Raw genomic sequence first — 70,578 nt, forward strand, 5'->3', positions numbered from 1 at the left:
GAATTTTGACAGTTCGATTAGAACAACTGTTGACACACGTCCAGATTTTTACTAGAGGGCCTTAATGCCAGTTGGTTGTCAGGTGGATAACGTGTTTAAAGGGTGATGCTTCAATATGCAAACTATACGTAGAGCTATGTTTGTTTATCTATGATAAATGTACGGTGGGATGTGATTCCGATTATACATTTAAAGCTAGAAAAATTGTACCATAATATAACCCCACGTTCCTTCAACGATACTACAGATATCCGGCTTATACAAAACCTTTAGAATCCTCGAAAAAAAAAGAATCCCACACTCGTTTAAATAACCAATCCACCAAACCCCACCTTCGGCCGCAACCTTTCATCTTAGGAAATCCAACCGCATCATTCAACCCATAAAGTCCACTCGAGTGGTTAGTACGAAGGCATATCCCGCCACCAATCAAACGGATTATAGGATTTCCCGGCGGCCCCGACTCCGGATACGGAATCATTTTTTACATTGCATGTGCTGTGTTCTCCATCACATGCCACCAACTATCTGCCACCCGATGATGATGGCTCTCCTGCAGCATCCAGCAGTAATTCCCGTGTGCCGGGTAGCCATCTCCCAAGGAACTCATTTTTCCGCTCACGTTTAGATAATTTCCTCCAGCATTTTTTGCTCCCCCCATTGGAAAACAGAAACGTTGGGCACTTGGTCCAGAAATGATCCACAAACTGAAGGCGGGACTGTGCAGCTAGTATTTGCTCTTTCCACTTTTACCACCTTTACCGATTCCATCCACTGCACTGAGCAAACTCTGACATCAGGAAGCTTCATACGCCGCCATTGGATCGTATCCTCCTGCTTCCTGTTGTCGGTACCGTTACAATCGGATGCATGTTTCCCAGACAGGAGGAAAAAAAAGGCAACTACGGGGATGACGACGACACGACAAGGACAATGCTGATGAAGAGGAGGGAAATTATCTTTCCGGAGCGGCGACAATGATGACACAAAGAGGCGGTAGGGGCGGACGGACGCTAGAACGTTCGTTCGGGGAAGGAGCAGTTACCTACAATGTAGCTACAGCAGCACCGATCAACGACTTATTGGGACAAATTGAAAGGACGCTTTCTGATTACATTTGATTGGTCTGAACAAAAGAAGGAAGGCGGCGATGATGAAGGAGAACTGAGTTTGTAGAAAGGGGAAATCTCACTGCAGCAGCAGGATAAGCTTCTGTCGATAGAAAGTAGAATGTAACTTCTCTCTTTAGCGATTATTTCTAACAAATATAGTTAAATGATTTAAATTTTGCAAGTTCATCTTTCATTTATGTTAAAATAGAAATTTTGAATTTTGAATTAAAGGTATTAAATTTTGAATCCTCCCTGTTGCAAATTTTAACTCTTTACACTGTACTCAATGTCTAAACTGTCTTAGAAAACTCCACGAAGCCGATGCACTAGAAAACATTTTAACAAATGATAGTTGATTTGATGGTGCAACAGCGGCATCAAGTTGTTCGATAGCTAGCAAGTAGAATCGGTTCTATGTGGATTTCCTTTGATTTGTTGTGATATGGCGATATGAGGGGCTCGGTGGGCTTAGAGTGGCCGTTTTTGCTTAATGCGCAGAAGATTACGGGTTTGAACTCCTTCAAGTTAAGTTTTGTCAGAGTCCAGTTGTTGTGTTTTGCAGGGGCTCGATGGCCTACTGGTGACTGTTTTTGCTTACTGAGTAGAAGATCGTGAATTTAATTTCATCACAATACAGAGTCATTAATGTCGGATAGGTTTCTTCCTTAACATGAGATAAACCGCAATAGAATCTGGTCAGATCTGTTACGTAAGAGAAAATTTATTCACGGTATAATAAGAAGCGTGCTGCTCCGAATATGTATTTCGGGATAAACTGACGCAATTGGGTGACGATTGGTAAAGTGACGTGTGTTGTTTGAGTTTCTGGGACGCTCTTGAGTCCCTTCAAATTTGCGGCTCGGTTGTTGTAGGCTTTTGTGTCTGCTGTTTAATATAATATCGCCTTGGATGGTGTGATCCAAAGAGCCAGCTGTCCAGCTTCTTAAGTTTAAGACGATGGTGGAACTAGAGAGGGTCTAGTATAAGAGAGGAGCGGATTCAAAACAAACTACCTTGGTAACCTATGTTTAGGTAATTTCTAGCAACACTGCCAATGTAATCAAGATAGGCGCTGTTCGATTGTCTCTGGCTTTGACAGTTCGACATCATGGTGGATACTCACAGTTACTCCATGAGTAACCTGCTCCGAAAGCCGACTAACTGGGTGCAGAAATATCGATCTATATGCGCTTTGCTTATAAGACCTGTGGACCAACAATGCCTAAGAGAATTTCCGAACGTCCGTGCTCAAGTGAGCAAAATTGAACTGCAAATATACAACACGAGTTACATTCTGTCTTCATCCAGATTCAATCAGCACTCTTATATTATTATTATAATATAACAAATTCTAAAAATGCGTTTGAGAAAAATACCGCCTTCAAATGTGCTATAATAATCTGCATTCATCTGATTTAAAATGGGTAGCACCCATCAGATAACAAATAATAAATAAAGTCAACTTTCGCTCGTTGAGCCAAACTCATAGCCCACTTAGTGAAAAGCATTCGATAGTTGGACTGAGCTGTCAAAACTGAAAGTTGGTTGAGGGATACATCGATTGTTGATTATCATTAAAATCGTTTAGCAACTATTCAAGTTGTTCATCCTCGTTCCTCATTCTCAAAGAATAACCAGCACTGTCAGACATGACGTTTAACTTCGATTTGGCGGGGCTCAACTGTAGTTTGATATTATTTGGGTCGCCATATGAATGCTCACGTGCAGTGCTGTAAATTCTCAAAATCATTTGAACATTTTTGATGAAAATGAGAAAAGTAGCTATTCGCTATCAAAGGGGACCTCCTCCGAATGGGTGATATCAGTTGCTTAGTCATTTGACGAAGGCATGGATCATTCTCATTTGAGAAACGCTATATATTGTCTTGTTCAGACTGGAGAGTTATAACATGTTATAACGGTTGTCAAATAATTGCAACACAGAAACCACCATCAAGATAGCGCTATAACATGTTATAACTCTGTAGTCTGAACGTAAATAACCTACACATAAACAGAGCTCTGGTCGACATTCCGGCGAAAAAGCCCGACACCAACCTGACTTCTACCAAACCCCACCCCGATGTTGACCCGACATTGACCCGTCATAAACCCAAAATTGACCCGACAACAACACGACATTGGGTCGACATCAACCTTAAATTAGCCTTACATTGATCCGACATCGGGTCGACTTGTCTGTTCGGGACCATTTCGCTGGATTTTTTCCATACTCCACTGTCGTATATCAAATGATACTGAGTGACTCAATTGACAGCGACAATGAGCTTCGAATGAGAAAGGGGCTCTTCAAATTATGGTCATGTGAGAATTCGTTTACACAGAATTGATTGAATGGTTGTATTGGTTCATCTTTAATCGAATGATTTGAAAATTTACAGTTTGCTCACGTGTTCCTGTGAAGACAGGTACCTACAACTCCTAAGGCATTAAGGAATTTGTGGATGCAAATTTTCATCAAACGCTCTCGAAGCAAACAATTATACTTTTGCTCTGCCCCTTGCTTTAAATTCAAACAATTATATTTTGCTCTGCCCCTTGCTTTAAATTCGTAAACTTCAGAGATGTTCCAAGAACTTAAGGAAATATTTGAAACATTTAGAAAATGTTCCAAAACCCGAGAACTACAAGATAGTTCTGAGCTTATAGGAAGTTTAAAGATCTTTAAGGGTAAGTTCCAAGAACTTCAGACCAGTTTCATTTTTTTTTTTTTTTATCTAGTTCGTTTATTTGGAAGGCTCAATCGCGTTAGCTTTACGGAGCCGATAATTCATTGTTCACTGTGTGTAACAAGATTCACTTAATTCTATGTCTAGTAGGAGTTGGGCCGATTACTCGCGGCTTACTCGAGGTTAGAAGGGTACATTTTCGAAGGATAGGATCAGGGGAGGAGCTTGGGGTAGGGTTTCGTTGTCTCATCAGAGCGTTGTCGCCAGTATGAACGATAGTGCTGTTCTAGCTTCGTCCGGAGTTCGACCGGCTATGGTGGGTGACCAGTGGGCGACGATGAGACTCATCGAGACGGGGGACAAGACAAACAAAAACTAATAAAGAGAGACAAAAGACAAAAGGAATTAAATTCTTATACTAGACATTTGAAGAAAGACATAAACGGACTGCATATAGCAGAGATCACGGGTTGCCAACACGTCTCTGATAGGAACATAGGGTTGTCTTCCTTGGGCCTCGAGGGTATTCAAAAGTCGCTCTCTGGAGGCGTCATTATCCGTACATTGCCAAACTGCGTGTTCGATGTCGTCGTAACCGTTTCCACACCGACAGATGTTGCTGTCCACGAGGTTTATTCTATTGAGATGAGCATCTAGCGAGTAGTGGTTGGACATAAGTCTACTCATCACGCGAATGAAGTCACGACTTAAGCCCAAGCCTTTAAACCACGCTCTCGAAGAAACATTAGGAATAATTGAATGTAACCACCGTCCAAGATTTCCAGTGTCCCAATCGGTTTGCCAACTCGAAAAGGTACTCTGACGCACTAAATGGTAAAATTCATCGTGTGAAATTTGCCTGTCATACAATTCGCCTTCCTGCGCGCCCACCTTTGCGAGAGAGTCCGCCTTCTCATTGCCTGGGATTGAGCAATGTGAGGGGACCCATACAAAGGTAATCATATATGATCTTTCGACCAGTACACTCATCTGCTCCCTTACCTTTGAAAGGAAATAAGATGAGTGCCTACTTGGTTTCATCGACCGAATAGCCTCAATGGAACTGAGACTATCCGAGAAGATGAAGTAATGGTCTGCGGGCATGTTGGAAATCATCCCCAATGCGAAGTTGATTGCTGCCAGCTCAGCAACAAAAACGGAACAAGGTTCCTGAAGTTTGCGGAAGGCGCTAGAGTTTTCATTGAAGACACCGAAGCCAGTGGATCCATTGAGACGGGACCCGTCTGTAAAATATCTTTTCATGCAATTGACTTGTTGGTACTTTTCAGTAAAAATACGCGGAATAATAATAGGTCGAAGTTGATCGGGAATCCCATGAGTTGCTTGTTTCATGGTCAGATCATATTCAATTGAGGAACTGCGATTGGTGAAGTGAACACGGTCTGGAGTATAACAAGGAAGACACATATCTGATGATATGTAGTGGTGGTAGATTCTCATAAATCGAGATTGTGTGTTCAGCCCAAGAATTTCTTCAAAATTAGCAATTATAAGTGTGTTTGTCACTCCGCATTTGATTAGTATTCTGAGAGAGAGCTCCCAGAAACGATTCTGGAGGGGTGTTACTCCTGCCAGAACCTCAAGACTCATGTTATGCGTTGAGTGCATACAGCCTAAAGCAATACGCAAACAACGATATTGAATTCGTTCCAATTTTATTAGGTGACTTTTTCTAGCCGAGAGAAAGCAGAAAGAGCCGTACTCTAGAACAGAGAGAATAGTTGTTTTATAAAGCGTTATGAGGTCTCCCGGATGAGCACCCCACCATGTGCCGCAAATTGAACGGAGAAAGTTGATCCTCTGCTGACATTTTTGCTTCAAATACGTAATATGGGCATTCCAAGTGCACTTTGAATCAAACCAGACCCCAAGGTACTTGAAAGACAATGATTGGGTAATGTTTCTGCCCAAAAGATTAAGCTGCATTTGGGCTGGGTACCGCTTTCGAGTAAACACTACCAGTTCAGTTTTCTGCGGCGAGAATTCGATCCCTAGATTCATAGCCCAAGAAGACAAGTTATCTAAGGAATTTTGCAATGGTCCTTGCAAGTCCACGGCATGTGGACCTCTTACGGAAACCACACCGTCATCTGCAAGTTGTCTTAGCGTGCATTGTTCTGCCAAACAGTTGTCGATATCTTTGACGTAAAAGTTATAAAGAAGAGGGCTGAGACATGAGCCTTGGGGCAGGCCCATGTAGCTAATTCTGGAAGTTGTCAGTTGTCCAAGGGAAAAGTTCATTTGCTTTTCTGACAACAAATTGTACAAGAAATTATTTAAAATTCCAGAAAGTCCACATCTGTGCAGATTGTCTGACAGAATTTCAATGGAAACTGAATCAAAAGCCCCCTTAATGTCCAAGAATACTGAAGCCAATTGCTCCTTGTGTGCAAAGGCCAGTTGAATATCTGTGGAAAGCAGCGCTAGACAATCGTTTGTTCCTTTGCTCTTGCGGAACCCAAACTGTGTATTTGATAGCAAGTTATTTGATTCGACCCAGTGATCGAGTCTCCGAAGGATCATTTTCTCCAACAATTTCCTAATGCACGAAAGCATAGCAATCGGACGGTATGAGTTATGGTCAGACGCTGATTTGCCAGGTTTTTTAATGGCTATTACTTTGACCTGTCTCCATTCAGGCGGTACAATGTTGTTTTCTAGCAAGGAATTGAATAAATCTAGCAAGCGTCTTTTAGCGATATCTGGGAGATTTTTCAGAAGATTGAATTTAATCATATCGCTTCCCGGTGAGGAGTTGTTCGATGAAAGAAGAGCCATAGAGAAATCCAGCATTGAGAATGGTCTATCCAGAGAACCGCCGCTAGGAGACGCTTCTCGAAGAATATTTTGTGCTGGAACTGAGTCCGGACAGACCTTTTTAGCAAAATCGAATATCCATCGGTTGGAGTATTCTTCACTCTCATTGAAAGATGAGCGGTTACGCATGTTGCGAGCCACCCTCCACAAGGTGTTCATTGAGGTTTCTCGTGAGAGTCCCTCGACGAAATTGCGCCAATAACCGCGTTTTTTTGCTTTGATTAATTGTTTCAGCTTTGTCTCAAGCTTTGAATATTCCTCGAAGTAAGTGGAGGTTTTGTGTCTACGAAAAGCTTTGAAAGCATCAGATTTTTCTACGTACAATTTTGTGCATTCTTCGTCCCAACCAGGTGTGGCTGGTCTCCTTTTAAAGGGTGCACTTGGAACTTTTCTTTTTTGTGCTTCCAGTGAGCTTTTGTAAATCAAATCGGCTAGGAATCGATATTCTTCCAATGGTGGAAGCGCATCTATTGATTCGACACCGATTGTCACCGCCGTTGCATATTTCTGCCAGTCGATGTTCCTTGTAAGATCAAATGGAACCCGAGATGGTTCTGCAGAGTGAGGGCCACACTTAATTGAAATGATGATTGGCAAATGATCGCTACCATGGGGATCATTGATAACCTTCCACAGACAATCCAATGATAGCGATCTTGAACACAAAGATATGTCGAGTCGACTTTCTCGAGCCGAAGGTTTTGCTATACGTGTCGCTTCACCAGTGTTCAAAATAGACAAGTTGAAATCGTCGCATAAATCGTAAAAAAAATAGCCGCTCTATTGTCGTCATTTAGATCGCCCCATCCAGTACCATGGGAGTTCATATCACCCAAAATTAATACTGGGGATGGAAGAATCGAAACTAGATTCCAGAGTTGACTACGGCTAATGGAGGTTCTTGGTGGAACGTATACTGAAGCTATGCAAAGATCTTTGTTCTTCACATTTATTTGGCAAGCAACGATTTCGACGCCGGATAGAGCAGGAAGGGAAATTTTGTAGAAAGGGTAGCACTTTTTGATCCCTAAAAGTACTCCTCCATAAGAATCGTCTCTATCCAGGCGTATAATGTTAAAATCGTGGAAGTTGAGTTCTTTATCGGAAGAAAGCCATGTTTCACAGAGAGCAAATATATCACAATCAGAATTAGGAAGTAAAAATTTGAACGAGTCTAGTTTAGGCACTAGACTACGGCAGTTCCACTGTAGCACAGTGATCATATCTTCAACCTCGTTCGACGAATTATCCATCGAAAGATATGATTGATGCAAGGAGGGGCCATGAAACAGTCAATTGCTTAAGATATGATTCTAACGTTGGAAGCAAGGCAGAAACTAAGCTTCTTAGAGGGTCTTGTATGTTGAACATGTTTAATATGAATTCCACAATGTCCGAAAAAGCTAGCAAACCTCGTTCGGACTTGGATTTCTTTTGAGAAGTTTGAGGAGCAGCTTTTTTATTTTTTTTATCTTTGTTGGGCAATGGCGGAAAATTCTTGCTGCATCCAGGGATTGGATCAACAGGAGCCTTCGGTTTTGTTTTTTCATCCCCATTACCCTGAGAATTTGGCAATCGTCTTGAGGTGACTTTAGTTTTCTTACGGCGCACTTTCGGGGAGGGGCATTTTCTTTTTGAGGAACCGTCTATTTTTGAAGGTGCGTGTACCACCGTAGAATCACCTTCATCGGATGAGTCAGAGTCCGATTCTTCAACTGACAAAACCGAAAATTGGTTTGCATCTTGGACGGCTGATGCAGCCTTCAACATTTGAGCATATGTCTGCTTGGAGCGTCCAGAGATTGAACGCTGCACTTTATCGGAGTGCTGTTTGTACATCGGGCACTCCTGCAAGGGGTGAGGATTCTCGCCACAGTAAGCGCATTTTACTGATTCTTTGTGGCAAGAATCCTCTTTGTGGTTTTCACCACATTTGCCACAACGAGTTTTGTTGCCGCAATGGCTGGCCGAGTGTCCCAGCCTTTTGCAGTTGGTACAATTATATACCCTCTGTACAAACAGTCGCACCGGAAAAAAAGCACCATCAATTTTAACAAAGTTTGGGAGAACTGAACCTGCGAAAGTCACCCGGAACGAGTCTGAATGTTTATAAACTTTTTTACCGTCTAGCAAAGATGCTGAATGCAGTTGCCTTACATCCAGTATCTTCACTAGCGCGGTAGCGAATGTCGAGTTTTTAAAAGTTCCCGAGGCATGTTTCAAGTCCTCGACCGTCAGACTCGCGTCGGAGACCACGCCTTCTATCTCCACATCTCGAGAAGGGATGTAGATGTTGTACTCAACACTAAACAACTCGTGATCAGCAATTTTATTTGCCACATCATAAGTCGGTGCTTCTACACGCAGTTTGTTGAATCTTTCTTTGTGTACCAAGATTCCCGGATACTTACGCAGCAAATCTCTCGTTATGTCGAGAGTTTTCAAAGGTTTATTTTTGGGCCGAAAAAAGACAACCCATGGTCCTTTCGAAGACGGTTCATAGTATCTGGTTCGCGTAACGTAGGCATCGGAAGATGCCATAAGTGTTGCGCAAAAGCGGTGCGCAACCACTTAAGAAGGAAAAAAAAAATAAAACCTTCACTAATTAATTAATTTTAATTACTAGTAATTAAATTTTTTTGCCCGAGGTACGAACAAATCAAAAAGAAAAAAAAAATCGAAACAAAAAAAAACTTATATCTACTTGCAAAAAGTTGTCTCACTATGACCCATACTCCCCTACCAGGGGTGAGAGACAGAGTCACGCGCCACGAGGCAAAATTAAACTACAATAGGGAGGCAATGGACTTGCAAAATGTATTGTCTAATACTTATGCCGGTTGTAAACAACCTATCAGCCGTTGCAGCTAGATGGTCCGTTTGCTGCTGCTGGTGGTGATGATTGGTGTTGGTGGGTCGGCACGATAATGAAAAAATGGCTTGACGACCGGATGGATTACCGGGGTGGATTAAAGCTGGATGGCAACTCCAAGGGGCTCGGCCCATGGAATTCCACTTCCTCTGTTGCACACTGGTCACTTGGGGCACCCAATGGGGGGGGTGAAAAAACCGCTCGGGCGGAAAAAACACCGAAAAAAAACTAGATGCCGCGCGACTGAGACCGGGACGTTGTTAACCGACTGAGTGTTCAACTAGGAATGACCAGTTTCATGAACTTTAGAAAAAATCAATTAATTTCACAACGGAATTTAACAAGAACTTCTAGAATCTCCAGAAAACTACAGGAGCGTTTAATTTTTTTTTTAATATCAGAGAGCTTCGGGAACGTTCTGAGCACTTTACAGCAGTTCCATGAACATCCGGAAAATTGTGGGAACTTTATGGAAGTTACGAAAAATTTCTGGAAAATTTCAAGTACATTCGGGCCTTTTTTCCATGTTGGGTATATTCAAGGATTGGTAAGGAGGATGGGTAATTCAAGGATGGGTAATTCCGGAACATTCAATTAACGTCAGAAAAGAAATGCAGGTACCTTACAAATGTTACAAGAATAAAGTCCAGCAAACTTCAAAGAAGTTCCGAAAAATTCAGAAAATATTTAAAGTACTATTAATGGTTTAACATCAGAATTAACTAACACCACAAAAATATCGAGAACCTTCAGCAAGTTCTGAGAGCTTCATGGAAATTCCAAGATTTCCATGAAGTTCCGAGACCTTAAAGAACCTGCAGAACTACTGGGAATTTTCAAGGTATTTGAAAGTTGGCTGTGATAGCTTTAGAGAAATTTCAGAAAAATATCGAGAACTTCAGTGAAGAACAAAGTGTCACAGGGGAGTCATATTAACTTCCGGCAAATTTCAGAAATTTTACCTAACTTACCAAAACCAAAACTTATCAAACTCACCAAAAAGAAAATACAATTTTGCCGTCTTCGAAGGCAAAAATTTAAACTTTTGGACTAAGAAATGCCTTGCCAGGAATGTAGGAAGAAATTTCCGGTGAATATTTGAATTGGCTTGTGAAAGAAGCTGACGAAACTTCCAGGGAAAGAAGAAATAAGCCGATAAGAAGAAAATTAAATATTTCGAGTTAAGCGTCAATGCCCCGATTCTTCTGATTTGAACTTTACGAACAGCGATTTCTCCTCAGCAATACGATAAGTTGCTTTCTCCTGAACGAGATCCGCATCCAGTGCTTTCACGAAATTGGAAATTTTGCCGATGGTGGATTTCACACTTCCATTGGTGAAGCTGAACTTGATGCTACAATGCCTGCCTGTTTTGGCAACACAACTCCATCAATTATTTACTTGCCAGATTTAAAACCCAGTGTTCACTCGGCTGTCGACAGAAGCAGGCCACTTTCGATGTGTGCCACGCGATCGTCTGTTTTCTCGGCAGCGGTCGATGCGCCGTCGACTTTGGAAAGCAATCGTTTCGTGATGAGTGTGTAAGTGCTGACCACGTTTTGCGTCCATTGCTGCAATGGAAGCGCTCTGACCCTCGCTGGCGTAACTGCCATACAATGAAACCACTGGAAGCGGCTCCAGTTCTGATGGAGGAGGAGGTTTTTTGGATAGCGGAAGATAAAGTGTTAATTGTGTTGTACCTTTTGGCTATAGTACTAAGATGTATTTTATAGTGAACAAGAATCCTCGGCTCTGTCAAGTTAATTCGTTTGAGCCTTATCAAATAAATTAATGAACAAAAAAAAAGATTTAAAACCCATGCTTAATTGATAGTTTTAATCAAGGAATCAAAAATATCTCCAAATGACAAAATGACAAGCGATCAACGAATTTAATGATAACGCTATGTCAGAGGTGGTAAGCAATAATAATATAATCTTCTTCTTTTTTTCATGACAAGCAGCCCGTGCGACACAGCTCGCTCGGTTAATGAGATTTTTTTTGTGTTAATGGGATTTTTTTTGCTATGACTTTTCTCGATTCAGATCAAGCTATGTCCTAATTCGTGTATATTGCAACAAAGTAGGCAAGCAATATACCATTAACCTTCTACCACTTCGATCGAGCAATATTACAGAGTGAGTTTGTCATGGTAGTCGTAGCCGAGGTCGTAGCAACCGTTTTGTCTGTATCGTTGGTTGCTTTAGGTATTTGGATTCGCTGGTTTTAATACATTACTCACCATCTCAGATCCACAAAAAGCATTCTAGTAAAGTCACAAACTGAATTTAGTGTTCGATTAATTGTATAGATAGTAAAGAAAGCATAAAACACGTGTTCCCAAAAGCGGGAGGCACTGTATTCCTAATTACATGTTTGGCATCGTCAAAAGCAACCGAACTGCTGGTAATGTTCAAAGTAAAGCGAACCGAAACAATAGCTGCTATCGAATATTAAAAGTAGCACGTGATTCACACCGAGAGGCACAACTCTATATGAACATTTCAAAAGGTCCTATTCCCTTTGATTGTTTTTCTTCTCCGAATTTCTCTATTTATAACCACAGCCATACAAACAGATTGTTGTCACATAGTTTGAAAATGCAGATTCTGATCTAGCATCCAGATTGTCGTATAAAGTGTGAGTCAATAATTATTGCGACACTTTCAAAAACTGTCGAAGACTTCATAGAATGCTCTGTTGAAGGTAGGTTTCGTAAAATTCAATTGTTCATATCATCCCATTAGTGTACGTTCCTGCCAACGGTGAGACGATTCGTGTAAATAAATACGATTGCTAGCTTCATCGTTATACCGACCTTTCACCTCTCAATCTAGGTGCGCAAATTTCAATTTAGATGTAACTCGTTTAAAACAAGAACAATCCTTACATTCAAATTAGCAAATTCTTTACGTTTCCTGGTAAAACTTATAACAAATTATGCAACGCTTTGATTCCGTTACACCTTCCAATAGTAATAATGAACTTGCAGAGGCAAAAGAGTAGCCAGGTTTTAAAAGAGAGGGGAGATGTTTTGCTATCGGTGGGGAGTTATTGAAGGTTGTCTAAAAGTAAATTGGTATGCTCCTCGCGTGCAGCTAGCACGCCCTAGTGTTGGGAATCGAAAATCTTTGACAGTGGTTGGTGTACACTTCTATAGAGAACAACAACTGGTGCAAGTTTGAACTCGAAAGGTGTGCACAAACACCTGGAAAATCCGGAGTGGTCCGGTTCCAAGCTGGCTGAAGTGCTAAAGATGCCGAAAACAACAGTTTGTCGAGTGCTCAAAAGTTACAAGGAAACCCTGAGTGTGGAAAAGAATCAGCTGTGAAAAAAATGAAATCAGGGATCGTGGCCAGAAGGTACAACGCCAACTTCGCCTTACCAGGGAAGGATACAAGTCGTACAAGGCCAGTAAACATCCGAACCGGTACATGAAGCAGAATTCCGTGGCCAAAAAGCGCGCAAGGCCCTTGTACGACCATGTTTTGACGAAACACAAGGGCTGCACTTTGATCGATGACGAAACATACGTCAAATTCGATTTTAAGCAGCTTCCCGGTCAAAAGTTTTACATCCTTACGCTTAAGGGGAGGTTTACTTGGATTTGGCTGAAAAACAGTTGAACTTTGGAATTTTTTTCAGGAGAATGAAAAGACATACGAACTTCCGGTTTCAATAATTTTATTTGTCCACTATTCCTGAGGAGTGTCAGTCAGGTTTTGCTGCAGAACTTCGAGTGCACACCCTCTGGTGGTGAACTGAAATGAAAATTTCTTATTGTGGTTAAAGTTGATAATATTCCCTATGGCTTATACCTAACTAGAACGAAATCCGACAAAAATTGACCAAATTATGGACATTTGAAAATTTTGTGCTTTTTTTACCCCTTTTTTTTCTCACTTTGACCTTGCTTAAAAAATAGTAACTAACAATTTTTTTTCATTTTAGGTATAAGCCATACAAAAAATAGTATCCTTCAAAGCGCAATTTTCCGATTGTAAATCGGATCATTTGTTCAAGCCCTATGCTCTAAGTTGTTATAAAAAATATGGTTTCGAGAAAAACGCGTTTAAAGTTTTTGTAGCATCCCTCAGCGCGCATGACAAAGGTTCACTCAAAGCGCCATAACTCGCTAAATATGTTTCGGATCGTAAAATCCTTTTGGCCACATATTCTACACACTTGTAGCTTTCATTTTATGCAAAAAAATCAATTTTTTTTGAAAAAATCCAAGTAAACCTCCCCTTAAGTCATTCTTCAAGTGACTTTCTCAACTTTTTGTAGTCGTCAACTTCACGCAATATTCCTGAATTTTTTTTTAATTCTGAGTCTTCAAGACGTTCAAGACCTCGGACTTGAATTATTCCTATAAATTCTATTATAACAAGGAAAATTTGTGCTCATGAATTTTCCCAGGCCAAATGCTTCTTATTGAAAATTTTTAATTTATGTAAGGGCGAGCATTCGCCTTCCCCAAGACGCCCATGTGCGAGAGAGTTTCTATCAAATTCGAAAGACCGTTCCCAGGCAATCAGAAGTACGGCACTACATCAAATAATTCCGATGCTATTACTGCCGACACCCACCGCTACACGCATCGATTTGGATGGCAACGGCACAAACGTGAGAACATTAGGTTAATGAAGCACCTCCAATGCCTAATTAAAATCGAAAATAACACAACGAATCATAAACAACGCTTGCGAAACTGCGCAACAAAATTCGGTAGAAAAATCCGTTTAATTAAATCGCACGTCAGTATCCTGTGGCGGTAGGTGGGCTGAAGCAAATAAATAGAAAACACACGTTGCCAATTGTTTGGAGGATGCGGATTTGCACCTTGGACCCACCCAAGTTCGAAGGAAATTCTACTCTCTATTATAGGTATGTGCCTACTGTTTTTCAGAGAAACGTATCGTGCGTCTCCATTAAAATGGCACCTAATGTGCGGAGACCGGAGAAGCATAATGGCTCACTTCTTCAACATTGAGAACACTTTTTCGGGGGTAGGTGTACACTGCAAAGCATTTCGTTGTTGCCAGCCACCGTAACAAGACGTGATTATGCTGCTTTGCAAATGCGAGCCCCTGTCGTCTAATACTGATCGGCTCGAAACGGTGTGCTAGTTGTTTCGGTTGAAATTTAACAATGTGCATTTCGAGAGTGGGACGATGATAAACAGCAATACCTTCAAACAAAGGTATCTTTTCATCGGAAGCCCTAATCATTACCAGTCACAAAACATGTACAGCAACATTCAAACGTACCTTCCAAACAACGACAAATTCATCCGGTGGATGTTCTTCCATGAGAATAATATGCTGCTGCTTCTTATTGTTATTTAACTAATGGTTTTCTGAACGGATGAGTTAGTGAATGAATAGTTTTTGTGTTGCGTCAGGATTTATTACTACTAAACGCCATTCGGGGATCGTCTGGAAGCACGCGTACAGCTCAAAAAAAGGTTGTGCCTTGCGTTATTAGTCTCCTGTAGGGTTTCTAATTTTTCAGGGAATCAACTTCCCGCGAAACGGGAAATTAAAATAAAATTTACCAAAAATTCCCGGGAATGAAAATCAAGCATAAAAATTAACTTCATTAATAAAAAGTTGAGGGTTGTGTCCAAAGAACGACCGCGTTGTTGTCGCAGAACTACGAGATTATTTTGCTGTTCCATTCAATAATATATAAAGGACAAAATAAATGGTATAGAAATTTAATTGAAAATTCGAAACCCTTGATATTTTCCGCGGATGTTGGAACTTTCATTAGAATTCACTTGAAATTGTCTTTCTTATTCCCTCAGAATTCAATACTCTCCGAATTCCCTTCATGTAATTTCACACAGAACCACCTAATAATTCTATTTTGAACTTAAACAATTGACTTGACGTTGTAGTCAAAACTTTATGAAAATACTTTCAAAAGCTCCATTTAAATTTGAATATTACATACCTTATTATCGCTAGAATTCATTCTAAAATTTCCTCGAAACTTCTTTGGAATTTTCATCAAAATTATCGAATAAGGTCTTCAAAGTGATTGTATCCGGAAAATCTAGTAGTTGAGAAGATTATAATTTTCCAAAGAGAGGACGAGGTATATTTTTTCCCGGTTCATCATCGAAATGCACGGACTTCTCCCAATTTCCCGGTTCACTGGTCACCCTTATGTCCAGTATACAATAGGTCTTAATCCATCTGAATAACATTACACGGTAAGAAAAAAGTACCCAACGGAAAGTTCACTTTTACCTACTTTTGACTAGTTTGTCTCCTTTTCTCCTTCTAATGTTGTCAAAAACGGAGGAGCAAAACCACCCAACAGGGGTAGTAAAGTGTGGGAACCCAACGTTGAGTATCATCATATTTATCTACTGTTGGGTACAACTAACTTACTTTTGGTTAAAAAGCCGGTGGAAAATTCCATACGAACTGCACATAAGTAAATGAAAATTACTTTGACCCGCTTTACCTACTTTTGGGTTCCTGCACTATAGTGCCGAGATGAGTGAAAAGAACTTAATTTTGGGTACTTTTTTCTAACCGTGTACTAGAGATAGCAATCTCCTATCTAGTCGAAACACAGAAAACGAAACTAACTCAGAGAGTAACTAACTTTTGCTCATTCGTAAGGATACATTTCTAAAAGCGTTGGTCACTCCGCGCATGAGTAACCTACGTAAAACTGACTCACTCTCTGAATAAGATTCGATTTCAGTGAATGTAGACTGCTTAAGCAAGCCTTTTGATTCAAATGTTACTAGCGCTGTATGATGAATGAATTCTGAAATAAGAGGTCAATCATGCGATAGGTATTGTCCATCCGAATAACTTCACTGAATACAGAAATCTGCTTTCTGGCCGTGCTGTCAATCTAAAACATGGAATATGATGCAACTTGCACACTGAGCTTGAATATCCAATATCCAATTTCTAGCCGAGATGGCAAGCTAAATACATTGAAAAAGAATATTACTCAGAGAATGAGTCTCTTTTACTCATTCGTACGGAGATTTTTTTAAATCGTAGGTTACACATGCGTTGAATAACCTACGCTTAATGAAAAATTTTCATATGAATGAGAAAAAGTGACACACAAAAAGTTATTCACTCTCTAAGTTAGTTTCGTTTTGTGCAGCGCAACGAACACCCCTGTTTATCACTCGGCAGCCAAACGATGACTGCAGTTTAACTTTATACGTTTTGCTTAATTAAACATTTGGATTATCATTCTATGCCCCTCCTTTTTTTCTGTATTTAGCTGTTGTAGATAGGTGAATAGAAAAAATGCTACGATGCCCACGCTGCAGCGAACAAGTTAGAGATTGACCCGTCTAACGTGGAACGCTGAATGATTATGCGGCTTCAGCTTGTGTTGTTAGGGACCAACTTTCTGATGGCTGTGTTAGGGGTGAGCACCTTGCGGTCGAAGAAAATGTTTGGGAAATTTGAATATTTCCATATTTCTTCATTGTTAACTATTTAAATATTTAACAGTTATAATGTGTGACATGCCACACAAATCTTATAACACTGGTAAATCGATCGACATACAAATCATCAAAATTTATTGATTATTGGCCAAGTTATTAGCATTTAAAGTCTGACCAATTTTCGTTGCATTTCCCTGTATTGGTACCCTTCCCGATATACGTAGTCCTACGTCAAAAAAGGCAGACAAGAAAATAGTGCTGACATATGACTTCAAAAAACAATGAAAATTGAGGTGTTTGTTGGAAAGGCGTGATCGGTTTTTGCTGCAAATACTTGCGGAAACGGAAAAGACACGTTCACTTTCCGTCGAAGTCGGCTTGATTGTCTTGATGTCATCAAGCGGTCGCTTGAGATTCTGTGACAGTCGCCCGTTGAGTACAAACAACGTTAGTTTTTTCTGCATTATTTTATATATGTATGTCCACAGATGAAGACGCTGGACCGCCAACAGTGAATTCTTGAATAGCCGGTTCAAGTTCCTGTTCAAGATAAAGTTCTAGTGGTTCCTGATGAAAACAGATGTCTTCACTGACTTTCTTGACTATATAGGTTGCTGGCTTCTTCTTCGTGCTGGCCTTCGATGCAAGGTGTTAAACAGATTGCGCATGAATTCAAGGTCTTTGTTTTAAAGAAATGGTCTTGACCAAGTTCTGAAAGCACTTCTTTGATACAATCCCATACCTTAATAAATCGCCCGATCATGGGTTCGGTACTATTCCAGCGTGTTTTGACGTCCAGCAAGAGGTTCAAGGGCTTTTGGAAGGATTTGATTATTTTTTCTTGCATCAGAGCATTCTTAATCGAAGATTTACGAAACAAATTCACGACTTTTCGGACCTGCTTCAAAGTAACGCCAAAATTGCTGCTGTACAACCCAAAAATGCATAAAATAAAAACAAATTAGGTAGGGGAATTTACGTATTCTCGGCAACCTAAGCAGCGACCTTCTTTCTATAGCCTTTTTCTCTATGGAACGCACACATATGCAGTATTGGTTTGTTTACAATCTTTTGCTGCCAGCTGCTCTAACAATTTCAGTCGAAAGAATTTGTCAAAAACTGTTTTGAAACGCTTTTACAAAGCTCCAATCTTCTCTAGTGAGAGCGAGTATTGTCGGCAACCAGTTTTTCTTCGGCAACCGTTCCATTTGAACTGCATGTAAATCTGCTGTTCTATTATTGGCAACTCGAAATCAGCTACAATTTGTAGTGCATGTGTTTCATTTCAAGAAAACCCTGCTAGATTGCTTTTTCTCAGTGGTAAAAATATAGTCAATTTGAAGCTGAAAGCATAAAGAATCGTTTGCATGCATTCAGCGAAGTGTTTTCGTAAGAAAATCAAGTGAAAATAGTGTTTCAATTTGGGTTGCCGAAAAAAGTCTGTCTGCCGAACCCGTCATTTCCCCTACCTGAATACTACATTCGTTCTCAAAATCCTCCTCAACATCATCATCATCATTATCATCATCTGATTCATCCTCAACTTCTGGCTCTTCTGAGTGGACATCCTTCTAAACTTTACCATGACGGCGGCAGCATCAGATGTAGCCGAGGGGGACGACTCTATCTACGATGCAAAAAAGATTGTGTTTTGCTGTGGCTAGCTGGGCGCACGCTGAGTAGATAGAAAGAAGATTTATGACGATTCTGAAGATTCCCTGCAAAAAATTGATGAGCGGTGCAAGTAGATGCGACAAATGAAAGAAGATTGTTCGAAGATTGATTCGCTAGTGTGAGATTTGTTGACCATCTAAACTTGAGATTTAGATGTGTCGCCCCCCTCGGATGTAGCCCCAAACACATCGTTCGGTTTGAATCCAAAATCTACCAGCACCTTTTTCACGATTTCCCCAATTTTGTCGGCATGAAGCGATCCAGCGACCAAAACGAAACCAAGATTGATCATCACACCGTCCGTGAAATGTGTGTTAATGTTGATACACCCAGGGCTGGCAAATGTCATTTTCAATGAAAAATCTCACGCGATATTTACAGAGATACTTCTGTCACTATCATCGGATGAGAAAACGATGATAGAGATTTTCTTCTAAATCTCATCGACTTTTTTGTCATGACAGAACGTGAGACTGTTGTGATCATCGTGATTACTAGCTCATTCATTGCTTTTACAGTTACTTGTACTGAGGAAATCTTAATAATATATTCACTCTACCGATAACATACGGTTGCTTGCTTAAATTCATCTTAATCAGTTAGAAATGTTGATGTCAAAACCGCATAAGAATTATTCTCATGAGTGCTTGATCATTGGAAAATGACAAGAAAGCTAATGATAGGTAATTTCGTCTCGTGATAGTGAGAGGACCTGTTTTCTCATTGTCACATGACGGCTGTGATATTTACCAGCTCTGGATGCACCGCTTATTGCTCATGCTAGTCCATTCGCCTAGAGTAAGACCAACAATCAATACGAAAATAACGATTTTAAATTGGCTCACCACTTGACTAGCCTATTGGTCCCAAGCAAACGATTAACGTACCCTATTCTAGTCAAAATTCTAGTACTACGCAATGTTTGTTTTGATTCACTATGAAAGTTTGACAGATAAAATGAGGGGTTATTGGTTTTCCCTATGTTGCGAGGGGTGAATCGATTAGCTTGGGACCGAAGAGAGTACCAGAGCTGAGCCAAAAAGTTGAGTACGTTATTTCGGGACCTTCTAGTCTTAGAGTTACCTCTATGGTAAGACTAACAGATTGTCCTTCAGTAACTTGCTTTTGAATCTCCTGCATGGTTTTTGTCTTAGCTTCACAATGAAAATCACGAACCAGCTTCTTGTGTTGCTTGTTGGTAGTTTCATTTCCTTGGGCAGTAATCGATTGGCGTATGAATTCACTGTTGGTTATGCCGTTTACAGAGAATGTGTTTTTGCCCGCCATATGTGCTACTTCTATAGAGGTAACTCTAAGACCAGAAGGTCCCGAAGAAACGTGCTCAACTTTTTGGCACAGCTCTTGTACTATCTTCGGTCTCAAGCTAATCGATGCATCCCTCGAAACAAAGGAAAATCCACGAACCCCTAATTTTGTCTGTCAAACTTTCATAGCGAATCAAAACAAACATAGTATAGTACGAGAATGGGGTACGTTAATCGTTTGCTTTGGACCAATAGACTAGTCACCACCAGTTCCCACCGGTTGCTACTTCTTCATTCAGTTCTCGCCGTTTCACAAAATTCATCATCGATGGAATGGCGGAAGCTTTCGCAGAAGACGTTTCAGGTTGCTGGTTGGCTGATGCTTGAACATGACGCATGCAAGATATGTCGTGCTTCTGCTGCAAATGACGCACCAGTGCGCTCATTGCAGATCCCTTGCACTTAAGAATTTGCAAACACCTAAGGCATTGTGCTTTTCCCGCGTCAGAAGGAAGTTGTTTTGAAATACCGCCAAATATCCGCCATTGTGAAAATTGAAATTATTAATAACTATTAATTCCAGCTAGATGCCCAAGAAGTCATTGATAATCACAATGCAAGTCCTTCTTCTTCTTTTACTTTATTATAGAGACTTCCAGCCTTTAGCTGGTTCGTCTCTTTGAAGGGGCGAAACTCCTGAGGGAGTCCCAGAAAACAATGCAAGTTGAATTTCCAGATCCAAGTTTAATGTTGCAGATCGTATGGGTTGATGAATATATTATGTAACGCTCTAAGGGGGGAGGGGGGTGTCTAAGATTTTGTGATAAGCAATGCATTAGGTATAGGAAAAACGTCACGATAGGGGGGGAGAGGGTAATTTCATGCTCGATTTAGCGTGACATAATTAATGCATGGGCCCTATATGAAAAACATAGTTAACGTATTTATGGCTACCCTAGAAAACGGTTACCATAAACAAACGATATCATAGATGGTGCAACCATACCACATAGAGTTGATATCCTGAATTGGTGGTTAAGAACTTTTTATGGCTATTGTTTATGCGGGTAATGGAGTACAATCTACACTGGGTACTTCAGGCAAGTTATGGGAAACATTTCTCTGGCAATCCGGATCCAAGTAACATTTTACGTTTTATGAAGTGCTACAAGGGTACCCTAGAATCACACTTGTCACAATCAGTTGAGTAAGTAGTCCACTTACAAATATTGCGCTTGTAAATTACAAACGTTTTCTTAATCTCAGACATACCTAATATATAAGAACTGATTCTCATCCAATTCATCTTCGATAGCGATTTCACAGCTGGAAAAATAATCATCCTGACCACGTGTAGCTACTAGCTATACCTTCATCAGCCGAAACGAAGAAGTGCCACAAGAAACGCTTTGCAAAAAATGGTTCAAACTTGCACCCACATCAGTAGACCACCGTAAAATTTACCGCAACGGAAGAGAGTTTATGTATACATTTAACAATTTCATTCCGATGCCGGATCTTTGAGTGCCAACTGACTTAGGAGTTGCCCGCACACAATCTGTTCGTGATTGGTTTGACTGCGAAAGACGGAACCGTATAAGGAGAAGGATTCGACCGGCTACCTATAGGTGTTTACTTGGCGCTCTATAGAATATCAGAGAAAGTAAACGCTTCACTGAGCGGAAGAAATGTTAAAGTTTTTAATTGGATTTTTTGCCTCCGTTCAGCTCCAATTGGGTTCACTATAATACGGGCGACTGTAAAGATGTAGTATATTCACCTCGGGGAGTGTAAACACCAGATCATTGCTTACCCGCATATCTGCTTGCTCCTAACGCTGTTAAAGAATAATCTTCTGCATTTGAAGTGTCTGAGTGAAAAGGGATGGAAATTAATTAACGGTAGAATTTCAGCCCAGAAAAGTCGTTATTGGGAAAAAGGTGACGGTTTCCACCTGAATGACGGCTTTTGCATAGTGACTCTCTTCCATTTCTCCATTCCCTCTCGAAGTAGGCGCCGGGCAAGGAAAGTGACACGCAAAAGATAAAAAAAAATATAAAATTTAATATTATGCCAATAATCCCAGCTTGCTATGCCATAAGGAAGAAACTCTCAATGGATTAATCAAATCGCCTCTAGTGACACGAAAGGTGACTACCCAAGTAACCCACAAGCCTGCTAATCGCCCTTTTTGCAATATAATGCTGATATACGTCTGATATAGTCTGAAAGCCCTATAACAACCTTATATTTCAAAAAGGGCGCTTAGAGTGCTATTAACGTGCATGGTGGTTACTTGGGTAGTACACTGTAGCAGTTGACAGCTCAATATTAACAAGGTTATCGAAAACAGCTCAAAATTGATGGAGGAAGCTAGTAACTAGAGCAACATTTGAAAAGGGCCTATGTGCCAAAGGTAAACAATTATTTTAAACGTCGATTTCTTGGGAATATAGACTCATTCTGCCTAACCGACACCAGTATCTGAGAGAAAATATGATCTGTTAGAAAGAAAGAAAGTCACTTCTACTTCTACTTCTACAAACTACAGGTAGTCAGCGCTAAGTACCTGCAGTTTTTAAAAATTTCTCATAAAGCATGGCCCACTTAGTAATATAACAACATCATTTGGGTCTCTTAGCCGGCGCCGGTAGTGTAGTGGTAAGCGTGACTGCTTTCTAACACCCCGATGGGTCTGGGTTCAATCCCAGCCGAGGTCGGTGGGATTTTTCTGAGGCATACAAATCTCTGGTCACGTCTTCCTTCGGAAGGGAAGTAAAGCCGTTGGTTCCGGCCCATGTGTGTTGAATGGGTGCGATATCCTACGCAGGTGTGGAAGCTGCCTTCCTGCACATTTGATTGCCGTCAATGGATGGTAATCGATGTCCGTCGGTGATTGGCACTCAAGGGGGGGAGGTGGCTGTCAAATACGAACAATCTTCGCCTACCTTGCATAACTGGTTCCAAACGTAAACAAGCCATAAGAAACCTACAGCGTTTGATTACGTTTGGAACCAGTTTCATACAAGATGATCAGTAGGCTGATTTGACAGCTCGTCCCCCCCCCCCAGTTGGCACTAGCTTGCGGAACAGAGACCGACGTTAAATAAAGGAAAGAAGATTTAGGTTTCTTCTGGATTTGAATTAAGGGACTTGAATACGGTTTTCACCGTTATAATACTAAAGGAATTATTGGTCGCGCTTTCAAAGGAATTTACGAACTTTTCCCTTAATACCTTTTTGATGACTGTACCTTTTACCATTAGTTTCCTCTTCATAATTTCCCAGTAGTTTTCAACAATTGAGTGACAATTGGGGACAATTGAGCGCATTGAGGGCTTTCTTAACGAACTGGACTCCGTTTTCATTGTACCATTGTTGTACTTCCCGGCTGTAGTGGCAACTCGCAAGATCCGGCCAAAATGTCACCGGACCATCATGTGACTGGATGAAAGGCAGAGTTCACTTCTGGAGACATTCGGTTTTGTAAAACTTCGAGTTCATCATTTTTTTTTTCAGTGAGGAAAACCTTTATCTTCTGGACGCAGCTCATAATTCCCTGTCAGATCATATATTTGCGTGCGAATTAATCCGCAAAAACAAATGTGAATCTGCCAGGGACACCTCCTCGACTTTTCACCTTGTAAAATGTTGATCCTGAACGCTGTCCGCAGTCGGCCTTTACCTAGGTTTCATCATCCATAAGTATGCACCCACCGGACTTGGTCAGCAGGTTGTCATACAGCTTTCGAGCACGGGTTCTAGTTACGGTATTCTGCTTGAGTGATCGATTTTGTTGCCTACTGGCCCGGTATGCCCGGTAGCTAATTCGCTAAACTGTACTACGGGTGGCATTAATTTTTACTCAAATCGCGATCGGACATACCTCGATTGCTTCTGATGGAATTCACTGCTTCTTCATTTCCTTTATTTAACGTCGGGCTCTGTTCCGCAATCTAGTGCCAATCACCGACGGACATCGATTGCCATTCATTGACGGCATTGTGCAGGAAGGCAGCTTCCACACCTGCGTAGGATATCGCACCCATTCAACACACATGACACATGGGACGGGACCAACGGCTTTACTTCCCTTCCGAAGGAAGACGTAACCAGAGATTTTTATGCCTCAGAAAAATCCCACCGACCTCGGCTGGGATTGAACCCATACCCATTGGGGTGAGAAAGAAGTCACGCTTACCACTACACCACCGGCGCCAGCTGATGAAATTCACGACCTTTCCATGGAGCTGACGGTTGGCAGTTCCACACCGGCGTTTACTTCGAGGCTTCCAATTCGTCATCAAGGTTTCCCTTCGTCATACGGTGTTTCTAGGAAAATTCAACGCTTTTGCTTGGACGCGGACCAGGATAGATTTTTTGTTCTACGCCCAACAAACAATTTTAGCTGCAGTTTAGCTTACACAGGCAAAAATTAGCTGCATAAGGCAAATTTTGGCTGTATAAGCTAAACTGCAGCTAAAATTGTTTGTTGGGCGGTCCTCTTGCATAGTGACTGTCTCCAAAACAAGAGCGTTTTATGAACTGAAAAATACACTATTATTGTTATTGTAGTTGTCAACAAATATACGTCAAAAGCTTCTGAAAACGTCCACTAGGAGCGCTGTAATAAGCAAAAGAGTTTGTTCCATTACTGAGTTGTTAAAAACCATACTGGGCACCTATCTTCCAGCACGGCCAATAAAACGCTTAGTTACAATATTTGCCACATGCTACAAAGCTGTAATATTTTATATAATTAAAATACACATCAAAATACAATATATTACAGTACTTACAACTTCGGTATTTTCTCACATTGGAATGCCAACATAGCGATTTGCTCTTCCAATAGAGCTTTTTGACGTTTAATCGGCGCACACTACTGCACTATTTATATCGAACGACTGCGAGCAAGAGGGAAACAGATTAGTGGGAAAACAAACCGTCGATTCATCCATGCGTGCTAGATAGAGTAATAGTACGTTCAGACTACAGAGTTATAACATGTTATAGCGCAATCTTGATGGTGGTTTCTGTGTTGCAATTATTTGACAACCGTTATAACATGTTATAACTGCTCAGTCTGGACAGCGTTTAAGACAATTTAATGTCAAAAGGTCTATACGCTTTGCTTTTACTGATCTAATGGGACTGTGATCATTGACAGCACGGGCGTGTTATACCCCGTACAGACTATGGCCTATATCATGTAATATAGGCTATCGTACAATGAGCACTCATACATATAGTTCTCACTGGAAATCCTATGTATGGTATGAGTGCTCATTGCAGCAGCCTATATTACAGTTTGAACGTACTAGAAGGCATTTTTTTGGCTGTATAAGCTATTCTGCAGCTAAAATTGTTAGTTGGGACTACTTTTGGAATACTACATGGACAATATCCACCCCCTGGGAACACTTCCGTTATCTGACAATTTAAAAAAATGATTTTAAACCTCTAAATAAGTCTACGTCAATCATTCAACAAGCACACTTTTTAGAGATGGGTAGCAAGTTCAGTAGCCAGCGGAAATCTTTAAATTATTTAACCTTCATATCCAGACCACGCGACGGACGACGAACGACCCCGTCTATAAATATGAAAGCGCAGGCGACCTTTCCGGAAGCATAACGAAGGTAATTAATTATTATTATTTTCCACGGATGTTTCCTTTTTGGAAACTTGGCTGTGTCTTTCCCTTCCACTTTGTTCAAGTTGTCCGATCTGACGGCGGAACTCTTTTCTATTGACACGCGGTAGACAATGTAATTATTTACTTTTCTGCACCGGGTTTCTTGACGAGGAGTAATTAAAATTATAACTTTGAATGGATTTTTTTTTTCGCATCGACCGATAGACAGCCGTTCGGTAAAACTTGATGAAAGAGATTTTTTTAGATTTCAAAAGAACTTCGAAGCTCTTGTCCTTTTTAGGATGAAGAAAATGTAGTTGTATTGTCAGTTCAAGGCGTTCATCATTTTCATAAAATCGATTAAAAGAAATGTTTGTTCTATGAAGATATTCGTATCAAAATGATTCACTTCCACATATTCAATTTTAGTTTCTTATTGTATGTTCAGACTGCCGAGTTATATAATTTTACAATAATTATTGAAAAGATAAATTTCATCCAGATAGCATAACAACATGTTATATCCCCCCAGTCTGAACATAGTCATAATTAGAAATACTCATAGCACAGACAAACAGACGTAACTCTTCATTGTGTATCTTCGTTAACGAATTTAACGGTTGATTTGAATATTATCAGTTCCGCGAACTACTCGCCGCAGCGCTGGCATCAGATCACTTTGACGTTTCTATACATTCTACAGAATTTTTATGCAATATTGTTTGCGAGTTAGAGACCAAGCTTGTTTTCCGCGAGAAGCCCGAGAGATGTCGTTACTGAGGTCCTATGTTTTGAGATACTATGTTTTCAATAAATACTTCTTCAAAGAGTTACGTCTGTTTGTCTGTGCTCATAGGGAGAGATGGGCGGAGAGAATGTTTTGAGCCAAATGAACTGTCAAAATCTGAGCCAAACGAACATACCAATTGGAATTTTTCCGATGATTTATCATTCTTACTAGATTAAATGTGAGAGTATTGCAATCGAACAGAAATTCAATCATCTTGATGTTTCGTGTGCTTCTCAAATTCAACTAGTTTTTGGAACAAAAGCAATATTTTAATTCTAATAATTAATTGATCTTAGTTGGTTAATTAATAGCACGACGAAATGTGCAAAATATTGCGATGCAATCAATTATTATTTTGCACGTTAATCGAATCAAAAGTAAGTCATGTGAAATCCTGGCTTCTAGCAAGGGTTGCAAGATAATTTAGGTACAAATCCCTGCTGCCGAATTGTATTTTGTTTTCTCCGCCCATCTCTCCCTCTGAGTATTTCTAGTCATAATGTTTAAATTGTATAAGTCTGAAGTTTAGTTGAGGGGAAACATGTCAGAAGGGTATAACTCGAAACGTAAACAAGGACTTTGAACGTCGATTTCTCTTGAATAACCACACACCCACGGAATCTGACTACACCAGCTCATAGAACGAACATTTCTCTGTCAGATGATTTAGTTAGTTTGAGTGGGTGTGTTGTCATTCGTAAGAAACCGACGATCCAAGTCATTGTTTACGTTTCGAGTTAGACCCTTCTGACATGTTTCCCCTGAGTTGTACTGGAATTTGACATCTCCACACCTACACGGTAAAAAGTTCTCACATCTGATCCAAATGCTCTTGCACTTGACTCAGTCTGTTATGTGGCACTACGAAACGAAGTGATTTATCATTGATTTTTAAGTTATTTGCGTTTTGAAACAAAATGATTTGTGTATAACACCTTTAAATAAAAAAGATTATCATTTGAATTTACACCACTGTTTTCATCCATTGAATTTGATTAGCATTGGCATTAAAAATCTCCACCGGAATCGTGCACCACCAAAAACGCGAGAAAACTCCGTCGAAGCCGAGGTCAAAGCTCACTGGAACCTCCTTTGGTAGCACCGAAACCCTCTCCGCCTTGAATATCTGAAAACTCCGTCGAAACTCCCCTCGAAAATTCAGATGCTGTCAACGGTGGTTCCCAGAGACTTTCGATGAAGTTTCCACGCATTGTCGGCGAAAGAGGTTCTGCATGATACCAATGAATAGATTGGATGCTGCAGACGGAAGCTCCAGGCATTTTCTCAAGTTATCTAGTTCGTTTATTTGGAAGGCTCAATCGCGTTAGCTTTCCGGAGCCGATAATTCATTGTTCACTGTGTGTAACAAAATTCACTTAATTCTATGTCTAGTAGGAGTTGGGCCGATTACTCGCGGCTTACTCGAGGTTAGAAGGGTACATTTTCGAAGGATAGGATCAGGGGAGGAGCTTGGGGTAGGGTAACGTTGTCTCATCAGAGCGTTGTCGCCAGTATGAACGGTAGTGCTGTTCTAGCTTCGTCCGGAGTTCGACCGGCTATGGTGGGTGACCAGTGGGCGACGATGAGACTCATCGAGACGGGGGGACAAGACAAACAAAAACTAATAAAGAGAGACAATTTTCTCAAGTTATCGATGGACGAAGTTCCGCGTGATTTTGGATGTTGCCAGCGGGAGTTCCTGGAAGTTTCAACGGATTTTTTTTTGTCTTCTCGGCGAATTTCTGCATGATTTTGAAAACGATTCTAGCAGCTGCCAACGAAGGTTCTAGGAACTTTGTCTTGTTCTGATAAAGGGTTCATCCACCAGGATTACGTTTGACTTGGTTTGACTAAATAAAATACATTGGGGCTACATTGAGTCTGTTGATGTTGACAAATAAATATATTACAATTACATAAAAAAACATGCGAAATTTCGATGGCGTTTTCTTGTGATCGTGGCGGACGAGGTTCCATACGGTTTCGGTGGCGATTTATGATGCTGCCAGCGGAGGTTCCAGGGAATTTTAACGGAATTTTCTCGCGTTCTCAGCGGAAGAGGCACGGCACAATTTTGGTAGAGGTATTTGATTCTGCCAGCGAGATTCCTGTTTCGACGGGGTTTTCTCGTATTCACGGTGGTGATTTTCGGTGCTGCCAATGGAAGTTTCAGGAAATCTGTACGGTATTTTCTCGTGTTTTAGGTGGAGGAGCTTCCGCATGATTCCGGTGGAGATTTCCGATGCTTCCAACGGAGTTTCTACGGAATTTTAACGGAGTTGTCTCGCGTTCTCGGTGGAGCAAATTTTGCGTGATTTTGATGTTTTGCAGGGGAAATTTGGGAGGGAGCTTCTGCACGATTTGAGCTATAAAATACGGTGGTGTAGCACTGGCTAGAGCGCTGCACTGGGTAATTGCCAAGATTTGGGAGGAGGAGATATTACCGGAGGAGTGGATGGAAGGTGTCGTATGCCCAATCTACAAAAAGGGCGACAAGTTGGATTGCTGCAACTACCGCGCGATCACACTGCTGAGCGCCACCTACAAGGTACTCTCCCAAATTCTATGCTGCCGTCTGTCACCATTTGCAAGAGAGTTCGTGGGGCAATACCAGGCGGGATTCATGGGTGTCCGCGCTACCACGGACCAAATTTTCACGATTCGACGTGCCCACACATCGAATACAACGTGCCCACACATCATTTGTTCATCGATTTCAAATCCGCATACGACACAATCGATCGATATCAGCTATGGCAGATTATGCACGAGTACGGACTTCCGGATAAACTGACGCGATTGGTCAAGGCGACGATGGATCGAGTGATGTGCGTTGTTCGAGTATCGGGGACACTCTCGAGTCCCTTTGAATCTCGAAGGGGGTTACGGCAGGGTGATGGACTTTCGTGTCTGCTGTTCAACATCGCGTTAGAAGGTGTGATCAGAAGAGCTAGTATAGACACGAGTGGCACGATATTCAGGAAGTCCATCCAGCTCCTTGGCTTCGCCGATGACATTGACATTATGGCAAGGAACTTTGAGATGAAGGCGGAAACGTACATCAGACTGAAGGCTGAAGCTAGGTGGATTGGACTTGCCATCAACGCATCAAAGACAAAATACATGAAAGGAAGAGGTTCCAGGGAAGACAATGTTAGCCTCCCACCCCGAGTTCAGATTTTATTTATTTATGTCGTCAATCAATCGTAGACCAATTGCAATGAATGCTTATTAACTATGTCTTAAATATTATTGCCTGGCTAACCTTGAAAAGAATGATTTTTTTAGTGTTATTTTATTCATTGTTACATCAATTGATTTGGAATATGCGTTATAGCAGGTCATAATTCTATTCAAAGGCACATTTTTAGCATAGTTTGTTCTTTGATTGTTAATGTAAAACAAATTCCTAATCCTCAGAGGGCGAGTGGGAGCATAAAAATTTATATTTTCTAAAATTTCCGGAACATTAACTCTTTGAGCAATAACATCGTTTATAAATGTTACCATGGCAAAGTCTCTTCGTTTTTTCAGTCCATCTAAACTTATTAACAAACATCGCGATTCATAAGATGGAAGTGGTAATCTCGTCCAACCTAATTTTCGAAGGGCAAACAACAAACTGTTTTTGAACAGACTCTATGCGGTTTATATATGTATCCTGATACGGAGCCCACACTACGCTACAGTATTCAAGAAGAGGTCTCACATAGGCCACATACAATGTTTTAATAGTGTAAGGATCATTGAAGTGCAGACTAAATCTTTTGATAAACCCTAGCATGTTACTTGCTTTATATATAATGTTATTGTAGTGATCAACAAATGACAACTTAGAGTCGAGAATAATGCCTAAGTCCCTTACTTGATTACACCTTTCAACTGTTTTCTCACCAAGGGAAATTGTGTCATTTACTATGGCATGCTTTCTTGTAAACGATATAGAATTACATTTACTAACGTTAATCTCTAACAAATTCTTCTTACACCAAGTGTAAAAAATGTCAACTTCTTGCTGAAATAGCTGCATATCAGATGCTTTAGATATTTGCATATATTGAAACATGAAGCAGCTTCAAAATGTATTCTATATCATTGACAAATAAGATGAATAGTAGTGGACCAAGATGCGAACCTTGTGGCACAGCAGATGTTACATGAACGACAGACGACAATTTTCCTTCAAATCTTACTCTTTGCGTTCTCCTTGACAAGTATGACTCGATCCATTGCAGTAGCCTGGTATTAAAACCTAACTTGGACAACTTGAAAATCAACAGTGGTATATCCACTCTATCGAATGCTTTACTAAAATCAGTATATAATGTTTCTACGTAATTTCCCTTATCCATTACATTTAAAGCATATGTTACAAAATGTATCAAATTAGTGGCTGTAGATCGACCTTTAACAAATCCATGTTGTTTACTAGTAATGAGAGATTTAACTTGGGAAAATATGTTGGCATTAATGATGGACTCGAAAAGTTTAGGAATAGTATATAATATAGCAATCCCGCGATAGTTTGTGATATCCGATTTTTTCCCGTTTTTAAAAATAGGGATTAAAAAAGATTCCTTCCAAATTGGAGGCAGCATACTGGTGTTTAACGATGAATTAAACAACCAAAATAAAGGCTTTACTAATTCATTTGAAAGTGTTTTTAGAAGAATAGGTGGTAAACCATCTGGACCAGCGCCTTTTGACGTATCCAAGGACTCAAGAGCATGCAAGATTTCTTTGAGGGATAAATTTTTAACTGTAATATCCGTCATTGGCTCCGGAAGGTATGAAAAATATTCATAATCGCGATCATTCTCGTCATGAGTTGTGTAAATGTTCTGAAAAAAGTCCGCAAATAAATTACTGATCTCACCAGATGTGTTCCCGGTTCTGTTATCTAACTGCATTTTAGAAGGAAAGTTCTTCGATTTTTGTCTCTCTTTAACATAGTTAAAAAATGATTTTGCATCTGTTTTAATATTATTTTCTACCTTGGTATTATGTTCTTCATATGCATTTTTCATTTCTTCATTCAGTTGATCGCAGACTTCTAGATAAAATGTAAGATTTTCTTCACTATGATTTCTTTTATAAATCTTATGTGCTTTCTGTTTCCTATTTTTAAGATTGATAAACTTTTTATTGTACCAAACTGGTGTCTTGGACTTTGTGGGTTTCCTCTGCTTCAAGGGTACCGACTGTTGCAGAATTTTATAAATAATTTGATAAAATGTGTCCACTGCCTGTTCTATGTCAAGATTACGTATTGTAGTTTTGCCAGTCAATACAGGCTAATTTTTCTTTGAGAAGTACATAGTTTGCTTTATGAAAGTCGAAGTATGTTTCAGATAAATTGTTATCCAACGTTACCGTTTTTTCATGTATGAATATGGAGTATTCAATAGCAGTGTGGAACACTTCGTTTTTCCAAAGAGGGGTGGGTGACTCTGATACCCAGAAATCATCAGTCATATTAGTGAATAACAAATCTAAGTAGCAGTTATTTTGATTTTTTATGTGATTTATTTGGTTGAGTCCAATTTCTGCACTTTTGTCGAACAGAGTACGAAGTGTTTCATTTTCTCCTAAATCGGTATCAACAAAGATTCGTTGTCGTCATCAACAATAAAATTCACTGAGCGTTGGTTAAAATCTCCGTATATGTGAACATTTGCTTCCGCCTCACATTTCGAAATAATATTTTCAGCTAGTTTAAAAAAAATTTCGTATGAATCTTGCTTTGCATATTCTGGAGGAAAATATACTGTCGCAAAAATATGAACTTGATCTTCAATGAAACATTTGACCCAAACGTGATCAAACTCCTTACACTTACAAGATGATATTTGTTCAGATTCATAGTCAACACTAACTGCTACTATGACACCACCACCACTTTTTTGTTGGATAACGTTTTATCACGATCATCCCTAAAAACATTGAATCGATCACCGAAAACTTCTTCGTTCTGTACTCCAGCATCCCAGCTGGTTTCCGTTGCTAAAATTGCATGAAAATTGCATGCTGATACTTGTTTATAAATTTCGTTCACTTTCAAAGCACTTTTCATTCTGTTAAAATTTTGGCAATAGACGAGTAGCTCCTTGCTTTCATTTGTACATTGCGATGTTGTATTCCCTGAACACTTAAAACTATTAAAATTAATTACCTCTTCTTCTTGGTCCTGAGAGGTCGTCAAATCTTGAAAATCGGTCGGTTCTGCAACACTGTTGTCATCTACTTCCTCTGGAGAGAGCGTCAATTTCGACGAAAACACGAATGTCTACATAGACACGCTTCGGTCGATGTAGAGGGGTTAGCCAGCCAATGTGAATTCTCAGTACCGCTGACCGGGTAAGGGTTTAATATTTCACCTTTTTCAAATCGCATCGACGGTGTATAGTTAACCGGAGGTTTGGAGAAGCGATCCTTTGCCACAGTTAGAAGCTCTCGATCAGTGGGGAGCAAATTGGATCTATTGTAATTATTGTTGCCGTGGTTATTGTTGAAGCCGAAAATTGTCCTCCGATTGTTGTTGTTATTGTTGTTGTTATTGTTGTTGTTATTGTTGTTGTGATTGTTGCGGTGATTTCGCAAGCTAAAGTTGTTGATGTTTTGATACCTTCTGCTTTGTCGCTTGCGTCGCCTTTTTGCATTATCAGCCTGTTTTTGCTGATTCGAACGTCTTAATTTCCGCGCATCCTATTCAGACCAATCGGCCTTCCATACTCTCCTCGCACGTCGTACCTATAAGACGCCACCCGGAGCTATCAGCGTCCTTTTCCTTGTTCAATTCTACCTCCAAACTGGGGTGTAAGTCGGGAGAAGATGGTAGCCATGCAGTATGGTGTGCTATGTTGGCAGACAGCGCGTTCACCTCATCGAGTATTTCAAGCTCCAACATTGAATTTGTTTGCATTGTGCAACTTGCCGCGGTATCTAAAGAGAGCTGGGTGAGATGGCTAACCTCATCATTTAAGTTACGTAGGTCAGTTGATAGCTCTGACGTCACTGATTTGAACGCCACATTAACATTCTCCTTTGTTGACATCGTTGCAGTATCAAGTAGCGAGGTAATGTGGTTTTTTATGGCAAAGACACTGCCAGCTAAACTGTTACTTTTATTAATTACGGCCAACTCATTTTTCATACTAGTCAGCAAAATTTCTATGCTATCGATCGCTTCATGAACGAGGTTCGGTTTTTCTTGTTGAAACGTGAGCCGGTGCATCACCTCCATTGACGGTGACGAAATCTAGGTGGTCGATGAGTTCGTGTATTTGGGCTCACTGGTGACCGCCGAAAATGATACCAGTAGAGAAATTCAAGACGCATTATGGCAGGGAATCGTGCCTACTTTGGACTCCGGAGGACGCTCCGGTCGAATAAAATTCGCCGCCACATGAAGTTGACTATCTACAAGACGCTGATTAGACCGGTGGTCCTTTACGGCCACGAGACCTGGACTATGCTCGTGGAGGTCCAACGTGCCCTTGGTGTTTTCGAACGGAAGGTGTTGCGTACCATCTACGGTGGAGTGCAGATGGATGACGGAACGTGGAGGAGGTGAATGAACCACGAATTGCACCAGCTGCTGGGAGAACCATCCATCGTCCACATTGCAAAAATTGGGGGACTACGGTGGGCTGGGCACGTCGTAAGAATGCCGCAAGAAGAAGAGGCGCGCAGTGGGTAAGGTGGATCGACCAAGTAGAAGGTGACCTGCGGACCCTTCGCAGACTACGAGGCTGGCGAACTGTGGCCATGGATCGAGTAGAGTGGAGACGACTTCTTCGGACAGCAGAGGACAACAAGGCCTTAGCCTGATTGGTAAGGTAAGTAAGTTCTGCACGATTTCGTTTGAGAGTTTCTTTGCTGCCGGAGAAAGTTGCAGGGAGATTTTCGTGAATTATCTACTCCGAGTTTTCTGTTCCTGTTGTGTTTGTTTATCTTCGCCTCGATGCATTATGATGTCACCGAAAAAGCGCATCCTTTGTTTTGATGTTCACATCGCACTGAATGGTTGATGCAAACGATGGAAATTAAATGCATTTGATTTAAATTAAAGGCTTATTCAATGGGCATTCTAAAAGTGAAACTCCCCTAGTTTTGCCCCATGCAGTTTTATCTGATTTACTACCAGTCCCCAGAGAGCCAAAAAATTCAAATTTGAGAGAGAAAATTCTTTCAACATGCCATGTATATTGATGACACTCGATTTGTGATTTCCCTTTCACAGATTACAAAATAGAGTACCTGACACTACAAAACATGTCTGGTACCTCTATATATGCATTTGCTTTAACATTTGAAGTCCCTCCTTTTTTACATATTCTGCGCAAAAGATACTTTATGCCCCGTCCTATACATAAAATTCGGCGGGAAATTCTGTGAGGGGTGAGCTATTTTATGTGCAGAATGTGTAAAAAAGGAGGGACTTCTAAATGCATATATAGAGGTACCAGACATGTTTTGCACTGCAGTGCCCTCTATGAACAATTATAAGAAAACAGATTGTGTCTAGTTTCCGATAGATGGCACCGCAAAGAACAGCTGTGACATCTGATGGAACATGAATGCAGAAGCTGGGAGAAAGATAGATGGTCGTTTGAATAATTCAACGTAATTATGCCACAAGCTTGACAAAATGATCAATTACTTTTCAGTTGCGTACCAGGCTTAAATGCGAACCATTGCTTGACCTTACCAAAAATGGTTAAAAATTGTTTATAATCCCTGCTAAACTTTAACTGAAATGGTTATGGAACATTACATGAACGTTTGTATGATAAAATTTTAACCATATGTATTAAGATTTTTGGAAATGAACCTTACCTGGTAATGGTTCTTAACAACCCATTATTTGTAAGGTTCTCTTCCGAAAAACCATAATACATAAGGTTAAAACTTTATCACACAAACGTTCATGTAAATTTCCATAACCATTTCAGTTAAAGTTTAGCAGGGATTATAAGCAATTTTTAACCATTTTCGGTAAGGTCATGTTATGGTTCGCGTTTATGCGGGACGCTTTGTATTTTTTTTTTCATCGTTATCCGAAATTAGTAAATTTTTTGAATGCATACGTTAATCTTCTAGTTTACACGATATCTATCCATTTCAAGCAATATTTTTATAATTTTTTATATTTTGAGAGTTGTTGCACAGGTAGATTGAGATTAAGGCAATGCCCTTAACCAACCATGCTCTATACTAAACCGATAAATATTGTGTATTTGATCAATCAGCAGCCAAGCTTTCAGAAATTCTGCACACCCAGAAAAGTTACAACTCTTTGAACTTGTTTTGAGTTAAAAGCGAACTTTGCCAGACACTGAATAAAAGTACAATTTACCTCTGTTCATTTTGGCCCTGGCTATCCGTCTCAGTGTTTCCGTGGGAAAATCACATCCTCAACCATAGGGACCACTTAAGCACCACACCTCTCGAGGATGCGACAACGCGCACACCGAAAATCACCGATGACAATTTGCACCATATAAATCCACTGCCGCACATCCCCGATGAGCTCCTTCGGGGTTCCATTTTTTGTTTGTTTTCACTTTTCATGCTTCTCACATGGGCGGCATGTGGCAATAAATTTTATTAGGGAGTTACAAGCATCCTCCTTCTACGTATTTACCACCCCGGGCCTACCACCTAGCGACCGGGGTGGCAATTTCCAGTTGTTTTCTGCATGCATAAATCCAACAGGCGGGGGCGACATTCCAAATTGTTTCCACTTCCCCCTGCCCTGTGGCACTGTGGCTTTGTTACTTATAATCCCTCATTCGGGGATTTCCGAAAAAAAAAATGAATGCCAGTCAACGCAAATATACAGAAGAACTTGGCGCGAAAAGTATCCGCACGCATAACTTTTCCGGCCTGTCACCAACATTCGCAGCATATCCCGTCTGCTTTTTTATTCATTTTCACATCGAAGCCAAAGCTCAGGGAAAGCAGCGCTTCACTTTTCTACATCGTCGCCTTCGTTGATCCGCAGCGAAAGGAGGAAAAAACCGACCGAAAATTTTATTCCTTTATTCGCATCTTTTGCGTGAGTCAAAGCTGCGGTATGTTGTCGTCAACGTTGGGCTGGGGAATTTTTCGGGTTTATGTGTAATTTTCTCCCCCCAGCTCCAGATTGAGATTTGTTGTTCCGGAGAAAATTTATGCGTGTACAAGCAGCGCGTATCGTCGTCATCGTCGTCGTGATCTTATATATCACACGCTGCGAGGTGAGATGAATAACGACACCGCAGATTATGAATGTCAGGCAATTCGTTTCACTGACATCTGTATTATGTATGATTCGAAATTCTCCAAATAAAGTTAATCAAAATGAATTACATCACACGGGTGCGGACGGGCTGAAAAAGGTATAAATGTGGAGTTTTATTCGCCACCAATCAGAAGAGGCCTAGTAAATGTTAAGGCATTAAGGGCGGTTTCCAGTCGAAATCAGAGAAAAATAGTGCAAATATGAAAAAGTTAGCGAAAATCAGAGAACTCAAATTCAGAGGCAATAAAAACAATACATGAAATTAAAGAAAATCGTTGAAAATCATATAACATAACCCAAACATCAAACTGGAGAAAACCAGAAAAAAATGGAAGGCCTCAAGAGAACATAAATGAAAATCAATGATAATCAAAGAAAATCAGAGAATTTCATAGACAATCACAGAAAATTAAAGAAAAACAAAGTCAATTTGGTCAAATTAGACCTCAGTTAATTTTCGCTTTCGGGAAACCACTAATGATCATCACCGAACGACACCGCTGAAAGAGCAAGATTTTAGCAGTAGAACACTTTCGTCGCAATCTCCAGTGTCACCATTTTCAAATCCATCGATGTAAGCAAGATCTTTCATAACATTAAGCACCTCAAACCGTGCATCCGTGTTGTCCCGATTTGCTGCCAGGTATCCATCGTTGATCACCGCAGCCGATTTCGATCCCGGAAGAGGTCTAGCGATTCCAGCAGCACTGTTGGCTCGGGAAATTATGAGACGCTCGGATTAGGCACTAAAGGGTGATACGGTCAAAATTTGGTCAATATCAACTTGACGTATTTCTTTCAATTTTGCATTTAAAAAACCTGAACACCCCTCATTTTGAAGGTGTGTGTGTGTAGAATGTTGCTCCTATTTTGATTTTGGAATTCACTCTTCAGTTGTCAAAATGCCGTCCAAGCAAGAAGAGCAGCGTATCAAAATTTTGCTCGCGCATTGCGAAAATCCGAGCTACTCGCACGCAAAGTTGGCAAAATCGCTAAAAGTTGCCAAATCAACCGTTACAAATGTAATTAAAGTGTTTGGGGAACGTTTGTCGACAGCCAGGAAGTCTGAATCGGGGGGAAATCGAAAACCGGAAGCCGCTGAGACGACAAAGAGAGTTGCCGGTAGTTTCAAGCGAAACCCTAACCTCTCTCTCCGAGATGCCGCAAATAAGCTGGGTGTATCGTCTACAACCGTGCATCGAGCCAAAAAACGAGCCGGACTATCGACTTACAAGAAGGTAGTGACTCCAAATAGCGATGATAAACAAAATACGACGGCCAAAGCGCGATCCCGGAGGCTGTACACGACGATGCTGACGAAGTTTGACTGCGTGGTAATGGACGATGAAACCTACGTCAAAGCCGACAACAAGCAGCTTCCGGGACAGGAGTTTTATACGGCAAAAGGAAGGGGAAAGGTAGCAGATGTTTTCAAGCACATGAAACTGTCAAAGTTCGCAAAGAAATATCTGGTTTGGCAAGCCATCTGTACCTGTGGCTTGAAAAGCAGCATTTTCATAGCTTCCGGGACTGTCAACCAAGAAATTTACGTGAAAGAGTGTTTGAATAAACGTCTGCTGCCTTTCCTGAAGAAACACGGTTGTTCCGTACTGTTTTGGCCGGATTTGGCATCTTGCCATTACGGTAAAAAGGCCATGGAGTGGTACGCCGCCAACAACGTGCAGGTGGTTCCCAAGGACAAGAACCCTCCCAACGCGCCAGAGCTCCGCCCAATTGAGAAATACTGGGCTATTGTCAAGCGGAACCTAAAGAAGACCAAAAAAACTGCTAAGGGCGAGCAGCAGTTCAAGGCAAACTGGCTTTCTGCGGCGAAGAAGGTGGACAAGGTGGCTGTACAAAATCTGATGGCAGGGGTCAAGCGTAAGGCCCGGCAATTCGGATTTGGAAAAGCGGAAGCCTAACTGAATATTTTTCCTGAATTTTATACTAATTGAACTAGAAAAGGAAATTTAATTTGATTTTTTTAAATAAACGGTTTCATCGATTTACACGCGTTTTCCCTTGACCAAATTTTGACCGTATCACCCTTTAGAAATAATTAGCGTTTAAAGAAAGGTCACTTTATTTAACTTCGCCTGTATTTAATTATCGCAAGATAGTTTGATCGACGTGTACGTTTGGTAGGTTTATTTTCGACTGATACAATTCTAGTTCGTGTAAAGTAATATATGCGAATTCTCGATGAACATTTCAAATGGTCCTATCTGCTTTGATCGATTCTGTTAATCGACTTTCTCTTTTCATAACCACTGCTATGCAAACAGATTCCGCACTAATTCTACTACATAGTTTTATAACGGAGGTTCTTATCTAGCGTCCAAATCGTCAAATACAACAGGGAAAGGTTTTCCAACTGAGTTATTGACGAAAGTCGATGAAGAGAATCGATCAATGCAGATAGGACCTTTTTTAAATGTTTATCTAGAATTCAGTGGATTGATAAGAGAGCAAAAGGCCTATTCAAAATTCTCTTCTCTCGTTATCCGAAGACTAATGATAAGAAAGGGTACATTCTTGGTATTTATCGCAAGTGATTGAGTGAGATCAATATAGAGGAAAGGTTGGCTTCGGCAATACCTTAACCTATTATCTCCAGGGGGTAAACTAAGTCCTAGAACACTCAAATTTGGCCAATAGATGTTCTCAAACACAATGTATCCACATACCAAAATTTAGCTCTCAAGGACGTTGTTTACCCCCTTACGATAATAGGTTAAGGTATTGCCGAAGCCAACATTTCCCCTAGGTCTTATATACTAAGGAGAATTCATTGCTGGGGTTTGCGTTAACAAGCACCTTGACCCGATGGTTGCAGATTTCAAATGTCATTAGATGCGTTTCGATGTTTGTCTTTGCTGAGTTCTTTGCCAAGCATCTGTCGCGATCGGAGGAACTCTTGTCCAGCTGGGGTGGCTTTAGATCACCGTCTCGATTCGGATTTTACTGCTCATTCTCTGCTTGACCGTCAAGCTATTCAGTCTGGTTTTTGCTCGCTCTGTCGAGTTGATCGATAAATATTCTAGTTTATTCCAAACGTTTATTCGCGTCGTCAGTAGTGTCGGTCGCATCGTGTGATGTGTGAAAGCGGAGAAGAACAGTGGTGCGGGTAGCTAGAGTGTACCTATTTCAAATAGGTAAACGGTGCGGCAAAAGTGAATCTACCTCCATTGGTAGTGAAAAATGCCCATCTGAATGAGCACATCGCGGATCTAGCGTCGCTAGGAGTTAAAGCCGAATTCAAGTTGGGCAGAGTCGGCATCAAGGTGGTGCTCCGTACGAAAGCGGAGTATGACTTGGTCGTCGCCCACCTGAGCACTTCCAAGGTGGAATTCTTCACTCGCGATATTCCCGATGAAAAACCGTTCAAGCTCGTCATCAGGGGCCTACCAAACTTCGACCCGAAGTTTATCGATGCTGAAATCAGGGACCGGTACGAGGTGGCCCCAAGTGTCATCTATCGAATGGACAAGGAGAGACGAGAATGTGAAGGCGTATTCGGATTGCCTTTTCCTGGTACACTTCCAGAAGGGAACGGTGATGCTCAACGCGCTGAAAGCCATCCGCTCCATCAATTCCATCATCGACCGCTGGGAGCCATACCGTGGCGACCATCGCGATGTGACTCAGTGCCAACGGGGTCTGAACTTCGGACAGGGCACCCGCAACTGCAACATTAGGCCACGCTGCGGTAACTGCGCTCAAGACCACGCCACCTCCCTGGATTCTGGAGACAATCAACAGCTCTAACAAATAATCCCGATGTGTTCTCAGCGGATGAACTGATGGAGATTTTCATCAATATGACAAGTGTTCTTCGTAAGAGCCACAGTAAACGCGAGCAGATCCTAGTTCTCGGTAAGTTCATCTTCCAGTATGGTATCTAAACCGCTATCTATCGCTACCTGGAACGCTTGGGCTGTAAGAGCAAAACAGATTGAGCTTGCCGACTTCCTCCGGAGAAGCACAGCATCGACGTGGGTCTTCGAACCGAGACCCACCTAAAGCTTTTGGTTGCCAGACCACAACATTATCCGGCTTGATCGCACCAGCTCCAGGGGGTGGAGTAGCGGTCATCGTCAGAACGGGAATCAAGTTGTGCACTCTGCCCCCCATCCGCACTTCTATCAACCGGTGGAAACTAACGATTTAAAATTGGCTCACTACTTGACTAGCCTATTGGTCCCAAGTACATCTATAAGCGTACCCCATTCTAGTCGAAATTCTAGGACTACACTATGTTTGTTTTGATTCGCTATGAAAGTTTGACAGGGAGGGTTCGTGGATTTTCCTATGTTCCGAGGGGTGCATCGATTAGCTTGGGACCGAAGATAGTACCAGAGCTGAGTCAAAAAGTTGAGCACGTTTCTTCGGAACCTTCTTGTCTTAGAGTTACCTCTATGCTTCTATCATCGAGGCCCTTACTGTGGAGGTGGAATCACCAACTGGAAACGTCCGGTTTATCGCTGCTTGCTGCCCACGCCAGTGAACCGCAAGCAACGGACTAGGAATCCAATTCAAAAACGACCTGTCCGCCATCACCCGTACTAGATCCCGATTCATCGTTGGGGGCGACCTGAATGCCCGCCATGAAGCTTGGCGGAACCGGAACAGTTGTCTATTGTTCGACCACGCACAACATGGACTGTACACTGTGCAGTTTACCTTTTATCTCTCCGGCGGGAAATCTCTCCACCCTGGATTTTTCCTGATGAACATCGGACTATCCAAGCCGGAGGCGCGCAAAGATCTCAGTTCCGACCACCATCCGGTGCACGGTTAAAAATATATACACAATGTTAAGTAACTTTCACCCAACTCGGTGCTTCCATGGGGCTAGCCAAAATTGAGTTAACTGGAGATACTCAAATTTGAGTGATTTCGTTCTGCGCTTCAATGGGTGAAAACAACCTGCTTGATTATCGAACGAAATAGGTGAAATTTACTCAACGTCGGGAGGAGAAAAATGTCAGAATGTTAGCAAAAAAATAGTGTTCCTTTTTTTAATTAAGAAGAAACGAATTTGTGGAAACGAACATATAATTTAATGCATTTATTCAAAAAATCAAATCTAGACAGTACCTCAGATGCACTGTGCAGATCACTCCCTCTTCTTGGCATAGTTCAGCAAACTCTACATTTTGGAACGAGATCCCAGATCGCGGATGGATGGTTTTAACAAACTGAATGATACACCACAATCTTCTCATTTCTCGGGCACGAATAGTGCTCAATGTCCAAAGCTGGACCGGGAGAAATCCGTCTCGTCTGCCGATTAGCGGTGTTATCTGTCGGGTATTTTCGGACTATTCAATTCATATCGAGAGCTCTTCGATTAGAACCGATACAGCATAATAAATTTGGGAGTATTCACATTACATAATAAATAAAAACACTTACCTTCAATCTATGAAGCATCCAGCCACTTTTCCAATCATTAACATGGACGAAAAATCACTTTAACTGTAGATAAACGACTAAAGCAATCGCAAACAATGAACTGCCAGCAACGACTGCAGCACCGACCATCGAAGCATAGAGGTAACTCTAAGACCACTGGGTCCCGAAGAAAATCATTATTATTTTTGGCTCACTCAGTACCAGAACAACGGTCCCAAGCAGTCCCAAGCTATTTCACTCACCCCTGCATGTTCTGCATGAATCCACACACCCCTGATGTTATCTGTCAAACTTTCATAGCGAATCAAAACAAACATAGTGTAGTAATAGAATTTCAACTAGAATAGGGTACGTTAATCGTTTGCTTGGGACCAATAGGCTACTAAAGTGGTGAGCCAATTTAAAATCGTTAGTTTCGTATTGATTGTTGATCGAAGTGCTGTTACAATTTTCATTCAAAAATAAGTTAAAAGTACTCAACCATTCATCCCACTGACTGTGAGATCATTCCGGTTGAGTTATTTTAACTTGAGTTTGAGTTTATTTTGACTTCAAATCGCAGTGCAATTGATTTGAAAGAAATAAATTGAAAAAATATTTTAGGTGTTTTGTGAAAAATTATTTGATGATGTAGTTTTAACAAACATGCATAAAATAAATATTAATAGAACATTAAAAATCAATACAATTAGGTAAATAATGTTTATTGAATTGAATTTCATCAGAAAAATAACTCAAATTTGAGTACATCTGATATAACTCTTTAGTTGAGTAAATTTTAACCAGAACATTTATGAGAATTACTCAACGGTGGACCTCAAGTGGTAGAACCCAGCGTTGAGTATTTTTTTACTCAGTTTTGAGTACTTTTTCTTACCTTGTGGTGACTGAAGTCGGTGTCAACGTGGTTCCTGCTAGACTGCGTAAAGACTACCATCATGTCAACTGGGTGCAAGGTCCCGAAAACTCAAAACAAACCCGTTCCTCCTCTCAGAGTCGAAAATGATGACGATCGGCTTTTAATCACCTCACAGGACAAAGCAAATGTGATCGACTATCCAAAGTCCGCTCGATGATCAGGTTACGCAATGCGTTCAAAACCTAGATGCCTCCACTTGTGCGGATATGATTACAGTACAACAGCTTTGCTCAGCGCTGAAATGCACCAAGAACATGAACGCTCCCAGGTTCGACGGTATATTCAACTTGATCTTGAAGAGACTCAGCATGAAAGTGCAGTCTCTTCTAACCGCTATCATCAACAGATGCTTGGAACTGCACTACTTTCCAAGCGTCTGGAAGCTAGCAAAAATCATACCAATCCGCAAACCCGGTAAAGATCCAACATTGCCTTCAAGCCCAATCAGCCTCCTTTCAGCGCTGAGCAAATTGTTCGAGAAATTCATTCTCAACCGTTTGATCAAGTTTGTCGAGGAAAACAATATTCTCCTTCCGGAACAGTTTGGATTCAGAAAGGGGCACTCCACCAAATTCTAGTCAAAATTCTTTTACTACACTATGTTTGTTTTGATTCGCTATGAAAGTTTGACTGATAAAATGAGGGGTTAGTGGATTTTCCTATGTTTCGAGGGGTAAATCGATTAGCTTGGGACCGAAGATAGTGCCAGAGCTGAGCCAAAAAGTTGAGCACGTTTCTTCGGGACCTACTAGTCTTAGAGTTACCTCTATGGTAAAACCATAGATGTATAGAAAATTAAAGAAAATTAACGAAATGGTGGGTCGGGAAGCCTTCTACAACAATGCTTCGATGCCCTGCCGGAGCAGTTGGTCGGAATCTTGAGCCTGGTATGCAGCTGAAAAGAAAACAGAAAGTTATTTTTGAGGGTTATTCCCAAAAGAAAATTTGAAAGCTATAGGAAGATGTCTTTTGCTAAATTTTGAGATTATAGCAAAGGGTCGTCAAACTTTAAAATCAACAATAATTAGTTTTTATGTTGTTGAAATGCATCCAAAACCTCAGTTTTGCAACAAACGTCAACATTACCTAACGGAATAATTGATCACCCAACTAACAATTTTAGCTGCAGATTAGCTTATACAGCCGAAAATTGGCTTATACAGCTAATTTTTGCCTGTATAAGCTAGTATGCAGCTAAAATTGTTTGTTGGGCAGACTATAGATACTATAGATTCCATTGATAATCGGAGGCACAAAAAGTTGTTTTGGCAACCATGAAAAATAAATGATCTTACTGGCATCCGTGAAAAAAGTTCATGCTTTCATAGAGCTCTTCGTTGTGCAGTTTTGTTTTGTTTCGTGCGTAAAAGTTCAAAATGAAGTGCAAAGCAAATCTTTGCAACAATGTATCGAGGAATGGTTTGCTTTATCTTTCTTTCTTCCGTTGTCCGCGAAATAAATTGGAATGTGGAAAGCGTTTGGTGCTCATAATATTACAATATTCCCCCCTCAAACAACACCATGATTACGTCATGCTCGTTTGGCTACACTAACTGACAGTTAGTTTGGCTACATTATACTTTTCCTCCGCTTATCTATGGAATCTATAGTATCTATAATCCTCACCCACTATATTTATCAAGGGGGGCGACACATCTAAATCTCAAATTTAGATGCTCAATAAATCTCACACTAGCAAATAAATCTTCGAAAAATCTTCTTTCATTTCTCGCATCTACTTGCATCGCGCATCATCTTTTTGCAGAAAATCTTCAAAATCGTGATAAATCTTCTTTCTATCTACTCAGATTACGCGCAGCTAGCCACAGCAAAACATAATATTTCCTGCATCGTAGATTAATAGAGTCGTCCCCATCGATTTTTATCACATTGAAGTGCACACCAAATTTAAATCGCTGAAAATCAGCAAAATTTTGCTGATTTTAGACTTGATGAAAGATCAGCAAACGTTTCAACAAAATAATACTGCTGATTTTTTCAGCAATTCCAACTTCTGTCAAAATGACAACCTTTTACTAAAAATCAGTATTATTTCTGGATCAACAATAGAAAATGGCCCATCAGCATTTGTAAACAAACCGTTTCCAAGCCCATTCCTCACAAACCAACACCATCATCGTGTAAGTCTAGGTGTAGGTGGAAGTTTCCCCTATCCGATAATGGTGTTGGTTTGCGTGGGTGGCCTTCGCTTTGTGAGTAAAGGGCTTTGGATCGGTTTGTTTACAAATGCTGATGGGCGCTTTTCTATTGTTGATCCAGATTTCTTTACTGATCTTTCAGCCGTTCAAAATTCTGACATTTGGCAGCATTTTGCTGATTAAACTATTAAATTCAGTAAATTGAATTTGTTTTCACTATATGAGCTTCCAGCTTCTCTAAAAGATCGTTGATACAAATATAGGGTAGAGCGCTACTTCGTCGTAATCGCCCATTTCCGTTCTATCGATCAGAAAAGATCAATAATATCAATGACTTCACCGTGCACAAATCAAAAATAGGTTTGTTCCGATGCGTTAGTTCATTAGCTACAACATAAATCCTGTTAGAGCGCATTGTATGAATATTTACGCTCATTGTTCTCAAAACAAAAGAAGCGCTCCTAGTGAATCCCCTTTTTCTACGTTTATCCATAGGACGAAGAAAATCTAATGGCGTTTCAATGAATTTGGACGGAATTGAAACTCGTAGAACGAATTTAGAATCAAGAAGCAATATTAGATTTTAAACAATATCTCAACAATTTGTGACTCTTTCTCAAGTCTAACGGTACGTATGGAAAGGTGAGTAAATTTAGAAGTCATCTTTGACAGAAATATTCAATTTTTAGTTAAAACTCGTTCAGAAAAGAGAGGTAAAGTGCGCGTTGTGCTTAGTACTTATATTGAATTGGTTCCGCTTTTTGATAGATCTAATTTCTATCCGCCAGAATATAAATATAGCGATTATAGGATTGAGTGGTCTGCCAAAGTAACCTATCTCGGGATGTTTGTTCGATGAAAAGCTCCTCTTCCGTTCGCATGTAGAGAAAACTGTAGTCAAGTGTTCTGCCTTGGTTAGCTGTCTGTACCCGTTGATTTGCCGCAGATCCCGCCTCTCAAGGTTGTTCACCCTGCCTGTCTACAAACAAATCATAGTACCTGCGATCCTCTGCGCAACTCCAGTGTGGGAATCATGTGCACAGACTCACAGGAACAAAATCCAGGTCGCTCAGAATAGAGTGCTGACTGTGTGGCATATATTAGCGCTAGTTTAAGCAGGTCTTAACTTGACGCTTATGAGTCAGCAAGCCGTGTGAGCTCCGTTGTAAGCGCAACAGTTCAATGCTGGTAAACGGAGGTTTCACACACGGGCAATTCTCCACGCACTTTCGGACCAGCTCTTCACAAGGTAAGTCGCACATTGGCGATCCTGCTAGGAGGAAAACCCATTGGCAGAGGTGTCGAAGAAATTGGATGAAATTTCCAGCTCCATCAGTGGTTACACCTCCACAGTTACCGGCTTCTTCACGGGCGGCAAAAAAGAGGAGAAGAAGACAGAAAAGAAAGTTGATTTACCACCGGTAACTCGTTCGAAATCGGTCCATGTACCTGTTCCATCTCCTCCGCTTTTTAAACCGGAACCTACCACAGAGAAGGTCAAAGCTTCAGAAGCTGTTGCCGTTGCTCGAAACCTGCGCCAGAAAAGGTAGCGGCACCGGCAGTTCCGAAACCAGTTGCCTCTAAAACTGCTGAACACGTACCTAGATCGATATTAGAGCTTAGACTTAGACTTAGAGCGCCAGATCGATGTGGCAGCTACAACGGCCATCAAGGAATACGGAAAGGCCGTACAGGTGCTGAAAGAGTACACCAATAAAGTCAAAAAGTTGGTCGATGAGTCCGTCGACAAGCTCGATACTTCAAGTTGGGTGCTGTTGCGCAATCGAACCAGCGCAAGACATACTGCTCTAAAAGCAGCAGAGGATGCCGCTGACGATGCCCGCGATAATATTGAAAAGCTACATCGCTTGTTGCATAGTCGAGAGATCAAATATTCCGATGAACTGAAGGGAAAGGCTCGTGAGAACATCGCCGCCTATCTGGAACACCTGAAGAAAGCTAAAGAGGATGTGTATAAGGCAAGAAACCTTGCCAACTTAGGCGAAAAATACTGGAAGAAGGTCGAAGCGGCGCGAAACTTCTTCATCGCTGAAATCCAGTCCCTTTTCCCGGGTATAAATCTGGCAGAGAAGACGATGGGCATGTCGAAGAAAGATTTGGATTTGTTCATCATAAATGCCTTCACTCAGGTGGTAGCTCATCAAAAGGAACTGCAAAAGCTGCAAATCGAGGGAGACCAACAATTGAAGCGTGCTCTTGAAGCGATGCGGGCCGCCGATCAGAGCGAAACTGTCAAGATTTAGTTGGAGTATGAGACTGCTAAGGAAAGACGGAATTTAGAAAGACGCCATGAAGTTAATCAACTGGCGAAGTTGAAAAGCACCCGCTTTGCACTGCCTTCGTCCGTCAAGCAGCTGAGGAAAGCCGAAGCTTCTAATGGTATTCAACCTGCGATTGTATGAAGGGCCAAAAACGGTTTGGGTGAATCCGTGAGCAACATCGCCCACGTGCATCCACGGAATAAATGAGAATCTGCTTCCAACAACAGGATCGTATAACCGGTAAAAAAAAAAAACAGCCCATCCAACAGGAGGATGTCCCAATGAGTGGGGAGAAGAGCCCACCATCTTTTCACGAAGTGTTAATGACCGGGAGTTGGCATTTCCACTCTACCCATCCATTTCACTTCAAGCGGGTGCCTTGGTGGACCGTCCTGTCCAAAACATTTAATGTTTCAACACACTCTAGCTGCTCTAACTAGAGAGATCTCAGCAGAGAAAACAAGGCCTGAGTCCACTTTCCATCACCAATTACTCGTGACACAACGGCTTCAGTTCGTCAGTACACAGTCTACCAACATTTTGTTATACGACAACCATCCCACATTGCGCCCCAGAAGTCCCAGGATGCAATCGGGTTTATTTTTCTCCGAGCAACTATGAGATTGATTGAAAAATCATCCATTTCGATTTTACCCCCACGAATGAGGGATTCCTAAGCTGTCTATCACCATTGATTACCACATTGATCTTCATGATGATATTACTGATGTCAGAGCAATGGTGCATTCACGGCAGAAAATAAAAACCGAGTAAAATTCTTTTTTTGTGAGGAGAGAGGGACATGTGTGACATATATTAGCGCTAGTTTAAGCAGGTCTTAACTTGACGCTTATGAGTCAGCAAGCCGTGTGAGCTCCGTTGTAAGCGCAACAGTTCAATGCCGGTAAACGGAGGTTTCTATGGCAACGCTTCATAAACACACACGGGCAATTCTCCACGCACTTTCGGACCAGCTCTTCACAAGGTAAGTCGCACACTGACGATGATACTTATCGTCCTTTCGATACAAGAATTTCTGATCTCCATCTAGAGGTGAACGTTTCTAAATTAGACTTCAAAAATTGCTGACATTGAGACTAGGTTTGTGCAGAAATGCAATACATCAGTACATGCTTTGATAAGCAGCTTGTATTTAGTAGGTTAGGTGTATATAGTAGTTTTAAGTTAGTTGTAGCTGTAAATAGTAGTTTTAAGTAGTCTCGCCCTTCCAATTTCAAACAAACCAATCCCACCAAGGTGGTCAGTTTCTAAACAGGCCTGATAGGACTAGGAACTGTAATTAATAATAATTGAAACTTCAAAAGAACTAAAGTTGAAAAGACGCATCTGTGTCACTTGATAAGTCATACATTTTTTTTTTCCTTTGGTTTGTTTTTTCCGTCGATCTTGTTTTCCGTGCTGAGCACCAATGCTACCGACGTGCCAGGAAGGCAGCTCCCACACCTGGACCCTACCTATCGACCCATCAACTCATGAACCGGGGACCAACGGCTTTACTTCCCATCCGAAGGAAGGCGTGATCAGAGATGTTATGCCTCAGAACATCCCGGCGGCGCCGACTGGGATTGAAACCAGGCCTGCTGGGGTGAGAGGTAATCACGCTTACCACTACACCACCGGCGCCGTTAAGTCATACATGTAAACCACACAAATAAGTACAAGAAATAAAGAACATTTAAAGTCAAAAGTCGGATTTTACTGCTTGGTTGTGTTGTTCATTCGCCTTCAAAAGAAAACATTAACGGGATTGCCAAGCATGCCGTTATTATCAAGCAAACAAAGTTGGTCTGGGTGACTGGCACTCTTGGCACTGCTGCAGGCACGCTGAGATAAAAAGTTTGCACAAAATAAGTGTGTAGAGTGACCGCCCCTTGTATTGCTTTGAAATTGATTTGCAGTCGGAAATATTTAACTTGCAATTATGCATGCAATATTATGTGAATTTTTAAGGAAATAAAAATAATTGGTTTCTCTTTTATGAAATCAAATGGTACACAGTAAGTAGAAATATAATTTTTTTTAATTCCAAAAATCCAATCAAAAAAGATCAGGAATGAACAGGTTGTACTTAGTATAAAGCATCATCCGCTGTAACAATCCACACGATAATAAATTTTCAAAATGACCAACGCTTAACTCAAGCGGCGCCTGTGGTGTAGTGGTAAGCGTGATTGCCTCTCACCTTAAAAGGCCTGTATTCAATCTCAGTCGGCGCCGCCGGGATTTTCTGAGGCATATTTCTGATCACGTCTTCCATCAGAAAGGAAGTAAAGCCGTTGGTCCCCGGTCCATGAGTTGATGGGTCGAAATGTAGGATCCAGGTGTGGGAGCTACCTTCCTGGCGTCGGTAGCATTGGTACTAAGTACGGAAAACAAGATCGACGGAAAACAAACCAAAGAGAAAAACGCTTAGCTCAAACAATCACCTATTCCTACTAATCAGCTCTCGATGCTCCGATAATTCAAATTGTATCCCAGTACCCTAAATTGAATCACTCACATCGTCAATCGGAACCGTTTCCTCCATATCAACTTCCGATGTTCCTTTGCGCATCCACATTCTCTCCCTTATCTAACGATGCCCATCTTAATTGAGTGATGTTATTGTTCTTGTCGAGCCGTGCTGAGCCGTGTACCATCATCATCATCATAAGCCTTCGTCAACAATATTACGTTACAATTGTGCTTCGTTTGTCCTTTTCGCTAGCGCATACTTCCGGATCCGTAGGCTGAGGCGGAGAGGACATTGCCAATTAAATTATACAAAGGCAACCAACCGACCGACCGACGGCGGGAAAAACAGTCACGCTTCGAACTCGCCCACCCTCAACACAAGGCTCGAGTACACGTGCCCAAAACGAGGCGCAGCAGATGATTAAATCCGATAAACGACATTAAATAAATAATGATCCGTCGAACGTGTCTGGAGCGAGTGTACGACTCTGTCTGTGTATCCATCCGGTATTAGACCGACAGTGTAGGATTTGTGCTTTTACACGAGCTCTTGTTGTAGTTGAAGATGTTAGCCGCATCCGGTTGAACAGGGCGGAAGTCAAGTAAACAGCATTGTTTGTACACAAAATAGCAGCCATCAGCAAAGCGTTGTTGTCCGTTCGTTCGGCATTTGGTGCCAATTTCCATTGTCTGCTCGGTCCAGGGTACGGGGTATTACTACTACTCAGGAGCTTTGCGGGTCGGCTACAGCTAGGGAGACATTAATTTTGGATTTGTCAACAGTGTGTCAAGAAGCGGTATCAAGGAGTTGGCACGAGGCCGGGGCGGAATCATTCAAGCGGAAGCGAATAAATGGCGAGAAAGCTCTTTTGTCTTGCTTGGTTATTGTAAGAACAGTATCGGTAAATACCCACCAAGTTGCAGCTGACTCCTTTCCACTCCAAAGTAGAAATTATAGCGATGCAGTTGTTGTTGGAAGTGGGTGATTTTCTGGGTTTGTGTAGCATTGTGCTTCCTATGCAATACACAAATTCATGCATTGGTTGCCTCTCAATTAATAACTGTTGTTGAGAGCAGGCGCAAGCTCGCGTAAGACCTTAAAATCCAGCAAGAAGATGAAGATAGTATTGACCTTCATAAAAACCGAGATGTTGCCTGCAACGTGAGAATAAAAATATGTTGGTCATGTTGAATTGTGGGTGAATTCTGGAAAACCACACCGTTTTAAACAAAGTCAAATAAAAATTGTTTCCACTGATGAGTTTCCATCCAGCATTTCCATTGTCTTTCCCCATTTTTCCTTCCCAAGCCAAACCCGTGATGCTTTCACGATTTACGATCCTTTTTTTCGGGCACGTATATCATACGCTTCGTGCACATACTCTTTTCCCGTTCATTTCTATTTTTTATCATATGATCTCATGTTATACATCGTCGCCACGTGGATTATAATATATACGTACAGATCCATACGCTCTATCCTTTGCCAGAGACGGCATGGCAGCAAAACGCGGAAAGGTAATTTATTAAGTTTGATCCTGTCGTCATATATATGAAGACATCAATAATGCTGGCGCCTCTGGAGAAAATAAGCATGATATTCGGGAACGCTGCCGTCGACATTATATGATGTTCGTTTTCCCGCGTATGTTTTTGTCGTTTTACTCCACGGAACGAAGTGGAAGCTCCTTTGGTGCTCAGCACCCGTTTATGTTGGTGTCATAGTTGTGCTCCTTTGTTTCATGAAATATAAAGTGTGGTCCAGTTAGAATCCGGTAGCACAGTTTATTTTATAGCAGCGCCCCTAGTGGTCGAGTCTGATCGGTATTGACAGCGGTTTGGTTTGAAAGTTCTCCTCATTCGGTGCTGGAAGCTTCGTCACGATTCGCACTATTTTTATAAAGTAGTGCCAGCTGGAAGACGAGAAATGAAAATTGATCTTGCACATCCACGCCAAAAATCCGACGTAATCTATGATACGACTATGCACGAAAACTCATGATGGGAATAATTTTGTCATATTTTTTATCAATAGCGTAGAGAACTATTTCGGCCTAATCTCCCATTTTGGGTCTATCGAGCAGAAAACTTCAAATAAATCCTTGATTTCGGCGTTAACAAGTCAATTATGCGTTTGGTACGATCCTTTAGTTAATAAGCCACTGGAACGAAGTCAATGAGAACGTGTGATATGAAGGTTTGCACCCATTATTCCCAAAAACAAAATAAGCGCCCCGACCGAATCAATTTTTATCTTCATCCGATAGGCCTAAGCGAATCCATTGGCGTTTCAATGGCGTTTCAATGCGTTAGGCCGAGTTTAGAATCCGTAGGCCGAGTTTGGCGTCAAGAAACAGTGTTAGACTTTTGACAAAATATCTCAACGATTGGTTTCTCTTTATCAAATCTTAAGGTAAATAAATTTGGAAGCCATCAGTAATAATAACATTCCGTTTGGTGCTAAACTGGGCTAGATTAAGAAATACTAAGTGCGAGTTGTGCTTAATAGGCCGGAAATGGGGTAGTTAACCCTATGTAATAAAGAAGGTTCATGTTGCCTTACGACTACCTAACATTATCAATCCAGAGATGGAGCTGTTTTTGACATAATAGATTCTAGCTGGACCACACTTTATTTTAACTTGTACAACTTGGCGACTTTTATGAGCTTCAAGTAGAAGGACATCGTATGGGGTTTAGTCCATGGGAGTGTTGTTTATTTCTGCGCCCTATAATGCTACCGAATCAATGAGGCTCACCTCTCCCGATGCCACAAGTTCCGATTCACCTCCCATCAGCTTAAATGTTCGTAGTCATTATCACAGGATCAAGATGCTAGAAGGTGAAAACCTACTTATAACACGATAGTCATGTCCAGATCTGTATTTTGAACGATACATTTAAATGAGCAATAGTCGAACGGTTCCAATGGCCATCAGTATAGCTTCCTCCTGGGACTGGATCAACGAGTCACGTACGATACGGTCAGTGGCGTGTCGTTAATTCTATTAATATTGAAACTCACAACTGTTGGACACCGGGAGCTTCTGCGCTGTCCCTGAAGGGGACGTGTCTACATCCTTAACTGCTGGTCTAAGCCAGTCGGCAGTTGTTGGGATGGTCACCAAAGGCCTCTTTCGCTCGGCGTTGGCGAGGTAGGGAGAGTTTTCGGAATTATGAGAAGCTTGACAAAAAGGGTTAATTTAGGCTTTCATTGAATGGCTTTATTGATCCAATGGCGGGCGGGAGGTGAAACACCTACGCTGCTGCAATAGAGAAACCAGCCGCTGTCTATGTCAAGCTACCGATCCTCGTGGCTATCGGCGGCTGTAGTGTGGACTGATCCCAGATCCTTGGAGACCACGGACGTTAGCTGTTCCAGAGGTTGAAATTTCGGTCTCCGAAATCAACGCCTTACAAGCTCTTCACACACTACCTTCCAAAAAAGCACTCTAACAACGGGCCTCACGTCTCTGAACCCCATCCAAATTTCACCAGATCCACTCTGTTCCACAGCTCTAGACTCACTTACCTTCTTCTTCTTCTTCCTCGCATTTCAAGCTTATATGCGTACGGCATATTAACTTATTGCGTGCTCTCAACTTAGTGTTCTAGATGCACTTCCACAGTTATTAATTGAGAGCTTTCGATACCTGTACCATTTTTGCATTAGTATCGTTGTGTGGCAAGTACAATCATACTCTATGCCCAGGGAAGTCGATACATTTTCCAACCCGAAAAATTCCTAGACCGGACCGGGAATCGAACCCTGCCACCTCCAGCATGGTCTTGCTTTGTAGCTGTGCCTTTACCGACTGAGCTAAGGGAGGACTCACTTACCTTCTCTCCCCTTATTCATAGCTCATCCACCACCCAGCAACTCCCTTTCGTTATGCGTTTTGCTTTATCCGCTATTCCATCGTGGCCCTCTTCATTATAGACTTCTCTGACGTTTGTGAATTGCACAAGTATTAGTGCAGAACTTTGGGTAAATTCAAAGGTTTCTTGGACTAATACTTACAATTTACCCCGAGTTCTGCACTAATACTTGTGCATTTCACAAACGTCAAAGAAGTCTATGGGAGTCCAATCGTCACCCGTCACGAAACGTATAGATGACTGGCTATCGACTACAAATTGATCGTTAACTTTCTGATCAAACTGAATACTGTTTCTTTTCCTATCGTCTCACGCAACAAAAAACGGTTTCCGTTCGGTAACAAACAATATAATAATTGTTAAATGTACACAATATCAGATGAGATTTGAATCCATACGTCAGATAAACAAACAAATGAAATTTGTTTATAGCCTATAGCAACCGAGCAAACAAACCATCGCTAGATATTTCTTATGTATTTCTTAAGTATTTATAAATATTCTCAGGTATCTATAGGTATACCTATACACACCAAATTTAAATCGCTGAAAATTTGTAAAATTCTGCTGATTTTAGACTTGATGAAAGATCAGCAAACTTTCCAGCAAAATAATGCTGCTGTATCTTCCAGCAATTCCAACTTCTGTCAAAATGACAACATTTTACTGAAAATCAGTAAAGATTTCAGATTCCATTTTTACTGATTTTTTCAGCAATCCCAAATTCTGTCATTTAGCAGCATTTTGCTGAATAGACTCAGTAAATCGATATTTGTCTTACTAGGAGCATGCAGCTTCGGAAGAAGATTGTTATAGAATCACCTGGCTCTTTGCCATACATATTTTATTAGATATAACCAGTGTATTTACCAAAATAATTTTAATTATTTCCTCCTCCTCCGATGTAGACGGTGATGCGTACGTACTTGCGACTGTGACGCTAACAGTTTGACAGTTCATTACTGGGTGTCCAGCAAACCGTTTAAAAATATCGTTCGCTGTCTTTCAGTAAAGCATTGCTTTGCTGATTATGAGCCAGCAATCCGTTTCAGTCTTGTAAGTGGTCACCGTAGTCGACATATTTTCTGTGATACTCGACTGCCTTTGCTTCCGACACTTGCAAAATAAGCTATCAAATTACAGTACCAAACTAAAATGTCATATTACAGGCTCTGTCATACGACACTGTTGCCGAAGACCGTCACGAATGTATGTATTTTAGTTTATCTCATAATAAGAGCTGCTGATGTTGTGCTTGTATGCATTGGGAAAATAGTAAGCAACGATGCCCTAGTAATAGCATTTCTGATCAGAAATGGTTTAATTTACACCAAATTGAGGAATTAGAACGAGAGAGACGACGTTAGAGCATGAGTGTATGAATAAAAACAGACTGTCGCGTATGACAACGAAGCGAGTGTCGTAAAAAACGTCAACAGTTTCAACCCCTGATCCGTTTTACTGAAATCTAAATCTCAAATTTGGTATGTATAGAGGTACCAGTAGAGCTTCCATCCCGGGATGTCCCGGGATGAAAATCCCGGGATTAATACATTTCCCGGGATTTCCAAATCCCGGAAAATTAATTTAAAAATCCCGGGATCGCGTGTACCCCGGGATTTTTTAATTTGAGACTCTTTTACCACTATAAATCTTTCTTGGAATATCTGTAGTAGAATTTGAATCCAGAACTGTCACATCTTATGAAATATATCTCTTCCCTTCGTTTGCCATTCATTCTGATTTTGCACACAGACATCACTTTTTGAATACGATCGTTGTACAAGAAGCACTCGTGAAAAATACGATCTAGCAGTGAAACAAACCGTGGACATTTTGATTCAATCAGGTTGAGCGTCGTGAGATGACCATCATTCATAGTTGATCAAAAACCATTGGAATGCATTGTTAAGATGGTTGGAAGTACGTAGTACTAGTCTCAACTGATGAAAAGACTCAGTATTTGCAGTTTTTAGAGTCAACGACTTCTATCTTGGCTTCCATAGCTCTCCCTGGCTGTCATTCGTTACGTTGAAAGGTATGCATTACCTTTACCTGTTAGTATGTAATCTAATCCTAAAGCACGGCAAAATAGATTTTATAAATACATTCATGAGAGAAATCATCCACCATAATCATCATGATCTGCACGGACTATTTTGAAATTTGGCTGACAAACATAATATCACGTCCCATTGGGGAACTTCTAAAATGTCAAGAGACATTCATTTGATTTCAGATAACTTCATAGAAATTCGTGCAACCTCGTAAAACTTCAGGGACCATCATAGTTCTTCAGGATACTTCGTAGAATGTTAAACAACTTCGTGGACGATAATTACGGAACATCGCATGAATTATTTAAAATTCGTACAAGTACAACAAGCTGGGCAGAAATTCAATTGTACCTATCGAAAAATTAAAAGATGTAAGCTATGGAAAAATCTTTGAAGTACTGGGAACTTCCAAGAAGTTGACGAAAAATCCCAGGATTTTGTAGAATATTCTACATATTCAGGGAACTTTATATAGGCTTTGAGTTCATGGAACTGAGTTTAAGTTCAAGAACCTTCTTGAAAGTACACGAATCTTTGTATAACTGATATTCACGGATTTGTGATGATATCTCTGGATATTATTCAAGACTTTCCAACTTAGTCAAGTAATGTTCTGAAGATATGAAAGTGTTCAAAAATTCAAAAGATGTCTTCTAGACATCCTTCCCAGACGGAAATGTGATTAGAGAGTATTTAAAGGATATACAGCTGGTCGGAGATTTAAAGACCTGTGAATATTTATCAAGACTTCAGGTCAATCAATTATTATTCTTAAGATATTCAACTGTTCGTAAAACTCAAATAACGTCTCTAGATAATCTCTCAAGATTACTGGTTGGTCAGATATGAGTAAATTCAGGTTGATCAGGAAATCTGATGATCTTAAACTGGTCAAACATTCAATCGGCTCTCCCAAGATGGCAGATCGGTTAAGAAGTACTTAAAAGATCTCCAGCTGATCGAAGATTTCAATTAAGTCCTCTGGATATTTTTCAAGGCTTCAGGTTGATCAAGTACTATTGTGAAGATATTCTCCCAAAACTGAACGTTGATCAGGAACTATTCTAAAGATCTCCAGCCAATCGAATATGTCCGTGAAGTCCTATGAATATTCAATTGGATCAAGTTTTATTTTGAAATATCCGATTTTGGCTACAATATTCATATTCAACATATTCAGGAAGAAGCTTAAAATATGAAATCAAAAACATTATTTATTAAACAAAAATCTTCATATGTCAGCTAAAAATTAAAAAAAAAATCCATCGGAAGTCTGCTTCAGCTTCCGCATGTCTGGAAACAACTTCACATATCATGAAATGTCTTCAAAATATCTGCATGAAAAAAATACCTTCACAGAATTTTAAATGTCTTCAAAATGAAGACATGTTGTTAAATCTGGTGTCCCTAGTATTGAAGAAATCTCCTTTTTTTAATCATTATTCTAAGGAGATGAAACATAGATTTCAGAACATCGTTTAAAGAAATTACGATCATACGAATATTAAAACAATATACAATCTTTATTGACTCCCCGGGATCCCGGGATTTCCCGGGATTTCCCGGGATATCAAATAAATATTTCCCGAATCCCGGGATAGTGAAAACCACCGGGAAATGGAAGCTCTAGGTACCAGACATGTTTTGCAGTAACAGGTACTCTATTTTGTATTCTGTGAGAGGGACATCACAAATAGAGCGTCATCAAAACACATGGCATGTTGAGAAATTGAACTAGTGAGAGAAAAATTTCTCTCTCAAATTTGAATGCTTTTGGCTCTATGGGGACTGGTAGTTAAGCAGGTAAAACTGTATGGGGAATTTTTTTTTAATTTAATTGTAGCTGGTTTAAAAATAATTTCCGATAAAAAACTGAACGACAAAGTCCCTGATTTCTTTCTTTAGGTCGTCGTTCACTTTTTTTGACCTGAATATGCACCGAAAGCGAATTATTCCCCCTTCTCTCAATTTCTTTATGGGGATTTTTATTACTTCCTACCAGCGGAACAGCGCCATCTCTGTGGAAAATGGCCGGACGATATGATTAACTACAAGACTAATAAAATACATCCAAATGGGTGTCCCCAACAAACAATTTCAGCTGATTAAAAGCTGAATAAGCATTTTTTTTAGCTGAAAAAGCAAATTTTTGCCTGAATAAACTCTTATGCAGCATTCAATGTTTAATGGGTCGTTCCCCCGGCATCAGTAGTAGGGGACCCCAAGCAACCAAAAAATTCACATTCGATGTTTAAGCTTCTAACAGAATGCTGTTTCACTTTTAAAGAGAACTTGAAAGTTCACAAAAGGTTCGTATAACCGTTGGAAGTAATGCTATTCAGCCCAAAAAGAAAACTTGAATGAAATCAACAACCCAAAAAGCAAACAAATATATCTTTTATTTTACTATTTACCCTGGTGCTGTCAAATCAGCCTACTGATTATTCTTGTATGAAATTGGTTTCAAACGTAAACAAACCCTGTATGGCTTACTTACGTTTGTAACCAGCTATGCGAGGTAGTCCTATACCATTTTTCGCTGAAAGGAAGCATTTGTTGGAGGACCCGAATAGAAATTTACATTAGCCCAACGTTTGATTTTAATGTCTACATCAGCATCGAAATCAAGTGTATGCCTGATGTCAAACATTAGAAAACATTATGATTTAGTTGTATTTAAGCAACGTAACATGGTGTATACATCAGAAATTTTGGAACAAAATTTTGCTATTCTAATGTCGGTCTGACGTCAAAAATTTCAATCTATTGACATTAGAACCAAACGTTTTAAGGATGTTTTCGGATGTACAAAACGTTAGAACTAAACGTTGTTCGGATGTTTTTATATGTAAACGTTTTCTGATGTTTTCTAATGTAGATGTTTCCTGATGTTAAAACCAAACGTTTTTGGATGGTTTCAGATGTAAAAAACGTTAGAACTAAACGTTGTTCGGATGTTTTTATATGTAAATGTTTTCAGATGTTTTCTAATGTAGATGTTTCCTGATGTTAGAATCAATTCGAATTGTCCGGAGAATCATCATCCGACGTCAGTCAGCTAATCCAACGCAAGAGAGAACACACAATTCGCGAAACCGATATCCTTCAGAAAATGCTTGTTCTGGAAAACACACCCATCTCCCTAGTGACACAAGCAACCACTTCACCGACCCCCGTCATCATCAAGGTAAGAGGAAGTGTTCGGGATGAAATCCTCCCTCAAGTAACAACATCAACCCCATCACCACCACCCACTGCATTTGAGACAATCTCTGAAGGAAATGTCCGGACCACAACAGCACCCGAACCTCCACCTCCACCACCACCTGATGGACCTGAATCATCGAATGAGTCGTCGTCAATCCCAAAAAATCCTCAAGGTCACTGTCGTCGTCTTCAGGTTTAACTTCTTCGGATGTTACTGTATTTCTTGGAAGATCTGTATCAATTTCTGTTTGTATCGGAGCATGTTTAGACGTGGTAGGCTGTTGATTTCCGCGAGGATTTCCGGTATAGTAAGTATAAGTATTTGCCTAGGTAGGGTTTATGATCTAATTTCCGTCCTACTAAGCACAACGCACACTTTACCTCTCTTTTCTGAATGAGTTTAAACTAAAAATGAAATATTTCTGTCAAAGATAACTTCTAAATTTATTCACCTTTCCATACGTACCGTTGGATTTGATAAAGAGCCACAAATTGTTGAGATATTGTTTAAAATCTAATACTGATTCTTGATTCTAAATTCGTTCTACGAGTTTCAATTCCGTCCTAACGCATTGAAACGCCATTAGATTTTCTTCGTCCTACGGATAAACGTAGAAAAAGGGGATTCGCAGGGAGCGCTTCTTTTGTTTTGAGAACAATGAGCGTAAATATTCATACAATGCGCTCTAACAGGATTTATGTTGTAGCTAATGAACTAACGCATCGGAACAAACCTATTATTGATTTGTGTACGGTGAAATCATTGATATTATTGATCTTTTTTGATCGATAGAACGGAAATGGGCGATTACGACGAAGTAGCGCTCTACCCTATTTGCTATTAAAAAAAACTTAAAAGACAATACCAGGTAATAGCGTTTTACTCTTCAAAAGTAAACAACATTTCTTAAATTGACATTTCTTAAAGTTGCTTACAAGTTCAAGTCAAGGTTCAAGTCGAGCTTCTTTCGAACTTTGTTTATATTTTTTTAAGTTGTTGCAAAGTCTTATCTAGAACTTTACGTGTACTTCAAAGTCTCAAAGAAGTTCAACATAGCTTAGTTGTGAACTTTCGCGTTGCTTAAAGGTACGGTTAGAACTTAGATTGAACTTTGTGATAGAGGTTCGAAACAAGTTCTTTATAAACTTTTTGTGAATTTCACAGTTCAATTGAACGGGAACAAGAAACTTCTGTTGAACTTTCAAGTTTCCAATAAATATTGGTGGTACTCTAAAGAGCATTAAGGCATGTCATTAATATCCATGGACGATGCTGAAAACCGTGTGCTACAAAGCAACCAGTTCTCTGTGTACGAGGAAGTCTGTGGAGGTGGTGGTGACGCCGTTGCCATCACAAAAAAAAATTAAAGGGTTGTGTGCTAGACACGACCGCAGTATGACGTAGAACTGCGCAAACTTGGTTTATGTCATGTATTTTTTGATTATTATACTTTATCTTAAATTTTTAAAGTATTTCAATGTTTCGGTAATGGTTCAAAACTCGCGACAATTAAGAGCACGGTTCATCTTACGCATGAAATAATGTATTTAAATTTAATGTAATGAATAAGAGTTGAAAAAATTTCCCCTACATAACTACCTTGGGTTGATCAATGTTGAGTTATTTTGCTGTGATCAATGTACACTAAATTTGACATCGACTTCGACTACAATAGGAACTGACACTATTTCGTCACATATTTTTTGTTGATCTGCACCTCATTAAAGTACACAAAAACGCCATCCATGTTGTGGGATAAAATAATTGCCAAAAAATACATTATTTTTTTTTCAGTAGCTACATCATTAGTTTTAAGTTAGGTTTCTGAAGCAGAGAAGAAAGTGAAGATTGAATTTTATGATAACGCAACAGGCAGTTGTTTTACCTGTCAGAAGACGGTACTTTTAATATTGAACAAAATGTTGGTTCATATGTCAACGAAGTAGGGGAAGAAGGGGTATAACGATCATACGGGGCTTAAGCACCTCTTTGTTCTCCAATTTGAAGGACAACCCTAACATAAAATTATCATGCATCATCATCATGTACTTTACAGCGCACTGCAGTGTGTTCGTAGAATGATTGCAAAATAGAATACTGTAACTTTTCTCAAATTAAACGTTTGGTTTCCAATAAGTAGGTGCTTAGTACAACATTAATTTAAAATTAGAGGATTCAGCTATTGAATTTCAAAGTCAGAGCAAAAGCTTGGTAACAGGTTCTTCACCTGTTTAATGTTTTGATAGTAAACATCATGAACCTTAACAATTTACTTTGATGCTTTTTGGAAAATTTCAAAAGCAGTTTTTTCCGACGCATTATTTCAGATTGCAAAAAGCTCGCGCTATTCGATTGCTTTTGATATTTTACACAAAATGACGCGAGTTAGGTTTTGCAACCTAAAATAATGCGTCGAAAAAAACTGCTTTTGATTTTTTAAAAAATGCATCAAAGTAAATTGAATCTTAAGGTACACCGGTGCAAGTTGAAACAGTACGTATATCTCTTTGGAATTGAATATTCACTGTAATTATTTTTGATAGGCATTGTGTACTACCGCAAACAATATTAGAAATAATGTCAGTGATTATTCACTTCCGTTAAGAGCTACATCTACCGTTTCAACTTCACCACGCGTTTCTGCTTGCCCCGGTGTAGGGTAATGAATTTTTAGTTTGACCTATTCATGTCATTTTTGCACTGCGTCTAAATGTATGCCGTGTTTTTTTCTATGAACATCTCATATGCACATGAAAAATGTGTGTTTGGTGAAAAAGTCTAACTTTCTAGTTTCTAATTATACTAAAAAATGAACAATGTTCTTAAAAAAGGATTTTATTGAAACTCGAGCTCGTAATCACACAAGCATTCCTGAGTTATTGTGCTAATTGGGCTCTTGAATTTAAAAAAAAATGTGTCTATTTTTATACATCATCTGAAAGAGCTCCGTTTTTTGAGCACAACGATATTTTTTCCGAAACCGTAGACTTTCATCTCGATTTTTAAATCAAAGTTTAAAGCAAAATATTAACTTCACACTTAACTAAGAAATTGACAGCTCGCTCCCATACAAAGTCCCATTGAGGGGCGCTAAGATGGTGATATTTGCTAATGTGATCGCACTTATTTAAAATTGTTCCAGTGCTCTAATTTTGATCAAATTTCGGATTTCAGTTCCATGTTCAATGTAGATTACGAAAATACTATACTCAATACCCTAAAAGAACCCAATTGGAAACAGTAGATAGAGCTTATTTCTCTATGATGCACGGTATATGCATTTGCGTAACATCCGATTCCCCTCCTTCTTTACATATTCTGCACAAAAAATACTTTCTAAGCTCCGCCCCTGACACTATTTCCCACCGTTTTTTTTATGAATGGGGCGGGGCAGAAAGTATCTTCAAGCAGAATATCTAAAAAAGGATGGACCTCGAATGTTTATCTAATTGCATATATAGAGGTATCAGATATGTTTAACAGTCAGTCAGTCATTCTCTGCTTGTTCGTCAAGCAGTACAGTCCGGTATTTGCTCGCTCTGTCGAGTTGTTCGATAGTTATTCCAAACGTTTATTCGCGTCGTCAGTAGTGTCGGTCGCATCGTGTGATGGGAAGACAGCGCTCCCGGAGCAGGCTCCGTGAGAAAGCGGAAAAGAACAGTGGTGAGTGTAGCACGAGTGTACCTATTTCAAATAGGTACGCTACTCTTCCCACCGATGTTGGGAATACCACCTCCGCCACGGTGAAGCGATCCAAGAAGAGGAAGAAAAACCAAGGCCAGTCCGATGGTGCGAGTGGACGTGATGACGTCACAGCAACGAACGCCAGCGACATCGGTGATTTCGGCGACACCATCGACAACGAAAATTCTGCCGGCCCGAGTGCGGCAAAAGTGAAGCTACCTCCATTGGTGGTAAAAAATGCTCATCTTAATGAGCTCATCGCGGATCTAGCGACGCTGGGCGTTAAAGCCGAATACAAGCTGGGCAGAGTCGGCACCAAGGTGGTGCTCCGTACCAAAGCGGAGTATGACTTGGTCGTCGCCCACCTGAGGACTTCCAAGGTGGAATTCTTCACCCACGACATTCCCGGTGAGAAACCATTCAAGGTCGTCATCAGGGGCCTACCAAACTTTGACCCGAAGTTTATCGAAGCTGAAATCAGGGACCGGTACAAGCTGGCCCCAAGTGCCGTCTATCGGATGACAAGAAGAGACGAGAATGTGAAGGCGTATCCGGATTGCCTTTTCCTGGTACACTTCCAGAAGGGAACGGTGACGCTCAACGCGCTGAAAGCCATCCGCTCCATCAATTGCATCATCGTCCGCTGGGAGCCATACCGTGGTGGCCATCGCGATGTGACTCAGTGCCAACGGTGTCTGAACTTTGGACACGGCACCCGCAACTGTAACATTAAGCCACGCTGCGGCAATTGCGCTCAAGACCACGCCACTTCCGACTACCCTGCGGATGAAGCCGTGGCGTTAAAATGCGCCAACTGTGGTGGTGCTCACCAAGGTTCCGACAGACAGTGCTCCAAACGCGAGGACTTCAAACGCATCCGAAAACAGGCGGCAACTAACAACCAACCAGGACGCAAGAAGGACAAAGTCCCGGCATTTCGGACGGAGGATTTCCCGCCTCTTCGTGCTCCTCAGCAAAGGCAAGCAAATTCGCGGGTGCATTCCGCTCAAGCAACTTCTGGTGATTCTGCTGGCCAAAGCTCTCCATCCCCCCCTGGATTCTGGAGACAACCACCAGCGCAAAACAACAACCCCGATCTGTTTTCAGCGCATGAACTGATGGAAATTTTCGTCAACATGACCGGTGCTCTACGTAATTGCCGCAATAAGCCCGAACAGATCCAAGTGCTCGGTAAGTTCATCATCCAGTATGGTGTCTAAAGCACTAACCATCGCTACTTGGAACGCTTGCTCTGTAAGAGCAAAACAGATTGAGCTTGCCGACTTCCTCCGCAAGCATAACATCGACGTGGTTCTTCTAACCGAGACCCACCTAAAGTCCGGTGACAGCTTTTGGTTGCCTGACCACAACATTATCCGGCTTGATCGCACCAGCTCCAGGGGGGGTGGTGTAGCGGTCATCGTCAGAAAGGGAATCAAGTTTTGCACTCTGCCCCACATCCGCACTTCTATCATCGAGGCCATTAGTGTGGAGGTGGAATCACCAACTGGAAACGTCCGGTTCATCGCTGTTTACTGCCCACGCCAGTGTACCGCAAGCAACGGATTAGGAATCCAATTCAAGAAGGACCTGACCGCCATCACCCGTACTAGCTCCCGATTCATCGTTGGGGGCGACCTGAACGCCCGCCATGAAGCTTGGAGGAACTACCAGAGGAACCGGAACGGATGTCTATTGTTCGACCACGCACAACATGGTCTGTACACTGTGCAATTTCCGGACGAACCAACTTTCATCTCTCCGGCGGGAAATCCCTCCACGCTGGACTTTTTCCTGTCAAACATCGGACTATCCAAGCCGGAGGCGCACAACGATCTCAGCTCCGACCACCAACCGGTGGTGACTAAAGTCGGTGTCAATGTGGTTCCTGCTAGAAGCTGCCTGCGTAAAGACTACCACCATGTCAACTGGGTGCAGTACGGACGAATGGTGGACAGCAACATCGATGAAAATCCACTACTCAACACCGTAGATGACATCGACCGGACGTTGGAAGGGCTCCAACAGGCCATATCCATGGCTGACGAGGCATACGTTCGACAAGTTCCTGTGAGGGGTAAGTTTGTTGCTATTGATTCCCACACCCAATTACTGATTCGGTTGAGAAATGTTCGTAGACGCCAGTTTCAGAGGACTGGAGATCTGGGCAAAAAATGTGAAATGGCCGATCTGAATAGGCAGATTGCTTCCAGAATGGACTCACTCCGAAATGAAAGTTTCGGGCGTGTTGTCCAGAATCTGGATGACCGCTCCAGACCATTCTGGAAGGTAGCCAAGGTCCTGAAAAATCATCCCAAACCCGTTCCTCCTCTCAAAGTCGAAAATGATGACGATCGGCTTTTAATTACCCCACAGGAGAAAGCAAATGCGATCGGCGAGCATGTCGCTTCATCGCATTTGCTTGGCTCGACTATCCAAAGTCCGCTCGATGATCAGGTTGCGCAATGCGTTCAAAACCTAGATACCTCCCCTTGTGTCGTGCCTCCGGTGGATATGATTACAGTACAACAAATTTGCTCAGCGCTGAAATGCACCAAGAACATGAAGGCTCCCGGGTTTGACGGTATATTCAACTTGATCTTGAAGAGACTCAGCATGAAAGTGCAGTCTCTTCTAACCGCTATCTTCAACAGATGTTTGGAACTGCACTACTTTCCAAGCATCTGGAAAGTAGCAAAAATCATACCGATCCGCAAACCCGGTAAGGATCCAACATTGTCTTCAAGCTACAGACCAATCAGCCTCCTTTCAGCGCTGAGCAAATTGTTCGAGAAACTCATTCTCAATCGTTTGCTCAAGTTTGTCGAGGAAAATAACATTCTCCTTCCGGAACAGTTTGGATTCAGAAAGCGGCACTCCACCAATCATCAGCTAGTGCGGGTGATGAATAACATCCGAAGTAACAAAGCTGTATCCAAGTCCACAGCCATGGCCTTGTTAGACGTTGAAAAGGCGTTTGACAATGTTTGGCATGACGGACTTGTGTACAAGCTTTGTAACTTCAACTTCCCATTACATCTGGTTAAAATCACCCGTAACTACCTTCAGCAAAGGTCGTTTAAGGTATCGTTGAATGGTTGTCTTTCCGACACGTTTTCCATCCCAGCAGGAGTCCCGCAAGGCAGTCTGCTGGGCCCCTTGCTTTACAGCATTTATACTTCCGACATTCCTCCTCTCGGTGACGGTTGCGTGTTTTTCCTGTTCGCAGATGATACCGCAATAGCCGTCAAAAGAAGGATGCTTCGCGAAATAACGAACAAACTTCAACGATGCCTTAACGCCTTTGCTGATTATGCCACCACGTGGAAAATCAAAATCAATGCCTCCAAAACACAGGCGATCATGTTCCTCCATCGGCAATCGCCCAAACTGAAACCGGCTCCATCTTGTACTGTAATCATGAATGGCACAAGGGTTGAGTGGTCTGCCGAAGTAACCTATCTCGGAATGTTGTTTGATGAAAAGCTCCTCTTCCGTGCACATGTAGAGAAAACTGTAGTCAAGTGTTCTACCTTGGTTAGGTGTCTGTATCCGCTGATTTGCCGCAGATCCCGCCTCTCAAGGGTGAACAAACTGGCCGTCTACAAACAAATCATAGCACCTGCGATCCTCTATGCAGCTCCGGTGTGGGAATCATGTGCACAGACTCACAGGAACAAAATCCAGGTCGCTCAGAATAGAGTGCTGAGGATGGTACTTGATCGTCCTTTTGACACTAGAATAACAAATTTACACGAAGAGGCAAGCATTGCCAAAATAGATTCCAGAATTAACGAAATTAAGACTAAATTTGCACAAAAATGTAATTTATCAGAACATGCTTTGATAAGCAATTTGTATATAGTAGATTAGGTGTATATAGTAGTTGTAGGTTAGTTGTAGTTGTAAATAGTAGTTATAAGTAGTCTTCTTTTTCAAATTTTTCAAGCAAACCAATCCCACCAAGGTGGTCATTCTCTAAAACAGGCCTGATAGGACTAGGAACTGTAATTAATAATAATTGAAATTTCACAGGAACTAAAGTTGAAAAGACGCATCTGTGTCACTTGACAAGTTATACATGTAAACCACACAAATTCAAGAAATATAGATCATTTAAGTAGTAAGTTTAACAGTCAGTTGGTGGTAAATCACTCACAGAATAACATCAAAGTATTGTGAGCGATTTTTTTTCTCAAATTCGAAGCTCTATGGGCAGTAGTTGGGTAAAAAAATTAACGGAATTAATTTTTTTTTACTGCATTGTAGTTTGCTTAACAATTGTTTCCCGGAAAAAAGTGATCGTTAAAGTCCATGTTTTTTACGAGTTGTAATTATGGGGTGTTTTATATAAATAACTTTTCCGCGTTTCGTATGAGGGGCTGTTCATTAACTACGTAGACAATTTTTTGGGATTCTTGCCACCTCCCTCCGCCCTCGTAGTTAATGAACAGCCCCTTAGTTGAGCGGGACCCAAGTCACCTGTAACCACTGACTTGCTCCTGCTTACTGCAGGACCAAGCGCCACGCTGTCCGAAGCAGTAATGAGCAGAAACGCAACAGCAGTGCTGTTTTATATCATTTCAGAACGATTTGCAACCAAGTGGTACTCGATTATGATGACTGGGTTTGGGAAAAACGCTTATTTCATGAAAACAGTGATAAAATTATCATTTGTGCATTTTTCAAAAGTTTTATTACAGAAAATTTGGAAAAATATTTATTTCAGCAGGTTTGTAATGTAATATCCTATCGATCGGTGTATTTGGATTTTAATTTCATCTATAAATAACAAAGTTACTAGCGTTCAAAACCTAACACTACTTCACCACACATATTTTTTGATTTGCACCCCAGTATAGTCGACAAAGACGTAGTTCTACGTCAAAAGGAGCGGATTCTCCCGCTCTTCACTTCTATGAAGGATGTCGACCAGCTTAGGACTGTGTTGGCAGATCACAACCTACAGCCTCGGTTCAAGCTCTGCAGTGTCGGTACGCAAAGGAGTACAAGTCAATCGGGAGTTTCCTGAAGCACAACAAGGTGGATTTTTACACCCATGATTTGCCGTCGCTGAAGCCACTCAAGGTAGTTTTGCGAGGTTTGACGTCAATATTGGCGGCCATTGTGAAGGCTCAGCTGGAGCGGCTTGGTCTACAACCAGAGGCAGTGTATCCGATGAATCGGTGACCCTTGCCGAACACCAGCTACCGGGACCAGTTATTCCTGGTCCACTTTACGAAGGGCTCCACCACACTTGCCGGGCTAAAGGGCAACTTCCGGGATCTGTTTCAGGTCATCTTGATAGTCGTACAGACCTCAACACCGTGATGTAACCGCTCTTAAGGCCATGGCACGAAAAGTTTCCATATGAAGCCACGCTGTGATAAGTGTGGAGGGACCCGTACTGCGTGCTAACTGTGGTGGAAACCATCGTGCCTCCACTCGCGACAGTCCCAAGCGAGCAGAATTCATTAATATTCGCCAAAAGGCGACAACAGGCAACCAGACCGGTCGCCACCGCAACAATGGTACGCCCGGCCAACACTGTTGCTCAGTACCTTGCACCCCAGCCCCATCGACTGGTCCCGAACCTAGCACCGCTTCACCTCAACAATCAACGAACCCTTAGCACCCCCGCTGCGTATTCTCCAACAGAGCAAGCGGCCCCCAGCCGCCGTTCAGCCCAGCATCGGCTCACTGCTGCAGTGAACCAAGGCCCCTCCACTGCCGCTGTTTTATCGGTGTGGTGAGTCCGTCAATGATTCCCTGTTTACCTCGGGGGAACTTGACACTCGTGGCAGAGGTGATCGTCATCCTGCGCACCTTAAAGACTCGATCTGAACAGCTGCACGCTGCCCTGTCCCTCGTCATTAAGTATGGACCGCGAAGTTATAAAGATTGCAAATTGGAACACTAGTTCGCTGTTCGCACTGCTTGACTTCCTTAACACCAGGAGATCGACATTGCCATCATCACTGAAACCCATCTAAAGTCTGAAGTGTACATCTTTCCAACTCAAAATTATCGAAGCCATCGGGGTTGAGCTCGGCACATCGCTTGCCCCGCTCCTAATAAAAAAAAATACCATAATCGAACGATACCCAAATGATAGAACTATTCCACAAATGGTTTGGATGATACCGAATGTTATTAGGGCCATCACCATCATTGCGGCTTACTGCCCCATCGGATCCTGACTGTTGTCGATGTAAACATCGTTCTTCAGTATTATCTATTCATCCTGTACTAAGTGCTTCAATATTCGAGTGGCCAAGTGTGGCGCTGACGCCGTCCCGTACGTTACTGTGGTAAGCTAGAGAATCATCTATGGGGGAAGGGTTGAGTCTCCAGAAAACACACAAGAACTTGGTATGCTCAAGGCTTACTGCAATCATCCTGAACATTTTCGAGACATTTCCAGTAACAACGATGGGATGGATTAGAAACCGGAAATATAGCCAACGAGAGGATTTTGCGTGGATTAGATTAGATTTAATTAAATATTAAAGAGATGTTCAGGGATCTTGTACGGTCGGTCCCACCATAAGCGTGTCGTTTAGGGATAGACCAGAAGTAGACTTCGCCGATTCATCAAATACAGTACGTAACTTCGTGGTAGATGACGAAGGTTTCAGTATGGCATGGTGCAGTAGAAAGTAGCCGTCCGACGTGTCTTCCGTTATTAAGTATGTTTATTTGTTTATTTGTTATGGTTGCATCAACAGACTAGAAATAGTCCCAATGATGTGTTGTAAAAAAAGTACAGATTATACAGACGACATACATATACTACAGTTACTACAGTTACAAACGAAAATAACTAGGAAAGCATTGTCAAGTTACTAAAAATTTATAAGTCTTAAATTTTACACTTAGCTGTTGGGCATCAAGCGCCTTCGGTCAGCAAAAAAGGCAGAGAATCTTCGGCGAAGCATATTCCGTGTCAAGTGGAAATCGAACATCGACGCTACTCGGTTAAACACTAGCTGCAAGCCGTAAATAGCGCTCCCTATGCTATAATTAGTTCGAAGATGTGGAAGTCTCAGCATAAGACTGTTGCGTAGTGATCGAGGTTGAACATTAATGTTCACTTGTTGCAGAATTGCTTCGCAGTCGATTCTTCCTTGCAGAGTATCGGCGACGGTTAAGGCTCTGAAAACATCTCTTCGGATACGTAAGGGCTCGATATTGATCAATTGGCAGCGATTCTCGTAGCTTGGAAGACGAAGTGGGTATCTCCAAGGCAGCTTACGGAGCGCGAAGCGAAGAGAACGTCGTTGAACAGATTCAATTCGCTCGGCCCCATTATTGTAGTTCGGGCTCCAGACAGCAGAGCAGTATTCCAACGTAGATCGTACGAGAGAGCAATAGAGCGATTTCAAGCAGTAAATGTCCGTGAAGTTCTTAGTAATCTTGAAGACAAAGCCAAACGTTCTGGACGCTTTGTCGACGACATACGATATATGGTGTGAGTATGTCAGCTTTGAGTCTAGAAAAACGCCGAAGTCTTTCACGCAGTGCACCCGTTCGTTAGTCGTGCCTAGTAGTTTGTAGTTAAAAATAATCGGTTGTTTCTTGCGTGAGAAAGTAATAACTGTACACTAAGCTGGGTTGACCACCAGTCGGTTTAGACTACACCAGTCAGCAAAGATGTCAATCTGATTTTGGAGAGAACGGCAGTCGGCGAGTGAGCGGATGCGCAGAAAAACTTTCAGATCGTCTGCAAACGATAATCGTGGCTCTGTGATAACATGGTGAACGTCGTCAAAGTAGAGGAGAAATACCAATGGTCCCAGATGGCTGCCCTGAGGTATACCGGACTTTGCGCAGAAGCTTGCTGAGCGACAAGTACCCAAAGTAACTGTCAATTGGCGCTCCGTGAGGTATGAACG

At 41.2% G+C, this 70,578-nt stretch overlaps 1 pseudogene; it reads left to right on the plus strand.

The window, feature by feature from the left end:
• The first annotated feature begins 14,482 nt into the window (after positions 1-14,482).
• On the plus strand, positions 14,483-47,521 carry LOC135706854 (MICOS complex subunit Mic60-like; annotated as a pseudogene).
• Positions 47,522-70,578: the final 23,057 nt, after the last annotated feature.

Source organism: Ochlerotatus camptorhynchus, unplaced genomic scaffold, assembly GCF_037179485.1.
Source record: "Ochlerotatus camptorhynchus isolate MF236.1 unplaced genomic scaffold, CSIRO-AGI_Acam_v1.1 ptg000292l, whole genome shotgun sequence".
NCBI lineage: Eukaryota > Metazoa > Arthropoda > Insecta > Diptera > Culicidae > Ochlerotatus > Ochlerotatus camptorhynchus.